The sequence below is a fragment of the Gopherus evgoodei genome, chromosome 21 (assembly GCF_007399415.2).
Source record: "Gopherus evgoodei ecotype Sinaloan lineage chromosome 21, rGopEvg1_v1.p, whole genome shotgun sequence".
In the NCBI taxonomy this organism is placed as follows: domain Eukaryota; kingdom Metazoa; phylum Chordata; order Testudines; family Testudinidae; genus Gopherus; species Gopherus evgoodei.
Window position 1 is genome coordinate 7,128,886 of NC_044342.1, and position 57,881 is coordinate 7,186,766.

General features: G+C 42.1%; 5 pseudogenes; 1 reads left to right on the forward strand and 4 right to left on the reverse strand.

Moving 5' to 3' along the window:
* The window catches only part of LOC115637846, a 1,010-nt pseudogene extending 27 nt beyond the window's left edge, over positions 1-983 (reverse strand).
* Positions 984-18,566: 17,583 nt separating this feature from the next.
* Positions 18,567-19,511, reverse strand: LOC115637847 (annotated as a pseudogene).
* A 12,090-nt stretch (positions 19,512-31,601) lies between these two features.
* Positions 31,602-32,532, reverse strand: LOC115637849 (annotated as a pseudogene).
* Positions 32,533-38,207: 5,675 nt separating this feature from the next.
* LOC115637850 lies at positions 38,208-39,157 on the reverse strand (annotated as a pseudogene).
* Positions 39,158-49,541: 10,384 nt separating this feature from the next.
* Positions 49,542-50,515, forward strand: LOC115637851 (annotated as a pseudogene).
* Positions 50,516-57,881: the final 7,366 nt, after the last annotated feature.

Consider the following 57,881-nt stretch of genomic DNA (forward strand, 5'->3'; position numbering starts at 1 on the left):
ATTTCTCCAGTTGTGTGAAAAGAGACTCTTTTCTATTGTTTTTCTAAAGGCTCCCTTCACCTCTTTGTTCATCAGTGTGTATATTATGGGGTTCAACACTGGGGTCACAACTGTGTACATGAGGGAAATCATTTGATCACTCTGTGGGGTGGAGATAGACTTGGGCCTCAGGTCGGTGAAAAGGGCTGTTCCATAGAACAAAGTCACCACCATGAGGTGGGAGGAGCAGGTGGAGAAGGCTTTACGTCTTCCCTCTGCTGATGGCAGCTTGAGGATGGTGGAGATAATGCAGATATAGGACACGGTTATCAACAAAAAGGGCCCATGATGAACAAAACTAACACAGTCAAGACCACAATTTCTTTTTTGGATCTGTCAGTTCATGCCATCTTTACCACCGGTGGAATGTCACAGAAGAAGTGGTGCATGCGGTTGGAGCCACAGAAGGGCAGGCTGAAGATCCACGTGGTCTGAACTACTTCCACCGAGATGCCGATGGTCCATGAAGCAGCCACAAGCTGTGCACACACCCGACCACTCATGATGGTTTTATAGTGCAAGGGGTTGCATATGGCTGTGTAGCAGTCGTACTCCATGGCTGCAAGGAGGCAGCATTCTGTGAAGCCCAGGATGGTGAAGACATACATCTGTGCAGCGCAGCCCACAATGGTGATGGTCTTTTGCTCCACGAGAAGGTGAGGGAGCAGCTGAGGGACCACACTGCTGGTGTAGCAGACTTCCAAGAAGGACAGGTTCAGTAGGAAGAAATACATGGGGGTATGAAGTGATGGGTTTAGCTTTATAAGGAGGATAATGAGCAGCTTCCCCATCAGAATGACCAGGTAGGAGAGCAGAAACACCAGAAACAGAAGGATTTGAAGGTAAGAAAGGTTTTCATACCTTGTAAGGTATGAAAACCCCACCAGGATGAACACATCAGAAATGGTCTGGTTCTCATCAGGCTCTCTCTCAGAATATGTCATCTGCAGGGGTGACAAAGAGAAAGATAATGGAGCTGAATCTGAAGAATACCATACATGTGCATATGAATCATACAATTCATACTGGTTTCCTATGTGTTGGGATGCTTCAGACAAAAACCTGCTGCAGTTCTGTATGTAACTGGACCCAATAATCATTGTAAACTGGTGTAGCTGCATTGGTATGACTGTGACACTGCTCCCCATATTTTTCATAGTAATAGTATGATATGATTATGTCATAATCCTAATGTATTTTATTTAAAATAGGTTATATGGGGCATCATTAGAAAGGTTATGATTTACTGAATATGATTAGCTTATTAGTATGCATGTATCATTGTTGTATCTAAAGTTAGCAACATTGACTATACATCTGTACTACAAAAGTGTTTGCACCTGGGGAATGCCAGTCAGACAGAATGCAATCAGTCTGGCTGGCTAGCTGGGAACAAGTCAGAGGACCATTAGGAAGAACAATAGGTCTTAGAAAATGCTAATCTCCCACCTTCCTGAGAAGCTTTCCAGGGATCCTACAAACTGCCTCTCATTTATGGCTGCTTTGACGCTACAGGGTCATGTGTTCAAGAAATGTGGTACTGGTTTCCATGATAAAACATCAGTATTTTTCCACTGAGGGGTATGGGAATCACATTGAAAGACAAAGGGTTCTGCCATATGTAAATCTTATTAAAGGCTGTAGGAGTGGGATAATCAGGGTTCATTCTTCACTGAATTCCCACCCAGGATGACTGCTGGAAACATCTAAGGAACAAAGATAAAGGGGGAGATAAGGACTGAGCCGAGGCTGAGAAGGTGTCTGACCTGTGAAAGAAATTCCTGGGGTTTTAAGCTGCAAGCAAGAGCAGCTTGCTTTCAAGAACCTCTGCAATCTGCCTAAATCAACATTTAGGGTGAGAAATTACTACTTGTAACCAGTTTCTTTAGTATATTAAGCTTATATTGCATTTTTGTTTTATTTGCTGGCTAATCATAGAATTGTAGAAGATTAGTATTGGAAGAGACCTCAGGAGGCCATCTAGTCCAACTCCCTGCTCAAAGCTGGACTAACACCAACTAGATCATCCCAGCCAGGGCTTTGTCAAGTCAAGCCTTAAAAACCTCTAAGGATGGAAATTCCACCACCTCCCTAGGTAAACCGTTCCAGTGCTTCGCCACCATCCTAGTGAAATAGTGTTTCCTAATATCCAACCTAGACCTCCCCCACTGCAACTTGAGACCATTGCTCCTTGTTCTGTCATCTGCCACCACTGAGAACAGCCTAGCTCCATCCTCTTTGGAACCCCCCTTCAGATAGTTGGCTGTTCCTGATCACCTTTCTCTCCTCCTAGTGCTTCCAAATGGATTCCTTTCGGAGCTGCTCCATGATTTTTCCAGGGACTGAGGTGAGGCTGACCAGTCTGTAATTTTCCGGATTCTCCTTCTTCCCTATTTTTAAAGATAAGCACTATATTTTCCAATTGTCCGGGACCTCCCCCCCGACCTCCACAACTTTTCAAAGATAATTGGCCAATTGCTCTGCAGTCACATCAGCCAATTCCCTCAGCACCCTCGGATGCATTAGATCTGGACTCATGGACTTGTACATTTCTAGCTTTTTCTAAAATAGTGCTTTGGTCTGTTTGCTATCCCTCATAATCATTTAAAATCTTTTGTAGTTAATAAACTTGATTATGATGTCTCTAAAACCAGTTTGTGGAATTCATAACTGGGGGGCAAAAAGTTGTGCATGTCTTCCTCTGCATCGAGGGAGGGGGTGAATTTCAATGAGCTTACGCTGTACAGTTCTCTATGTTTTCTTTCAATTTTGGGTTTACACTTCGGGGGGGGGCGGGGGGTGTACTTGAGTGCTGGGCAATTCCCTAGCTGAAGCTTCCCATGCAGGTCAGATTTCAGTGTCTGTTTCGTTCCACAGCTGGGTGGGGCCCAACCTGCATGTGTGCTGGAGGAGGCTTGAGGGCCCGGCTCAGCAGCACAGTGTAAGGGAGCCCAGGCTGGTGGAACAGATGGGCTGAGTGTTACCCCAGTACATCAGATGGCACCCCTGGGGTGGGGGAGCAACCCATCACAATGTCCACTTTGACACCAGTGGAAATACAACTGATTTCCAACAGATGGGGGTCTGATAAATTTCCTCTAAAGGAGCTGCATCAGTTTATACCAGCAATGGAGGCATACCAGTTTCCAGCATCAGGGGTTCTGTTCTTCCTCTTCAAAAACATTTATTTTCTGTCTACATGAAAATTCAAAAGGGGATCAATGCTTTTCTTTCTTTCTTTCTTTCTTTCTTTCTTTCTTTCTTTCTTTCTTTCTTTCTTTCTTTCTACAGCCACATTTATCAAATAAGATTTCTCAAATGAGAGCAAATTCTGAGTTCATTCAGATCTTAAACACAGGAATTCTTACACGAATGCAAATATTCCAACTGCAGTTACAATTCACATAAATGAGGACTACTCACATGAGTAAACTGGTGCTGCTGAGCCCAATATCATTGAAGTCCTTTGAAGAATGAGAAGCATGATAAATGCTGAAAACTATGGGGGATTTTGGCCTTCTGTGTACTATTAAATGTTATTCTTCCCTAAATATTAGAGAACAATTTCAATAATTCCTGCCTTTATCATCACAGCATCCAAAATGCATTTGTTTCTCTCAACATACAAAATAAGAGCTAGGGCCAGTTCCTTTGCTGGGGTAAATCTTAACAGATTCATGAGTATAAAAAAGTTCTATACTGCTTTACACCAGTGGAGGATCTTTGTCTAATCACCTTGCTACAAAGAATTTTGGAAGAAAAAAGATTCTACAATGTACAAAGAGACAATTTCCACAGATGTATTACTTCTAGGTTGTTTGTTGACAAGAAACTTCCTAATAAAGGCATGGCACTGAAATGACAGAGTTGAAATAAAATGAGCAATAACAAATATTATATTTTGCATACCCTTAGCACCTTTAATATGTTGCTCTCAAAGCAACGTGTCAAAGAATAGTGAGCTACTAAGGGGGAAACTGTGAATGATTGGGGTGAAGAGACTGGGTTTACACAGCGAGTCATCATTCCTGATACCTGAGACTCTGCCATAACCACAGAACCATTCTCCTGGAAACTGAACACACTCAAACACTCACACACATCCAATGAAATAGAGAAAATTAAATCCAACAACCAAAGCACAATGTCGTGCGCACTATGCAGAGTGCACAATTTAAAACAAAAGAGAATGTTTTCCTCTAAATAGGGAGCCTTGGAGAAGAGGTGGGAGTTCTTCAGCCTCTCTTAAGACCTACTTTGGGGAACCTCTATTGGTGTTTGTGAATATTTTCCTCAGCATGACCATTGTAGTACATGTAGAGCTGGCTGGAAAATGGAATTTCCATCTCATGGGAAATTCCAATATTCCAATATATATTTTCATCCTGAATCTATACGAAAAGTTGAAATAGTGAAAACCTTAATTTTGATTCAAAGAGTCCACATGAAATTGAATGGAAAATTGAAAACTACCATTAACATCAATGTTTTATCATGGAAAACATCAATATTGATTAAACTATTTTTTCAGAAGGAATTTGGATTTATTTCTTTATTTAATGGCTGACATTTGGAAGGGCTCTAAATAAATGTAGAAATTTACTCACCATTAGGAATAAGTTCTATAAAGATGCTTGTCACTGGCAGTTGAGTAATATTTTCTGAGCTCTTCAAGGCATCTGGACTCTCCATTAGTATACAGGAGGACATGAAAGCAATTAAAGAAGCATACATTATGTGGAAGAAGGTTTGAGAAAAATTCAGCTAAAAATACTGCCATTTAACTCTTGGGCAGCAGGTGCAGAGCACGTGCCATGGTCGGATGCTGAGAGTGGACTTTCTTATTAGAAGAGATCTGACTGGATCTTCCCAGCCAACTATATTCAGATTCAAACACAAGAACCACTTCAAGAAACAACATTTCCACTCACATTCACTGGGTGATGATAACACTTGAGGAATAGAGGGGAGTAAGGATGAGAGGAGGGAGAAGCAAGAAACATCAGTGATAACAGAACAACAACAAAAATAAGTACAGTCATGGCATGATGATGAGCATGTTTGGTGCTTATTTATCACTTGGGTGGACACTATGGAATTACGGGACCAGAACTTCACCTGGTGTAAATTAGCATAACACCATTGAAATCAAGCTCACAACCTGACCCATGATTATTAAACTAGATGTATTCAGAATAATAGATTCAGACATGAATAGATCAATGTATATATTAATAGATAGATAGATAGATAGATAGATAGATAGATAGATAGATAGATATGAACATGGACACAACCCATGTGCTCAGACATACATTAAGATTCTCTGCCCATGTATGGAAAATTCAAATGAAGAAACCAATGACATGATCTTGCTCACATTGCAGACTGGGGCACTGCACCCATGGACTTCAGTGGGAGGATGGTTGGGGCCTTAATTAATTCATTTATAACCTACCTTGTTTAAGCAGAGTAGTTCTATCTCCTAGCTACAAGCACAAAATGTGTTGAAGGAAACAGAAGTGTTTTTATTTCATTCACTGGCTTCTGGGACCTAGTCCCTGAAGGAAATTTCTTGTAATATTCCTCAGAGGAAGAACAATTCTGCATCATATTGCAACAAAAAATTCACTAGGGCAATAATTTCAGAGGAGATGGTATCATCATCGTCATGATCATGTATTTTCTAGATGAAAATTGTAATGAGATTTACTAAATGGGGTAAGTTGTATAATACTATTTTGTCTGGAAAGAGGAATGATTTGCCCAACGCACTTACTAAGGAAGTCTCAAGTGATTGGCCCAGTGCCACACACTGACTCAGTGATTCAGATGCTTTGAAAACCATGCTCTTCCTGCTTCAGAGCTCTGTGCTCTAAACATTTGACCACACCACTACTTACTCACTGGTATGAGTATCCAACTTGAATCATTAGGCTGAATTTTGTGGCAACAAAAATGATTAGGGGGCTGGAGTATATGACTTATGAGGAGAGGCTGAGGCAACTGGGATTGTTTAGTCTGCAAAAGAGAAGAATGAAGGGGGATTTGATAGCTGCTTTCAACTAGTCTGAAAGGGGGTTCCAAAGAAGATGGATCTGGACTGTTCTCAGTGGTACCAGATAACAGAACAAGGAGCAATGGTCTCAATTTGCAGTGGGGGAGGTTTAGGTTGGATATTAGGAAAAACTTTTTCACTGGGAGAGTGGTGAAGCACTGCAATGGGTTACCTAGGGAGGTGGTGGAATCTCCTTCCTTAGAGGTTTTCTAAGGTCCGACTTGACAAAGCCCTGGCTGGGATGATTTACTTGGGAATTGGTCCTGCTTTGAGCAGGGGATTGGACTAGATGACCTCCTGAGTTCCCTTCCAATCCTGGTATTCTATGATTCTAACACAACGAGTCAGGGGCAGAGTCAGTAACAACACCCAAGGCTCATGACTCCAGTTCCCTGATGTTCAGATTATGTGCCATACTCCCATCTCAGACCCATGATTAGAATGCAGGAGATCTGATTCCCAATTCCCACTATTCTAAACATTATACCCCACTCCCCTCCCAGAGCTGGGAACAGAACCCGGGATTCCTCATTCTGAGACTCTACTGCTCTTACCAAAGGGTCCATTTCCCTTCTTGAGGACCAGATACAAAGTCTTTAGAAGTCACTGGGACTATTCCCTTTGACAAAGTTTGCAGTGGAATCAGAATCAGGACTAGTTTACAGGAGCAGTAAAATAAACTCTTATGTGGAAGCTGAGAGGTGCTAGGGGGTAGTGTGCTTCAGGGAATGGGGTGATGGGCTCAGCTGGGAGCACTCTCATTTCTTAGACAGTTCTGACCCCACTTCTCCAGTACAGCCATAGGGGGCTGAGGCTGTGCTACAATGAGTGAGGTGGGGTGCTCAGTTTGGGGCAATCTTCCCCCTTAATCACTGTTGCTAGCAATATCCCAGTCTAGTAGGCACGGGCCTGGAGGATGTTCTCAGGTTGATGGATCTCAATGTCCCAGTTCAGCAGTAGGGGTGGCTGTACTGCAGGGAAGAGGATGGATGACTCATTAAGAGACATTCTCCTCTGTGCGTCAGTACTAACCCCAGTGCTCCAGCATAGATCCAAGGGATGACACAATGCAAATTGCTCAGTGGGGTCTCACTTCGGGGGGGCACTCTTTTCTCTTGGTCCATGCTGATCTCCTGAGCCTGAGCCAGGCACCACGTGGCCCTGTGCTGCAAGAAGTTGGGTGAGATGCTCAGCAGTGGACCTGCTCCCATAAGAATGGCTGCTTAGCACAGTGCCCCAGAATGGTGCTTGGGGGCCTTATGCTGCAGGGAGGGAGTAGGGTGGATCAGCAGGGGGCACTCTCCCCTCGGAGTTGGTGATGACCCACAAGGACCCATCCCAGTGAAAGGTCATGCTGTTTCTGGTTGAAGTTATATCTTTTGGATGATCTGTAGATTAAGGATCTTTCCTGACCACCTGTTGTCATCAACATATCCTTGGGGCTGTTCACAAGAAGAAGAGACAGCAAGGGCATGTGCACACACAAAGTGAGCATGGCTCATTCTGTTCAACAGGGTGGGGGGGGCAGCCACACACACACACACACACACACACACACACACACACACACACACACACACACACACACTGAGCAGGGCTTCCCATTCCCTTGTGGTTACCTATCTGCTGTTTGCAACACTCATCATTATGACAAAACTATAAACAGAGCCTTGTGATGTTTTGTGACTTAAAGCTGTCTTATGAAGGGAGACTCAAAGAGATTGGCTTGTTTAGCCTAACCAAATGAAGGCTGAGGGGAGACATGATTGCTCTCTATAAATATATCAGAGGGTTAACACTAGGGAGGGAAAGGAATTATTTAAGCTTAGTACCAATGCAGACAAAAGAATAAATGGATATAAACTGGCCATCAGGAAGTTTAGACTTGAAATTAGATGAAGGTTTCTAACCATTAGAGGGGTGACATTCTGGAACAGCCTTCCAAGGGAAGTAGTGGGGGCAAAAGACATACCTGGCTTCAAGACTAAGCTTGATAAGTATATGGAGGGGATGGTATGATGGGATCACCTAATTTTGGCAATTAATTCATCTTTGATTATTAGTAGGTAAATACGCCCAATGGTCTGTGATGGGATGTTAGATGGGGTGGGATCTGAGTTAGTACAGATAATTCTTTCCTGGGTGTCTGGCTGGTGAGTCTTGCCCACATGCTCAGGGTTTAGCTGATCACCATATTTGGGGTCTGGAAGGAATTTTCCTCCAGGGCAGATTGGCAGAGGCCCTGCGTTTTTTTGCCTTCCTCTGCAGCATGGGGCACGGGTCACTTGCTGGAAGAGTCTCTGCACCTTGAAGTCTTTAAACTATATATTGAGGACTTCAAAAACTCAGCATAGGTTAGAGATTTATTACAGGAGTGGGTAGGTGGGATTCTGTGGCCTGCATTTGCAGGAGGTCAGACTAGATGATCATAATGGTCCCTTCTGACCTTAAAGTCTATGAGTCTACTGTTTACTTCCTTATGCCAACTCATTGAGCAACTGCTCCTGTTCAGGCTAGAAGGCCTTCTACTTAAGCTAATTGCTTAAGCTATTCTTGTATGCAATGCTGATGTAGCTGTCTGGGTCCCAGGATAGTAGAGAGACAAAGTGGGTGACGTAATGTCTTTTCCTGGACCAACTTCTGTTTCTCTCACCAACAATAATGGATATTACCTCACCCATCTTGTCTGTCTAAGTAATTTTTATAAGTCTAGACCTATAGATCTTTTGTGTTTCTGTTATCTGTTCCTCACCCCTTTATCCTTTACATACTATATAACTATCATCATTGCATGGCTATATGCTCACTTCATGGGCTACAAGTCACACACACATACATGCAAGCACAGAGTTTCTATTTTGCAAAAGGTGTTTATTCCTTCCTGCCTTAATCATCTGTTTAATACTGTTCATGGCATTATACATTCTGCATCCCAGAGGTGCCTCCATTTCAGTGGTCTGGTACAGGGACTACCAGATATATTTTTCTTTTACGTTCAATTTGATGCCTGGCTAAAGTGCTCTGTGGGCCTGTGTGATGAAACTCAACACAATGTGAGACAGAAGAGGTCAGATGAGATAATCTAGAGGTCCCTTTTGTCCTTAAACTCTGTGACTCTCTGACGATATTGAATACACCAGTGATATGTGACCCTAAGCATCTGGGATGAAGCAAGCACAGATATGGTAGAAGTGAATCTTAAAGACAAACATATGGAATCTCTCACTGCCAAACAGCCCCAGAAGAGCAAAAGTGATTATCTTGTGTTTTTTCAAAGACACAAACTACAGCACTAACTCTGTAGGGAAATGTTGTTAGGCAATAACTACAGGCAGTTGCATCATCCTTGTTGCTCTACATGAAATGTCCATTCAACAGCAGTGGGAACTGGGGTCTCCTGATACCTGAAACTGTGCCATAGCCACAGAACCATTCTCCTGGAAATTCAGAACACACATACACACATACACACACACACACAGAGGAAAGGGCTCATCCCCTTCAATGGGGGCAGCAGACACACACATGTGCACACACATACATTCAATGGGAATCAAAGACAGAAAATTAAATCAAACAACTGAAGCAAACTCTAGTGGTGCACTATGCAGAGAGAACTACACAGAACAATTTTAAACAAAAAGGAATGATGTTCTCTAAATAGAGAGACTTGGTGAAGAGGTGGGAATTCTTCTGCCTCTCTTAAGAGTTGCTTTAGAGAACCTGTATTGACACGAGTGCTCATTCTCCAATACGCTTTGTCATGGTATAATTCCCCAGTCTGAACCTTAGCGTCCAAAAGATGAGGTACCAGCATGAATTCCTCTAAGCTCAATTACCAGCTTAGAACCTGTAGCGCTGCCACCCACCGGGAATTCCAGGGCCTGGTACACTCTGGTTCCCCCAAAACCTTGCCTGGGGACCCCCGAGACCCAGTCCCTCTGGATCTTAACACAAGGAAAGTAAACCCTTTCCCTCACCATTGCCTCTCCTAGGCTTTTCCTCCCTGGGTTACCCTGGAAGATTACTGTGATTCAAACTCCTTGAATCTTAAAACAGAAAGGAAAATTCACCTTCCCTCCTCCTTCTCTCTCCCCCTCCCAGACTCTCCCTGAGAGAGAAAGTAATCCTAACAGAGAGAAAATTAACCTTTCTCTCCCCCTTCCCTCCTTTCTCCCCATCAATTTCCTGGTGGATCCAGACCGAGTCCGCTGGGGTCTCACCAGAATAAAAAAACAATCAGGTTCTTAAACAAGAAAAGCTTTTCATTAAAGAAAGAAAAACTGGTAAAAATTATCTTTGTAAATTTAAGATGCAATATGTTACAAGGTCTTTTAGCTATAGACACTGGGAATACGCTCCCAGCCTCAGTATACAAGTACAAATTAAAATTCTTTCAGCAAAATACAATTTTGAACTCCTTCCGGCCAAATACACATTTGCAAATAAAGAAAACAAACATAAGCCTAACTTGCCTTATCTACCTAGTACTCACTATTCTGAACTTATAAGAGCCTGTATCGGCGAGATTGGAGAGAAACTTGGTTGCACGTCTGGTCCCTCTGAGCCCCCAGAGTGAACAACAACCAAAATCTAACAGCACACACAAAAACTTCCCTCCTTCAAGATTTGAAAGTATCCTGCCCCCTGATTGGTCCTCTCGTCAGGTGACAGCCAGGCTCACTGATTTTGTTAACCCTTTACAGGCAAAAGAGATATGAAGTACTTCTGTTCTAGTAACCCCTACTATCTGTTTATGACACGCCTGTTAGTCTATAAGGTGCCACAGGACTCTTTGCTGCTTATATTGACACTTGTGAGTACTTTCCTCAATACAAGCATTGCAGTAAATATAGAGCTGGCTGGAAAATGGAGTTTTCATCTCATGGCATATTCCAATATTCCAATATTTGTTTTCACCCTGAATTGATATGAAAGTTGAAATATCAAAAATCCTAAATTTTGATTTAGAAGCGTCAATATGAAATATAACAGAAAATTGATAACTGTCCTCAACATCAACATTTTCAAATGGAAAACTCATAGAAAGCTGGGCATGTGGGAGATGATTTTGTAGGTGTGCTCAGTGGCTGCTTAAGGGATTGGGTCCCATTCAAAAGCCAGATGTGAGAGATGAGGCATGTGGCCTGCTCACCTTATAGCTCGGCTTGGCAGCATGCAATTTCTATTTTTTACATTTTTGACAGATAATATCAATGTTTATTTTTAAGCATTTCTCAGAATTTTTTATTTTTGTTTAAATTTGCAAAGAGAATTATGGGGACATCAGAAAATGGTGGTCTCAGACAATAATTATTTAATGATGGTAGATATTGAGATTCAAAAAGTTAAAGCAGTGATTTTCAAATGTTTATACTGGTGACTCCTTTCACATAGCAAACCTCTGAGTGTGACTCCCCCCTTATAAATTGAACACACTTTTTAATATATCTAACACCATTATAAATGCTAGAGACAACACAGGGTTTGGGGTGGAGGCTGACAGCTCGCGACTCCCCACATAATAACCTCACGACCCCTGGAGGTCTCTCGACACCCAGTTTGAGAGCCCCTGAGTTAAATCTTTAAAATAGTTAAAACACAAATGGTCAACATCACATGACAACATATACAAAGTAAATATCCTCAAATGAAACTCTAAGAAGTTCTCAAGCAGCATTGTTCTTGCTTTGCCTATTTGTACATTTTAATTGCCATTGATGGAAATAATGGTTCTTCAGTTTGTGTCTATGGTGAATTCAATGTTTGCTAAAATTTACCCACAGAAATCTAAATCTTCCGAGCCTTCCTATAAGTTTTAGCCCCTTGTTCAAAGCATTGATCTGGAATGTGGAAGAGCTAGTTCATGTCCCTCCTCAGGCATCGGAGGAGAAACAATTCCAACAAGTCTCCCTTCTTTCAGGAAAATTCTGTAACCTGTGAGTTATGGAATATTCTGATGTGGGCCTTCCCCAGTCTCTCCTCTGGATGCTCTTGCACTCTGGATAAATAATTAGAACAGAGGCACACAGATGTATGCCCTAACTCTGGCCCTACAGAGTCATTCTCACTCTCTATATCTCTGACCTACTAACTGTTCCACCGTGGATAAATACTTAAATAGTCATTGGGCCAGAGAGAGTTAAAATTAATATCAGTGATCCAGATTCACCATTGGAACGCCTTGCAATAAGATATCAATGAGCCTAGAGAGATTCAGAATGGTACTGGATAACTAGATGAATAAGGAGACAATAAGAATTAAAAAAATAAAAATATAAAAAAACCCAATAAATACTTCACATCATAAGTGAATCTAGACTGGAAGATACAGAAACCTTTGTTCTTCAGAGTATATATAAAACTTTGAGTGATGGAGACTAGCATTAAATTTTCCCAGTGTGCAAGTTCTTTAATAATTACACAATTCAAATTTTCTCCCACCATCATCTGAGGCATCTACTATTGGCCTATATCACAGAGAGGAGATGATAGATTATTGGTCTGATCTATTCTGGAAATCTATTCTGGCTGCCTAGAAATCTATTTCTTCATAATACCTTGTGGCTTTTCTCCAAAGCTAGAAACTACAACTTATTTTTTAATCCTAATATATTTTTGCCAGCAGATCAGAATGCAGAATCCTCTGTGCAACAACCTTGAATCCCTATTATTCCGCTATTGGCTAGAGCTCCAAGTGCTTTGGGGCCCCTGGCTGAAACTGATGCATGTCTAAAAAGGAAGGAATTTGGGGAAGTGGGCAAGAAGTCTGGGATTCCTTACAAAGCAGAAGAGAGATAGGTGCCCAACTCCCACTGAATGTCAAAGGAAGTTGTGCGCCTAAAGCCTTTAGCACCCTTTGATAATCCCATGCATGACACCAGTTCATTTCTCTTGATAATTAACTGCTCTGTGCCAAAGCAAGGAAATAGCACTATCAAATATCTTTATCTTAGCTCATGTTCCACTGCTTGGCTTCCTTCTCGCCAGCTCTCTGCATGTGTGACTCCAGGCAGAAACCTTCAGGGGAGCAGTAACTCCAATCAGCTGCCAAGATAGTGTCATCATTGGGTGTAGGTGACCTCTCATGTAAGGGAAAGCTAAGATTCTAGTTGGCTTGACCTCCAGCCTTTCTTACAAGGTACTAGATGCTGCAAATGTCTCCAAATCCTATTGAAATCTGGGGATTTGACAGAGCTCTTTGCCTGGCAGTATAAAATAATTTCCCAGGGAGGGCTAGATAATGGGACACTAGGGTTGATCAGAGCTATTGATTAATTCATTGATTCAGATTTACACAAGAACAACACCTATCCAAGGGCCTAAGGACCATATTTTTCAACACATTTAGGAGCCTAGTGGGATTTTCAAAAGCTTGTAGGCACCCAACAGCTACCCTAAGGGATCATTAATTCTACAGTAAAACCTTAGCAGCAACAAATGATCCTTTCAGCAAGAAGTCAGCCAGCCAGCAACTTCTCTGCCTCTCCATATCTTCATCACATGTCAAACCAGTGTCTTCATGAACATGCCTGGAAGGTCTCAAAATTTGTGGTCTTTTGGTCCAAAGTGAGGAGCAAGTTCTAACGTCTTGGAGTTCTCACAGCGAACATCCTGCCAGCACCCCATCTCTCTTTTAGACTGAGGAACCAGAATGGATGCCTCTTATGACCACAGCTGCCATTCATCTGGTGATTCCTGAGATGGGATATATGCACCTAAAAGTGGCAGGTTGAGTGCAGGAAGTCTGGGAAATCACACAATAAGCAGAGATTTAGATATGAATAGACAAAATGTATTCCCAGTGCAGGGAGGTCCACTAGGGATCTATTAACCCAATGGCATTGGCCCAGATTTATAGCTATTCACAAGTGCATGGTGCCCAGCTTGGTGTTCTGTGAGTCTGATTTTCAGAGTATCTGAGCACTGGTGAATCTAGCAGAAGTGAGTTAGACCTGTGTATGAAGCTAGTTATTCGGAGCCTGAGGTGCCCAATATCAGCAGAGCATGAGTACAGAGTGGGTGTATAATGCTGCTGGATCCGAATGGAATAATCTCTCACACAATTTTCCCTCACCTTGCACAGGCACGAATGACAGAGAAAACACAAGGCAGGAACACTCACATCGCTTAAAAAAACAAACAAACAAACAAAAAAACAGAAGCAATAGATTACACAGATGTCAAAAAAACTAAACTCACCTGAGGTCTTTTTGCCGAGTGCAGATCATGTGAGGATTTCAAACTGACATGCAGTTTCTGTACACATGCAGGTGACAAGACCTTCTATCCCTAAAAAAAGCACATCAAATTAGCCTAACTCTGAATAGGCAAATCCTGCTAAATACAAAGGGATATGAATGGATGTAGATCTGACAGAGAAACCTAATCTTTATCGAGATGAATAAGAGCCTTCTTTTATTTTAATCCAAGAGGACTCACTTATACCAAGAGAATGGATGGTGTAACATTCTGTTACCTTTAGGATTTGATCCCTGAAGTTCACTCTGCCTAACAATCTGTGTCACTCATTCACCAACACTTAATGCCACATATGTTTGTGTACAATGAGGGACAGATCTTCCTCGGGTGTCAACCACCTTCAGAAAAGAGCTACCAGAATGAACTGAGGTCTGGAAAACTAGTCTTATAACAAGGAACTTAATCTATTTATTTTACTAAAGAGAAGGTTAAGAGGTCACTTTTATCATGCAGATGTTATTAAGCTTGGGACAGGAATGACTGGGTCCCTGTTATGCTGCAGATAAGAGAAGATGATCATAATGGTTCTTTCTGGCTTTAAATCTATGAATATACAAAGTTTATTGAGGAAGATCCTAAATAAAGTTCTGACCTTTACTTCATGTTATTCACATTAATTATTTAGGCTGTGGTTTTCCAAAGTAACTAATGAAGCCAAAGACTCAATTCTGATTGAAATTCAATGGCTATTGGGTGCCTAACTCCCTTAGACTCCTCTGAAAACTCCAGCCTAAACTCTTTACCATATACAATATAAAATGGGATCTGGAACTCCTAACATAAAGATGAGTGTTCAGTGTCAACAGGTTAGATTGCTGAGTAGATTAAGATCAGCAGGGCAACAACATTCATGTTGGCTATAAAGCACTGGACCATAGGATCATTCCCACCATCTCTCTGGCTCAACGCATATTTAATAATATCTCCAATGTGGAAGAGTTTTAACAAGAGAAATTCAAAGATATCCACATCCAGGTATTCCAGAGCCCAGTGGGTAGAACACTCAGCCGAGAGGCAGGGAACCCTTATTCAAATATCTTCTCCTCAGGCCAAATGGGAAATTCAACTGGAATAGCCAACATCTTGGGTGAGTTGCCTAATCACTGGACTAAAGGGTATGAAGGAGGTTATGGTTATGTCTTTCCTGTCCCTCCAGCTATTTTGTGTGGAGTTAGGTGTGTTCCCAGACTGGGACCCACAGGCCAGATAGGCGAGTGCAGCATGCTGGGGATTAAACCTGAGATTGGAGTCCAGGTGTCTGCTTGATGCAGCAGTGTACACGTTCAGAAGCAGAAACTAAAGTACCTAGGGGACTTTCACAGCAAAAATGTAGGTGCTGAGTTAGTTTAGGCACCTACAAAGTGGGGCAGCAGCCATGTGGGGTTTCATGGCTTGCAGCAGTGCCTAAAACTGAGATATTGGCACCTCAGTCCCTTTGTGAATCTGGGTGCATGTGCCTCCAAGATAATTGCTAGAGAACACTGCTATCATTGATGCCCTGAAGGGACATACAGGCTGGGATTCTTAAAGGTGGCTAACTCACTTAGTCCCCACTGAACAGTCCAGGCTAACAATTATCTTCTGAACTGCAGAGTCCTTCCTTTAGCAATTCTTCCTTTATTAATATCTAGGGGGAAAATTTTAAACAACATTTTTGTCTGCACTCACACTTACTTTCATTGATGCAAATCAGAGTCTAAGCTGAACTCCAATCCAAGTAACTGAGAAAAGAGACCAACATTTGGGCTCAATCCTGAAAGCCTTGAAGTCTGTATATGGAGAGACTGGTTCTCCTCTCTCTTACTTCAACTCTTATTCTTTGCACTATGAGATTGCCAAAAAAATCTTCATCAGAATCAGGCTCCCATTGTGCTGGGCTCTATACAAATATATACTAGGACATGGTCCATAATTACATGCATTACAGTCGCGTCTAGAAGCCCCAGTTGAGAACAGGATCCTTTTGTGTTGGACAAACACATAGGAAAAGACAATCTCTATCTCACACTTTTGTCAATCTAGATAGACAAGATAGACAAAGATTGAGAGGGGAAACAGATGCAGAGAGAGGAAGTGACTGGTCAGCAGCAGAACCAGAACTCAGGAGTAGAACCAAGCTCTTCCGAATTCTACTTACTAGACTAAACTCTATCTCAATAAACTATGCTTCAAGCCTGTCTTAAGACAGGCCATTCATAGCTCAAAGGAAATAATTTCATTAGCTTTTCTGAGAGTTGGATCAGGCCCTAACTGGACAAAGCATAAGAATGTATCTAAGTATGCTGCTGGAAAACTGTGTCCGTTGCTGGTGTTCACAATTAAAGAAGGATGTTGCTAAATTGGAGAAGGTTCAGAGAAAAGTCCTGAAAATGATTAAAGGATCGTAAAATATGCCTTATAGAGATAGACTTGAGGAGGTCAGTCTATTTAGTTTAAGAAAGAGAAAGTTAAGGGATGAGTTGGTTACAGTCTATAAGTATCTACATGGAGAACACATATTTAATAATGGGCTATTCCATCTAGCAGAGAAAGGTCTAACTTGATCCAGTGGCTGGAAGTTGAAGCTAGACAAATTCAGACTGGAAATAAGGTGTAAGATTTAATAAAGTAATTAACCACTGTAGGAATTACAAAAGGTCATGGTAGATTCTCCATCAAGGGAAATTTTTAAATCAAGATGGGATTTTTTTCTAAAAGATCTGTTCTAGGAATTATTGTGGAGAAGTTCTATGGCCTATGCACTCCAGGATGACTAGGTGATCACAATGGTCCCTTCTGACCTCGGAATCTCTGAATCCATTAATGTATATGGCACCTCTTTTGTATCTCACGCAGGGTTAAGGAGTGAGGTTGTGCTTCTGTCAGGGACAAGCATTTCTTTGGCTTTTAGTGTTTCTTATACCTTCCCCCATCCCCACCCTACCCGCCTCACCCGTTTTGACTGGTTGCTTGATCTTATCTAGGAAAAGGAGTTGAGGCAGGACTGTCCTTCTAGTGTATACTCATATACTGAACTCCCACTCTACCCAGCAACACTGCAGCTCTATCTCTTATCTCCTTTCACATCATCTTTTTGTGGGCAGACGTAACACACGGTGTCTTTATTCTTTGTTCACCAGGATATAAGTGCTTTAAGGATATAAAAATATCAAATGTCAAATGGGTAAAAAAGACGCAAAATATAAGCAGACATACAGTCCTGAATAGTACATTATCATTACTAATACTCTTAACACCTGCTTTCTTCACATAACATCCAGGGCCCCATTTCAGCACCTAATTCCCTTAGGCCCTTTAGGAAGAATGTCTTAAGATTAAGACCCTAGAGTAAAATATAATAATTATAACTGATCTAACTTTGACACTTTTTTCCTAATGTAGATACACGGCAAAATCATGTAGCTTGATTTATCTCGTGGAGTTGTGGCTAGGCTAAAAATCAAGTGAAAATTTGGGTTTACCTAGCATGCATTAGCTCGAACTATACTCAATGCCAATTCAAGTTCAGTCTAAATCTCTAGCGTTGGGATTCGTTGCGCTTTGATTTTCAAATTTAATGCTACTCAAATTCGAAAGCTTACATTGCTTTAAGTAGAAATAAATCAAGGATGGATATCAACATAATGAGCCAGGTCCTCAGCTGGTGTAAATTGAAATAGTTCAACTGAAGCCAACTGAGATACACCTGTTTATGGCACCTAACATTTTGGCCCTATAAACTGTTTGCATGAGTGCTTTTATCTAGACCAGGGATAAGCAACCTTTGCATGCGGCCCATCAGGGACATTCACTGGCAGGCTGGGATAGTTTGTTTAACTTCAGCAACCACAGATTCGGCCGATCGCAGCTCCCACTTGCCATAGTTCGCTGTTCCAGGCCAATGGGGGCTGCAGGACGCAGTGGCCAGCACATCCCTGGGCCCGTGCCTCTTCCCACAGCCCCCATTGGCCTCGAAATGTGAACCGTGGCCTGCGATTGGCTGAATCTGCAGATGCTGAAGGTAAACAAACCATCCCAGGCTGCCAGCAGATCTTCCTGATGGGCCGCATGCCAAAGGTTGCTGATCCCTGATCTAAACTAAATTGATTGTCAATTGTGTATCAGTGTCAACAAGTTGAAAGAACTCAAAATATCTAGATAGTGCAGTCTCCACAATTCTTCGATTTATATTATAATTTTATTGAAAAAAGATAAAACCTAGAAATGGTTACATTGCATGAGAAACTTGAATTTTCCCTAGTGTTCTTGTCAGAGCAGTTTTCACATTTTTATTTTTCAAGCTGTAGATGATGGGGTTCAACATCGGGTTCAAGATGCTGTACTGGATGGAAAAGAGTTCATCTAGAAACAGGGAAGCAACCGAACTGGGTTTCATGTACTGGGAAAGAGCTGTCACAAACAATAAAACCACCACAATGAGGTGGGAGCTGCATGTAGAGAAGGCTTTATGTCTTCCCTCCGTGGAGCATATTGGGAGTATAGTGGAGATGATGTGAATGTAGGAGACCAGGGTGAAGAGGAAGGAGCTGAAACCAAATATCACAGCAGAAGAAAGAAGAGCTATTTTATTGGTGAAGGTCCCAGTACAAGACAGTTGTAATAGCAGAGGGAGCTCACAGCTGAAATGCCTGATTTCATTGGGCCCACAGAAGTGTAACTTTAAAACAGGGACAGTGCTGACCAGTGAATACAAGAACCCCATTGTCCAGGAACCACCCACCAAATGTCTGCTCACTCGTTTGTTCATGGTCTCCACATAATGCAATGGGTGACATATGGCAGCGTATCTGTCATAAGCCATTGCTGAGAGCACAAAAACTTCAGTACCAGCTGAGAGCAGGATGAAGAACATCTGGGCAAGGCAGCCATTGACAGAAATGGTTTTGTGCTTTGCTAGGAAATTCACCAACATCTTAGGGACAATGGCTGAGGAATAAAAGATATCAACAAAGGACAAATGAGACAGGAAGAAGTACATGGGGGTGTGGAGGTGAGGATCAGCCCTTATCACCAGCATAATTATCAAGTTCCCTACCAGAGTGATTAGGTAAATAACTAAAAACACCAAGAAGAGGAAAAATTGAAGTTCTGGGTATTTAGAAATTCCCACAAGAATAAATTCATTCACATTGGTTTGGTTTTCCATTCACATTTAGTGATCTGTATGAAGAGAAAAAGAAATGAAATTAACTAACATAACAGGTTATGGAAATTCAATGAGATAGATAGATAGATAGATAGATAGATAGATAGATAGATAGATAGATAGATAGATAGATAGAACCCAAGTGAGATTTTGAAGCCAGGGGGACTCGGACAAATTCACATTTCTAATTGAACACTCTAAGTTGGATAAAAATAAAGTGAGTCCTATTCCATGTGGATTTACACAAATATTTTCTTTGATTACACTGGTGTCAACACCGTATCCAATTAATTCTCCTATTTGACCCCATTTCTCATGTTGTGAGCCATACAAGAAAGATCTGCTTTTAGAAACCTCATGTAAACCCTTTTTTTCTAAACCAGATCCCATATCATCCATCCACTGCACTGTGTTGGCTTACAGGTAGACAAAAAGTACCTAAATTGAAAATAACCTTCCAACCACTGCTGTTTTTTGTCAGATAACTTTGTAAAAGAGGCACAGTGATTGGTATAAATAAGTCTCATTAACTCCTGTGTTATTCTAGCTTTTCCCCAGCACAACTACAATGACTTGAGTGGAATGGGCAGTGGTGAATTGAGCCCCATAAGTGATAGGTGATAGGGAAAATCAACCCCCCTTGCATAAATCTAAGATACATAGCTTATAATAAATCATAAGTATAAGCCCCAGGCCTTAAGACTGCTAACACATAAGGAATAAGTTGCTATATTAACCACTGTGGAACTGCACTCCCAGAAGGCAGTTTCATTATACACAAACCATGATCATGCTGCTAGCATAAGGGAAAAACTCAAAGAAAGTTCCCTAATATCCAGCTCATCACTGCCCTAAAGTAATATATTAAAAAGCTTGCGTTAGCATAAATAATCCAAGCATCAGCATAGAAACAGCTGGCCGGAATCGGAAACTGGACACCAGACACTGAATCCCAAAGGGGCCTTGCGAGGCTGGTCAGCCTGACCGCAAGTAGGGTAACTGAACTGTCAGGGTCTTCTGACAATCACGTAAACATCCATGAGGAAGTGAAAAGATAAGGCTTGCAATTTTACATATGTTATACCATATAAGGATGATATTAATTGTGCTTCTGCAATGTATGCCATATGATAGCCAAATAAGGTTGTGATTTATGTGTAAGCAAGATATGATAATTTGCGGTTTTAAGTTTTATAAGCACTGGTGAAAATCAGTTCGGGAGAGCAGCTTAACCCTTGCTAGGGAATATGCTGTCTCTCCGTGTGTGCACACATGTATTGACGATATATCAATAAAAGGAGCCTCAGGCTGTCTGATCAAATTAACAAGGTGGTGGTCTTTTCCCCAACATAGATTTGCAAATCGAAGATGTTTTTCACTAGTTTCCAACCCTGAACATTAAACATGGGATATGTACATCAGGATTGTTCTCTCTTTCTAGTGTAATGTTATTGGCCAAGATTTGCCAAAGTAGATGGTGATTTTGATTTTCTCAGATTTGGCTGGTTGACTTGAGAAACCATAAAGTGGCTTGATTTTCATAAATTGCTGAGTATCCTGGTCTGAAATTCTGACACATATTTGACTCCATTGTCTACACACATTCTGCCGTCAACCAAATCCGTGTAACCCCATTGACATAAAAAATCAATCCCAATAGATATTTTGGTTGATGACACACAAGAGGGAGGAGAATCTCAAACTTCCTTAGCATCACTATCTCTCCATCTCATTTTTGGTCAGTAACCTCAACAGATGCTGAAGAGAATGGAGATGACGTGAGCTGAAGGATGGGATTGATTGAAAAGTAGGTGTCCTTGATACATAAGCAAATGGCAGAATAGAACAGCACTTCACAGCCCATTTCATTGAGCTGGATTTGCTGGATGGACCCCTGCACCCATGTGTGGAGTCCTGCTGAGGTAAATGGAGTTCTGGATAGGCACAGGAGTCCATTTGTACAGATCCAATTACCACACCAGGGCCAAGATCTGTTGTTCTGTGACCAGTTACGGATGCCTCTCAGAGCGCTCTTTCTGTTTAGCTGATTGATTATGAAATCCTCAGCACGCACATGTTACTAACAAAAGCAATCATGTATTCTTCTTATTACAGCCATTGTCTTCCCTTCCATTTCCAACTGAGGACACCAGTTCTCATCCTGTCCTAATATGGACTATAAGTTCTTCAGGACAGAGCCTTTGCCTTTTGAATAGTCTCTAGAGCCATACCGAGGAAATGGCACAAATATTTGGCATGTCTTATAAATGACTGGCTAACACTTTTAAACTTGAGTGCCTACAGTTAGGCATTGAAATCTGCATGTAGGCAACTCAGTAACTGACCTGATGCTCAGAGACATAAAGCACCCACAAATCTCTGTGGATATCAATGGGAGCTCAAAGTGCTCAGCATCTCTGATAAGCAGGCAATGTATCTAGAGTGATGATGCATTGTATTTTTTTGTACAAAATATTTTTATTCAAAATTTCCCATTTTTACAGTGAAAATCTGACCCTCCAAAACATGAACAAAAAAATCTGGTTCAAAAGCCCAAAGATGTTTTTTATTCATCTTTTCAAACACAGAAATCAACAACAAAAGGATTTCAAAAGAAAATCAGTTTTCCATAGAAATGTTTTCTAAAGTTTGATTTTAGCTTTCAGCCAAAATAATAATAATAATAATAACAATGAAAAATTAAAATAAACAAATGAAAAACAGAAAACAAAGCAAACATTCAAATCCTCATCAGATTTTTTTAATACATTTTTTTGCCAGAATCTGGGAATGGTTGACAGGGGATGGATCACTTGATGATTACCTGTTCTGTTCATTCCCTCTGGGTCAGCTGTCATTGGCCACTGTCGGAAGACATGATACTGGGCTAGATGGACCTTTGCTCTGATCCAGTATGGCTGTCCTTACATTCTTTAAATTTCCCTTGAAAAACTATGGGAAATTTTTGACCAGCTCTGACTGTTATTACTAGTTTTGATGGTGGTAATTTGGCAGCTGACTGTTTTAAACATGCATTTTGAATTGTCCTAGAATAGAGACTTTTGAGGAAGAAGGCCTAAATCCATATTCTATTGACTTCCCATGGCAAAATTCCCATGGCTTCACTAGGGTAAATTTGACCCCGTGTGTTCACATGAAGCTGCCTTCTTCTAAAGTGCTTTCACATCTGCTGGGGGCAAGTTCTAGATGTGATCTAGGTATTACTAGTCTTTGTCTAGCTTCTTCCTGTTTCTATACTGTCTTGCATATTGTGTAGTGACCAACACCTACATAAACTGTGTATAAATTGAAACCAAATCTGAATGTTATCATTTTCCATCCACCTTGTATGGAGAGGTATAAATTCTGCCATGTGGCAGAGGCTTCAAGACAGGGCAAACCCAGTGATTCAGATTCTCAGTTCAATGGAACTGCACCAGTTTATACTAGTATAAGAATCAGCCCAATGTATTTACCAAAATGAGTGGTGTGGAAAAAGTCTACTCACCAAGATAAGTTGATAGTCTCCTTATGATTTCTCTAGGCTTGTTATCACCCTTCCATGAAATTATCCCTGTGTCCTCAATATGGGTGACTAGTGCTAGAAAGACTGAGTGAATTGGTTAGCAGAAAGATAACTTTCCTACAAAGAGATGAAAAATCAACCAAAGCTTTGTGTTTTGGCTACATTTTTTTAAACAAACTGAATCAAATAGATAGGCAGTGAAACAACCTGATCCAAAGTGTTCTATAGAAGTTTTTTCTAGCTTTGTTTAATATTCTACTTCTCTGGGACTATAACCTTTCTATAGCTATGTGATTATATAAAATAACCTGTCAATTTTTTATCAGAGGGGTAGCTGTGTTAGTCTGGATCTGTAAAAGCAGCAAAGAATCCTGTGGCACCTTAAAGACTAACAGACGTTTTGGAGCATGAGCTTTCATGGGGGAATACCCACTTCGGCACCCATGAAAGCTCATGCTCCAAAATGTCTGTTAGTCTATAAGGTGCCACAGGATTCTTTGCTGCTTTTACTGTCTATTTTTTGTATGATTTCTAGTCTTTGGCCTTTAATCTTCCTGAAAATCATGGCCTGTATTATACGTGTGTGCATTCATTTTCAAGAGCCATATTTTGGACACTGGTTGTCATCTTCCTCCTCCTGATATCTTATGAATCTTCATATTATTGTTATTTTTATTACCCCGTTAGCACTAGGGGATCCCATCTGAGATAATGGCCCCATTCTCTACCCCCGCCCCCTGGCAGGAACCTTTCCCACTTGCCTTCCCAGTGCTGGAGCCTTTCTTTGCAGCATCACAATTACACATGGGCACAGCCTGTCTTTCACTCTGGCATATAACTACATGTGTACTGTACTCTACATGCTGCTATACATGTAGGCATGCCTGACATGCAGGACTTGCCCTTGAAAGCTTGTCTGTACCTGCCCCAATAAACAGAGAAAGAAAATGTTATTTCACAGCCATGGAATTCCTATACATAGTGAGGTCAACTTCAGCACAAGACCCACCTTCCTAGCAGACTGAGGTCTCTCTCAGAATGACAAATCCTCTGCCAATAAAGCCAAGGATTTTTGAGAAAGAATCTTCAGGGTGCCACCTCCCCTGGCTCTGATGGGTTATGTTAGCCAACATTAGCTTTGCAGTCCTGGCTGATCCCTGGAGAGGGCTGACCTGCTAATTTCCACAGGGAGATACAGATTCTGAGGATAAGGTTCAGTGTTCGCAGATAAGAGTTTCTTTTGAAAGGGAGCATACCTTTATAGATGTAGCAGGCTAAAAAGGAGTAAAATAAAAGCAAACTCACCTAGCTTCCAGAAAGAGATCATTGACCTTCGGACTTGTAATGCATACTCCCTGCCACAGATAGATAAAGAGACAGATTGATTGTGACACCCTCACTGAAGTTGAAAAGCGCTTTACTTAATGATGCCTCTGAAGTTAATGGAACTATATATAATGTATATGTAAATAATGTATATAACATACAATGGAATTGGGAGTAAAGTACTAGTTGTAGTGACTTTGTTATCACCATATAGCCTTGAAAGAAAAATCTTTCTCTCTCTCTATCCCCATACAGTTTATCTATCTATCTATCTAGTTAATATCTCCCTCCCTTCCTTCTCTCTGTCTCCTTCTCTCTCTTTATCTCTGTGTCTCACAAATACAACATGCAACACCATCAGCTATCCTTTACCCTGCAAAGTCAGCTCTTGCAGGGTGAGGGGGCTATATGTGGGTGTTGATCAAATTTATATACTTCTCTTCGCTTGGAAAAATATATCCCTCTCCTCTTGGAAAATAAAATCCTTTATTCATCTGACTCTAAGAGCAAGAGTTAATTACTTCTGGGGAGTCCAAACACTTTCTGGTTTCCTCTGGGACAGGAATCTCTTGCGTAGAAAGCTAACAGTGTTCTGCATCAGTAATGAATGAGTATTTTGCAATGGGAAATATGACAGACCCAGAAAGCTCTATATACTTTGATTTATTTATTTATTTATTTCTAGATATGGACTAGATCCTTAGATAATGTGAATCACAGCCTCTACAGTGAAAACAATGGCACTGCGCTGCATTATACCAGCTGAGTCATTGGGCCAGGTTTCTAATAACAATTATACATTATCCCAGTGAATCTGCTCTTGGTAATGGACAGTGATTGTGAGGCAGGGCAGTGCTATTATTTCCATATACAGAGGGATATTTGGGGTCATGGCGGATAATTAGCTGAACATGAGCTCCCAATATGATATTGTGGCCAGCAGAGCTAATGTGATTCCAGGATGCAGAAAAAGGGGGAATCTTGGGTAGAGGTTATTTTACCTCTCACTTTGGTACTGGTGAGACCCCTGCTGGAATAGTGTGTCCAGTTCTGGGGCCTACAACTAGAGAAGGATGTTGAAAAGTTGGAGAGGAGTGAGAAAACAACTATGAGAATGATTAAAGGATTAGAAAACATGCTTTACAGTGAATGACTCAAGGAACTCAGTCTATTTATCTTAACAAATAGAAGGTTATAGGGTGAGTTGACTACAGTCTATAGCATCTCGCTGGGGAACAACTATTGAATAATGGGTGTGATGACGACAAACTAGGTGCCATATCTTGCCAAGTCTGTAGGTGTTAGCGGAGCACTGACAAATTCATAGGAATTCAGACCAGCCAGTGGCATGGGAGCACTTTTTCTAGTGCGGGTGCTGAACCCCGTGTGTTCAAAATTGTGAACAACGTGCAATTCCTGCTTACACCACATGGGAGTAGCACAGCTCTGGGATTCTCCAGCATCGCAAAATAATTGTAGCTTTGTTCAGACAGCACCAGCAAACTTTTCACAGTAAAACCTGGGGATGCTGCAGCACCCCGACACCCCTAGTTCCCACACATATGAGACCAGCTCACTTGTATGTTAATATTCTTAAAGACAGATGTTAGACTTGTAAAGATGCGTTTAGTGTTTAAGTTGCTGCATGTTTGATTCATATTTGTGATGCCTATATCTCATGCTATAAGGTAATATGTAAGTTTTGTTTTATAATTGTAAAAATGCCTGCTATGAATTTTTGAACATAAGCAGGAAGAGTGGTTTTCCTGTCCATCAAGAAGGACTCTCAAAACTAAACGGTCCATTGTAGGACAAAGCTTTGTTGACTGCCCCATCTATCCACGAAGAAGTTACATGCAGGAGCTGCCATTCCATCAGTTTGAATTCTGGGGGAAGGGCATGTAAAGAAATGGCTCTCTCTTTGCTGTTTGAACTCTTACAAGGGCTGGTGTTCACGAACAAAAAGCAGATATCCCCAGGGTTATCCCTAAAACTCATTCAGTGAACAGATTGCTACACTTCAGTCACCCTTTGGAACCACCTATTATTCATCTGTGCCTATATGTTGCCTGCTGTAACTTGTAAATAACTCTCTCCTTTTTTCCTCTAGTTAATAACTCCTTAATTAGTTTATTATTGGATTAGCTACTAGTATTGACTTTGGCGTGAGATCTAAAGTACAAATTGATCTGGGGTAAGTGACTGGTCTCTTGGGACTGGGGTCAACCTGAATATTTTGTGTTTTTTGACGTAATTAACCATTTATCACTAAGTCCAGCATACCTGGGTGGCAAGATAGACAGGAGGTCCCAACGAGACTGTGTATGAATCCATAGTAAGACTGTTACTTTGATTCACAGGCATTCACATTTGTTACTGGGTTGGTGAAATGTAATTATAGAACAAACCACACATTTGGGGTGTGTGCCCTGCTTTTAGACAATCTGTCCTGAGGTTGATGAACCTTTCATGGTTGTGAATCACTCCAGACAGCTTGACAATAGGCTCTTCAATGTAGCAGAGAAAAGTATACATAATCCAATGGCTGGAAGTTGAAGATAGCCAAATTCAGATGGGAAATAATGCATGATTTTTTAACAGTGAGAGTAATTAACCACTAGAACAATTTAACAAGTGTTGTGGTGGATTTTCCATACTGACAATTTTTAAATCAAGATTGGATATTTTTCTAAGAGATTGGTTCACAAGTGAAGAACCAGTGTTAATAGGGCCAATTCAGTCAGGGTGGATGTAGTCCACTCCCAGTTATAGATGAGGAGGTGTCAATTCCAGGAGAGGCAAAGTTGCTTCTGTAATGAGCCAGCTACCCCCAGTCCCTATTCAAGCCCAGATTAATGGTGTTAAATTTGCAAATGAATTTTAGTTCTGCTGTTTCTCTTTGTTACTCCCTTCTCTTCATGCGTCATTATAAAATAGCTGCATCTGTAACTTTCATTCCATGCATCTGAAGAAGTGAGGTTTTTTACCCATGAAAGCTTATGCCTAAATAAATCTATTAGTCTTTAAGGTGCCACTGGACTCCTTGTTGTTTTCTTAGAGAATATATAAACACCTTTGTCCATACACCAACCATAAGCTGTCTTCTAAACTGTGTCTTTATAGCCACTGTGTAATGCAGTGAGCCACATATGGCATCGTATCAGTTGTAAATCCAGGATGAAAAGGTGAAAGCTTCAGCACCAGCTGACAAAATCTTTTATATATAACAACAGAGTTTACCTCCCATGGCCATCCCTTGCTCTCTCCCTTGATTCACAAATTTCTTCTCCAGCTTCCTCGACAAAGATAATGAGTTGGAAATGTTGGGGGGAGGAGGAAAATTTAAAAAAAAAATTATAATGTTTTGCTAGTTTAGTTGAAATTCAGATTTTGGTCCAAAAACATAAGAAAAGACAGAAAACAATTATTTTGGGGGGGCTAATTTTCAGTGAAATTTTGAAATCAATAAATGTTGAACATCTCTAAAAATGAATACACATTGTACACCATACTGTACTTTAAACATTTGTAAAAGCAGCAAAGAGTCCTGTGGCACCTTATAGACTAACAGACATATTGGAGCATGAGCTTTCGTGGGTGAATACCCACGAAATACATCGGATGCATGTAGTGGAAATTTCCAGGGGCAGGTGTCTCTAGCCTGCAAGCAAGAAGCAGGCTTAGAGATAATGAGGTTAGTTCAATCAGGGAGGATGAGGCCCTCTTCTAGCAGTTAAGGTGTGAACAACAAGGGAGGAGAAACTGCTTTTGTAGTTGACAAGCCGTTCACAGTCTTTGTTTAATCCTGAGCTGATGGTGTCAAATTTGCAGATGAACTGAAGTTCAGCAGTTCCTTTTTGAAGTCTGGTCCTGAAGTTTTTTTGCTTCAGGATGGCTACCTGTAAATATGCTATTGTGTGTCCAACGAGTTTGAAGTGTTCTCCTACAGGTTTTTGTATATTGCCATTCCTAATACCTGATTTGTGTCCATTTATCCTTTTCCGTAGGGACTGTCCAGTTTGGCCGATGTACATAGCAGAGGGGCATTGCTGGCATATGATGGCTTATATTACATTGGTGGACGTGCAGGTGAATGAACTGGTGATGGTGTGGCTGATCTGGTTAGGTCCTGTGATGGTGTCGCTGGTGTAGATTTGTGGGCAGAGAAGGTATCGAGGTTTGTTGCATGGATTTGTTGCCTACTCTGCCCACATATCTACACCAGTGACACCATCACAGGACCTAACCAGATCAGTCACACTATCACCAGTTCATTCACCTGCACGTCCACCAATGTAATATCCTTAATCACAAAGTGTGCCACCTCACATGCACACATACAAGCCAAAGGATCAGAGTGATATTGGAAAACCTGCATGATAGTTGCTATTTTGTGCATTTATTAGTTACATTATGGGCCAGATCTTCAGCTTGTATAAAGCAGTGTAGCTCAATAGACTGCAATACAGTGACACCATTTTACACCAGCCTGGAGTGTGGCTCTGTTTATTTACTCATAGCTCCTTTTCCCCACTTTTGTTTATTAAATGCCAAAAACTTCATTAACACACAGTTAAGGTTTCTCAGTGTTGCTTCTTGCTCTTCCAGAATATGGAAAGTGGCTAAACTGAAAACTCTGAAAACCAGGAAATACAAAATTAGTGTATCAAAGATTTGATTGGCAGGTGTAGGGAAAAAATATTCTATCTCATGACTTTTCAGGGGCTTTTATCTCATAAGAAACATAAGAACAGCCATACTGGGTGTCTGGGTTCCTTCCCCACTCTGAACTCTAGGGTACAGATGTGGGGACCTACATGAAAGACACTCTATGCTTATTTCTACCAGCTTAGGTTAAAAATTCCCCAAGGCACAAACTCTTCCTTGCCCTTGGATGAGATTGCTGCCACCACCAAGTGAGTTAGACAAAGATTCAGGAAAAGGACCACTTGGCGTTCCCGTTTCCCCAAAACATCCCCCCCAAACCCCTTCATCCCCTTTCCTGGGGAGGCTTGAGAATAATATACCAACTAAATATAGACTATAATTCTATAATATATAACTAAACTATTGTTGTATGTAAAGTAAATAAGGCTTTAAAATGTTTAAGAAGTGTCATTTAAAATTAAATTAAAATGCAGAGCCTCCCGGACCCGTGGCCAGGACCCAGGCAGTGTGAATGCCACTGAAAATCAGCTCCAGTGCCTCTTTCGGCACACGTGCCATAGGTTGCCTACGCCTGCTCTAACGCATTCCCTTGCTATTACTTAACAATTTCTGTAATTTTAGATGTATCATTTCAGTAGAAACTGGATTACTTGCTTGGTGTCTCTCTTTGTCTCAGAGAGAACAAGAAAGAGCATAGTGACGGGTTTGGGACTCACCTCCGCTGGCACCTCCTGCTGGCATGTCTGGGAATTAATTCAGTCCATGGGGAGCGCCCTCTCCTGGTGGTGTCCCATCCATCTCTCACCCTCTGTTGGTGCTTGGACCTGCATTGCTCCCTTCTGCTCACAGCATTCCCTTCAGGACACTGTCCTCTAGCAGTGCCCCCTAGTCCATTCTCACTCCCTTCTGGGTGTAGGGGGACAACAGCAGTCTTTCATTTCACCCCAGCCGCAGTGGCTAGCCATATCTCAAAGTCTAACCCTTTCCATTAGGGGTCTGATGCAGTCTGCTATGGCCACTTCCAACAGCCAGGTGTAATACAAGGTGGAAAGGGGGGACCCAGGCCTGCCCCCCACACTAGGTCCAGCCCATGGACCCTCTGGCAGCAGTCTCCCTGCCACCTTCACTCTCCTTGTCCATCTCTCTTCCCTTGTGGGGCCTTCTATCAGGGCCTGCAGCCTGTCAGGTACCAGGCTGGAGTTCCTTTCCGCTCCCACAAGGAGTTTGCCCAGCACTGCGCTGTCCCAGGTGCTGGTCTCCTCACTCAGGAGACAAACTTTCCCGTCTCGGAGAGACTGCCTACTGCTCTCCTGGGCAGCCCTTATCTAGGGCTGAGCCTGGTCCTGATTGGCCGCCTTCTGCCCAGCCCTGATTGGCTCTCTAACAGGCCCTCCCTGATTGGCTTCCACTTTGTGCAGCCTCTCTGGCCTGTCTTAGCCCACTCTCACACGGGGGTGGGACACTTGCCCCACCACAAGCACAAACAACCCCCACGATTTGAAAGTATCTTCTTTCCCCATTGGTCCTTCTGGTCAGGTGCCAGCTAGGTTAATGGAACTGATTAATCCCTTTCAGGTAAAGGAGGGATTTTATGCTACTCTTAGCTGTATGTTTATGATACTGGATCAGACCAAAGGTCCATGTAACCTAGAACCTTGTCTTTTGACAATGGCCAATGCCTGATGTTTCAAAGGGAATGAACAGAACAGACAATCATCAAGCGATCCATCCCCTGTCTCCCATTCCCAGCTTCTGGTGAACAGAGGATAGCAATACCATCCCTTCACCTCCTGGCTAATAATCATTGATGGACCTATCCTACATGAATTTATCTAGTTCTTTTCTGATCCCTGTTATAGTATTGGCCTTCACAACAAACTCTGACAAGTAGTTCCACAGGTTGACTGTGCATTGCATGAAGAAATACTTCCTTTTGTTTGTTTTATACCTGCTGCTTTTAATTTCATGTGGTGACCCCTAGTTGTTGTATTATGAGAAGGAGTAAATAACACTTCCTTATTTACTTTCTCCACACCCGTCATGATTTTATAGACCTCAATCATATCCTCCTTTGGTTGTCTCTTTTCCAAGCTAAAAATTCCCTTGGTCTAACAACCCCATATCTTGACTACTAACCCTCCCATGAACCCTATGAGACTCAGCAATTTTCAGGACAATCCCAGTAAGCATGTAGGCATTAAAACACTTAGAAACATCATCTGTTAAACAGGAAGTGAGTGTCAGCCTTAACTATAGCAGAGCTGTCGTTTCACTATACGATACTATGTGCTACATTTTCTAATTGATTTCAGCTGCCTCCATTTTTGGGGTGCCCAATTTATCATCTATCCTCTAAATATCAGGCTCTTTTAAGGTGTTTCAAGAAGAAAACCCCAAAATTGAGGTACTGAAAATCGCTGTTTACATCTGAAAATGTCTTACATCTTTCTGTCACATCAGTGGAAGTAGTCATTTTGGAGGGAAAGATGTATAGGACGATAGGAATAAAAGGTGGAATGGAGAGACACAGGACATTGAGAGAAGGGGTGAGGAGGCAAGGTTAGGTGGTCTGAAACTTAACCCTTATTCCTCAAGAATGTTTTTCTCAGGGCCATTTTCACATCCTTATTCCTCAGTGTGTATATGATCGGATTCAGTAGTGGCATTATCACCGAGTAGAAAACTGACACCACTTTATTGATATTAGTCTCATACTTCACTGCAGGGTGGACATACAAGAAAATGAGGGTCCCGAAATAGATGGTGACCACAGAGAGGTGTGCAGCACAGGTGGAAAAGATCTTGCGGGCGACAGCTGACGACATCCTCAGTATGGTGGCTATAATTTGGAAGTAAAAGGCCATGGTGAAGAGGACAGCAGACATGATGACAACAGTGCTGAAGGCGTAGCCTACTGCCTGTATGGAGTAGGTGTCATTGCATGAGAGCGCTAAACAGCTGATCGGCATCACAGAAGAAATGGTTAATCCTGTTGGGGGTGCAGAAGGAAATCCTGGCAAGCATGAAAGATGCAAATGTGGGACAGACAAACCCCCTGAGCCAGCATAACATAGCTAAGTACTGGCAGGTGCTGAGGCTCATGATGGTGGCTTAATGCAGTGGGTTGCAGATGGCCAAGTTCTGGTCGTATACCATGACTGTCAGGAGGAACAGCTCAGTGGCAGCAAAGGAGAAGAAGAAGTAATACTGGGCAATGCAGCCGGAGACAGAGATGGTGCTCTGCTCCACCAGGAAGCTGGTCAACATCTTGGGCACTGTGATGGTGGTGGACCAGACCTCCACCAAAGAAAGGTTACAGATGAAGAAGTACATGGCAGTGTGGAGATGGGAGTCCACGAGGATGATGAGGATGATAAGCACATTGCCCATGAGTGAGAGGAGGTAAATGATTAGGAACAGCACAAAGAGCAAGATCTGGAACTGTGGCAGACTGGTGAACCTCTGGAAGATGAACTCAATGATCACTGTCTGGTTCTCTCTCTCCATGGGATTAGCCGGATAAATCTGTAAATTACGAGGCACTTCATCTTCTGCATAAACACAACTGGCCCAAAAATTACCAATTACATCTTGGATTAATGAATTATTAGGAGCTTCTCTCTCTCTATGTCTATCTGTCTGTTTGCATGTCATCTGTGCATTGGAACATTATTTTATTACCAACAGGAATTAGGACCAGATTTGTAAAGGTATTTAGGCACCTAACTGATTTCAATGAGAGTTTAGTACCTAAATACCTTTGAATATCTTGACTTTTACTAGTGCCTTTCTTTTCTTCATGTTGATTCCTAAACCTCCAGTGAAATTTATAACCCAATACATCAATCCTCCCTCCTTTCCACTTGAATTCCCCAGTCAAATCCACTTCTTTTGCCTCATTCTCAGTAGGAGTAGTTGTGGAGTAAGGTACAGAATCTCATGATTGAACCTTGCAATTATAAAACCTACGATAGATTTAAGGCAGTGTAATTGAGACCAGATTTTTTCTTGGATGTTTTTTAACTTCCAAGTCTCCTAGTCAAATCGGAAGGTGCTGGAAGACATGGGCACAAGTTCTGCTCTGAGTTGTACCAGTCTAGCTGGACAAGGATTACAATGGTACAAATGAAAGGAGAATTTGATAGGTACAATGAATCTAGTAATACTATTCAGTAACCTAAGTAAAGTGAATTGATGAGTATTAATCTACCCCAAAAAAGTGAGTTTAGGTTAAAGCATTTCGAAATCAGATTCTGATCTAAGTTACATTAGTTTAAATCCAAATAAATATATTAACTTCTACTCAGTTACAACTAAGATTAGAATTTGGTACTGAGTCTTCACTGACTATGTGTTTACACAGCAAAACATCACCATCACTATGGTCACTGATAAGCCATTGTGCCATCAGTATTAGGATACAGTGCATAGGTTGAATGGTGCTGTCACCCTGAGATCTGGGCTATGATGTAGTAGCATGGAAGTGTGTGGTTGTGTGTCGGTAGAAGAGATTCAGAGCAGGAGGTGAATGGGGTTCTGATTTCCCGCCAATATTTATCTTGAGACAAATAAAAGTCTTCAGTCTCCAGGTTTATTACCTCTGCCCCATACCATGGTTGTACATGCATTCAAAAATATCTATTTATCTAAGATGGTCATTATATTTCATTCAAAATATTTTTACAAAAAATTGCTTTTTTGAAATGAAATTTCTGTGGGAAATTTTTATTAAATGTTTCAGGTTTTCATCAAAAACCGCAAAACCCATAACTGGAACAAAAATCTGTTCTCAGACTTTCTTTCTTTCTTTCTTTCTTTCTTTCTTTCTTTCTTTCTTTCTTAACTCAAGATGAAATATTTTGAGGAAAGAAAAAATTGCTTGTTTTCATCAAAAATTTTACTAGGAAATAAATTATTTCCTGACCAGGTCGGTCATCTATCTATCTATCTATCTATCTATCTATCTATCTATCTATCTATCTATCTATCTATCTATCTAGCACACATTTCAGATGTCCTTCGGATGAATGCTATGAAGATAGCTGCTCTATTTATGATATAACATTACTTCTGTGAGTCCATATTACTGTATATATGCATACGGAGTAGCATTTATGTCTGTCTAGCATTTCTAAAAGTGATCTTTGTGTCCTGTTCTCTAACTAATACACCTCCTATGATAGCATCATTATAAGAGCCTTGTAATATAAGTAACTATGGATCATAGTTTGCCATCAGTCTGGGAGAATAATTCTCTAGTGAAGTTGAATACTACTTAAAATCAAAGAGTCTCATATTTATATAGAAAAATAAAAAGAAACCAAGAGTCATAGAAGAAGGAAGTGTGCAAAATTACTCATGATAGAACTCCTCAGAAATCAGATGAGTGACCAAAATAAACTTGCTACCAAATTTATTGCTAGAATCCTGTTCATCAATGAAGTGGAGGATGCTAGAAATTTTACATACATTTAAATACATCTGTACCTTGATATAACGCTGTCCTTGGGAACCAAAAAATCTTACCATGTTATAGGTGAAACTTGCTTTGATCTACCAGAGTGCACAACCCCACCTCCCCAGAGTGCTGCTTTACCTCATTATATCCAAATTTGTGTTATATCAAGTCACATTATATTGGGGTAGAGACATATATTTATTATAGAAATTGGTTAAAATAAGAAAAAATGTTTTAAATACTTGGTTTTCAATAGTTCATCATAATAAATTTGATGAGATTTTATCTTAGAGGTTGGTGATGGTCTTTTCTGCTCTGAATAGCAAGCTCCTGTGTGTGGTTATTATTGCTCTTTGATGATACCCAGGGGAGTGCTGCTCTTAGGAGCATTGACGTTTTTGTGAACCATACTCCAAAAGCTTCTAACTGTGGAACCAAGAATGCTACATGGGCTGGATTTATTTCTCTCTTGCCCTTGTTTTTCTTATTTGCAAGGAACGTCAGTATATTTGGCTTTCTTTTGCAGGCAAGTCAGCCAGCTGGTCAGTGCCAATAATATTGTTGCTTCTTTTTTTTCTGGTGGTCTAAACTTTGCTATCCTTAAAAGGTTGAAAATCAAAGCAATTCTACAGATGTTAATTGGGTATTCCAGATTTACAACGGCAAAAATGAGAACAGATTTTGATCAGATAGATGTCAACATATTTAAAACAAAAAGAGATTATCTATCTATCTATCTATCTATCTATCTATCTATCTATCTATCTATCTATCTATCTATCTATCTATCTATCTATCTATTATACCAAAAACTTTATAATAAATGTAGAATGAATAGACAGGAGCTTTTCAAATGATCTTGTTCTCCTTAAATTTAATTTTGAAATTCCCAATAATTACACAGACTGCATCATGGGGACCAACAGTTGGTTGTGATTTCGGGCTGAAGTCTGTGCCCAATCACATGGTTGCAGGTCCAGTTGATTCATGGCTTAAATAATACAATCAATTTCAATCAGTTAGAACAAAGATAACATTGCTTGAAACTTTCTTCCAGCATATGAATGACCAGCATCACGTTTTATACAAGTCTAGATGACAATGGCTAGGTCTACATTGGGTGGGGGTGTCGACCTAAGATACGCGACTTCAGCTAGGCGAATAGCGTAGCTGAAGTCAGCATATCTTAGGTCGATTTACCTGGCCATGAGGATGGCGGCTAGTTGACCGCTGCCGCTCCCCTATCGACTCCACTTCTGCCTCTCACACGTGGTAAAGTTCCGGAGTCGATGGCAGAGCGATCAGGGATCGATTTTGTCCCATCTGCACTAGATTAGATAAATCGATCCCCAATAGACTGATCACTACCCGCTGATCCGGCGGGTAGTGTAGACATACCCAATGTCCCTGTGACGTTGCATCCCATAAGGCTTTATGGAAACATGCTTATGAATGCACATGTGACATAACTGGAATATGTTTTATGCTACATATGCCATGTAACATATCTCTGTAAAGGTTATGATCTGCTAAATCTATTTCTCCTATTTGTATGCATGTGTCATTTTTGTATTTGAAGTTATGAATATAGGCTGTGTACTTGCTTGATATTAAGTAGCCTTAGTAAAGCATTTGGTCAGCTTCTTGAGAAAGGAATGTGCAAATTAAGTGCCCAATCAAGAAGACATCAATCCACCTAAAAAGTCTACTTGAGGACATTCAAGGTAGCATGTGAACTATGGTTGCTACCTGTAAATTCTGAGTCACTCATGGACATGTGACTTGCCCATGTGACTCCAAAACTCACTCTTGTAGCTGGGATTCTACAGAGGAAGACCTGGAAGACCCCTCCATTTTCTTCAGCTGACTCAAGAGATAGCAAAGTGACTGGGGATGGGGGACAGATATGAATGAGGAGTCCTGCCCCTTTATAGCCCCTAATCTTGTGGTTACGGAACAAACATAGAGATGTGAGAGACACCAGTTCAGTTCCCTTCCTTGCCTGATATGGTTAAGGAATTTGAAGTTAGAGCACTTCCACCTCTTAGGTGAGTGCTGTAACCACTGAACTATGAGATAGCATGAAGTGGGTCCTTCCTGTTGAAATGGTTTCACTATGCATAAATAAATATGCTTTGGGCCAAAGGGAGAATGAGAATGGCTCTGTGTCCATCCAGCAGTTAAGCACTCTCCTTTGAGGTGGGTTGCCTATTCAAATCTCCACTCTTCATCAAACAGAGAAAGGGATTGAGCTGGGGGTTGCCCATATCCCACATGAGCTCCCTAAGGGAAATTGCCTACGCCTCTTCTCCTCCCCCACAGACATGTTAGGGGTGAGGTGGAGAACACCTACCAGATCAGGTGAGATGGGCAGTGCAACATCTAGTTTCATCTGGTTTGAGGAGCCCAGTGCGGCTTAGGTGTGAGAGAGGCAGCAGGGTGCATGCCCAATGACAAAAATTTAAGCTCCCTCAGGGACTTTAAAGGCCAAATGTAGGTGACAAGGGGTATTTTGGGCCTGCAGGGTTAGGCAGCATCTTAGCAGAGTTTTGGAGGACCTCAGTGGCACCTAAATGTTAGACTTAGGTACCTAAGGTGGGAAGTGAGGTGTCACTTTCAGAGTTAACTGCACCTTTGACTCCACTTCACACCTGGTCTTCTTCACAGGCACCTCCTTAAAGTTTCACACTCCCAGTTGCACTCTCTGCAGTGGGGTCTCATGTTTGTCTCCCTCCAGACCCGGGGTTTAGACTTGCAGTCCCTCTACACCTCGCTGGGCTTTCCCCAGCAGGACTGATCAGGGTCAAGCTCCTGTGATCAGCCTTTCCCCAGAGACTCCAATAGTGTATCCCAGGCACCAGTCAGCCTTCATGAAGCAAAATGCATTTATTCTTGGGGTAAAAGCATTACAGAGACAACATTAAAAAAAAAAACAATAAAAGTTCATGTTTTATATGTTCAGCAAGCAGGATCGAACCTGGGGTCTCTGGAGCCAAATGCATGAGCCTCTACTGCATGAGCTAAAAGCCACATGGCCCTTAGCTAAAGCTGTAGCAGACTCATTAATTTCTCTCTAAATGGTCTCGGTGCCACTATATGGGACAGAGCAACACACTCAGCTGGTGTGTGAGTTATATATGCTCAAAACTTACCAGAGGTCACCAATCAAACTTATGGATTCCTAGTAGGCCGAAGTTCATCCAACCCTTCTGAAAGGGTAGGGGGCCTCTTTGAAAGAGGGTCCTGTCTGATTTCTGAATCAAAAGACCATGCTGAGTCAGTTTAAACTCAGTCTTTTTATACTAAATGGCCTTTCTTTGTGTGTTGGTCTCTAGAAACCCAGTCTGAACCAGTATATGTAAGCATCTGTCTGGGGTTGTTTACAACCTGAGATGACACCTTAATCTCTCTCTCACTCTGTTTTTGGTTCTTGGAGAAGCTGTGGCAACCTTTCCCCTGGAACTAGCTTCAATCTTTGAGTATCCATAAACTTAATTTAATACGTTATCCAAAGAAATGGGGTTTAATATCTGTCACGCTAGTGCCTTAGTCCTTTGGTGGATGTGAGTCTTAGTGAATTGAACTAGCTGAAAATGTTCAGTTGAAAGGCTTTCCGGAGTGAAAATTATGCATTTGTCAAAATGGACGTGTTCCTAAAAACTATCCACTTTCATTGAAAAAAAATTCAGGCTTTTCTTGTAAAGAATTGGTGAGGAATATTTGACTAGTCAGGGAAAGGGATGACCTTGCTTATGAGTTTCCTCAATGCTTCTTTAACCTCCTTGTTCCTCAGACTATACACAATGGGATTGAACAGTGGAGTCACAACGACATAGAGCAGGGAAAGGATTTTGTTGAGAGGAATGGACTGAGATCCTGTGGACACAATGTATATAACGGTCAGCGTCCCATAGAAAGTGACTACTATGAGGTGAGAGCTACAGGTGGAGAATGTCCTTTGCTTCCCACGCTTTGATGGGATTTTGAGGGCAGCCAGGAGGATATGAATGTAGGATGTGATGGTCAGAAGGAAGGGGATCAGTGGTACAGTGCAACATGAGACAAAAATCGCTACCTCCACCATGTAGGTGTCAGAACAGAACAATTTCAGCAATGGCGTCAAGTCACAAAAGAAATGGTCAATTCATTAGGGTCACAAAGAGTTAAAGATTTTTCCAGAAGCAATTGCAACACAGCAGCCAACAGAAATCCCCAAACCCACAAGCCAGCAGCCAGCTTAATGCAAAGATTCCAGTTCATTGAGTCTGCATAGTGCAGAGGCTGACAAATGGCCAGGTACCGATCATAAGACATGAGCATCAGGAGAAAACACTCAACAGTCCCTAATGCACAGAAGACATATAACTGTGTGATACAGCTGGTAAAGGAAATACATTTGTCCTGTCTCAGTAAGTCCACAAGCATTCTAGGGGCAATGTTAGAGGTGTACAGGATCTCCAGGAAGGAGAAGTTACCCAGGAAGAGATACATAGGAGTGTGAAGACTGCGATCAGCTGATATTGTGATTATAATGAGGATATTCCCCGCTGTGGTTGCTAGATACACCATGAAGAAGAGGGGAAAGAGGAAAATCTGCAGATCATGGAGATCGTCAAAGCCCAGGAGTATCAATGTGCCCACAATGGTTTCATTTTCAATTCCAGGGTCCTCCATTATTTATTTCTAGACGCAAATAAAGAAATAATAGTAATAACAGAAGTTATAAATGTAACCCAACTAAAGCTTTTTATTTATTGCCCTTTATTTGGATTTGTAAATAATAAAAGTGCAATCATACAAAATCTCTGTGTGTCCTCCTTTAATTTACAAGTTATAATTAAATAATATACAAATTATACAGGGAATGTTTTATATAGTGTGTTAGATATCTCTGATGGCAAACAAGAGGGAGCGTTGGAGAGAGAGAGAGTGTAACTGATAGATACATTTGGTAGCACTGTGTAAGCTGAAAACTTCTCTCTCTCACCAACGGAAGTTGGTCCAATAAAAGATATTACCTCACTCACCTTGTCTCCCTCCAATACTATAGTATCAAGGGGTAGCCGTGTTAGACTGTATCCACAAAAACAACAAGGAGTCCAGTGGTACTTTAAAGACTAACATATTTATTTTGGCATAAGCTTTCATGGGTGAAAAACTTTGCATCTAAAGAAGTGGGCTTTTTAACTCTGAAAGCTTAATGCCCAAATAAATCTGTTAGTCTTTAAGGTGCCACTGGACTCCTCATTGTTTTTGTTTCTAGACGTAACATGATAGATAGATAGATAGATAGATAGATAGATAGATAGATAGATAGATAACCTTTATAACTGGCTGATTGGGAATCTCTGTGCATTCAGATTTTCCATCTCAGATGGTTGAAGAAAGCATTTCACTTCTTAATGTGTGTACACGTTCCTGTAATGTGTGTACATATTCAATTAAGCTGATTGTTGGCTACATCAGTGTATCTCACTATCCTATGTGGCCCCCATTATTGGAGTAGTCAAACACCTCACAATTATTCATGGATTTTATCCTCACAACCCCCCTGAAAGCTTGCCCTACGCAATGCTATTCTGGTTTGGTTTGGCTTCCTAGATCTTTATAAGCTCTCCTCCTCAATTTGCTTCATTTGCCTTCTTCATTCATTCCGCAAGGAGCATTATTATCTATGTCTAAACAGAGCTGGCTGTGCCATCTGATTTATATATTCCTCCAGGTATTTTTTTTTCACATAGCACTTGGGATGCATTCTCCAGAGGCTGAAAAGAAAAGTTCTGCAACATTATAGTGAAATAAAGAATTCTTCAATGTCTAATTTGAGCTCCCTCACACCAGTTCCACACCAGCCTTCTTTCCAATTCACCCCATGGTTATGTGGAGCAGCTCCTACAGTCATGGGTGGTTTAATGAAATAACAGCTTATTGGCTATTTTGGAAGGTAGGTTCTGGACTGCAGGAAGCTGTAGGTTGTAGATACCACTATACCTTGGAGACTGTTGAGTTACAGTTAGGTCTTGTCACCAACTCTTGCAATTTTATCGAGTCTCATGCTATTTACATAAAGCCCCGGCTCTTGGAGGCACATGATTAGGTGACAATCCCAGCTTTCACTAAAAACAAACAACAAAACATTTGAAGCCTTCATGGTTGTAGAAAAAGCTTGAATAAGTAATCCCTAATGACTCTGACACTGGAAGGCAAATAATACACACCTAAAAATAATTATTTTTGAAAATCTCATGATTTTGGGGGCCTGTCTCATGATCCTAGAATTGTTAGGGTTGGTGATCCTGATTATGTAATGTATAAATACTAATCAACTGAGTATTAAAAATCCTAAGAAGAACAGCAAATTAACTTTACTGAAGCCTCTTTATGATAGTCCCCATCCTGGTAGTATCTAAGCTACTCACAATCTTCACAAAGGGATAGAGGTGTTGTGATGCTCACAACACCTAACTTCCAGGCACCTAGAAAATCACAGGAACAACTCTGTGATCTACAAGCTAGGTGCCTGGGCTGTCTATACAATGTATGGAGAGAGATAGACACCTTACAGCATGATCTACAAAAAGCATATACGCTAGGTGGGAAGATACCTAGACTAAGTGGTGGGAGCCTCCTTAGCTCTGCCCTTAGTCTCCTGGAGATAGCTGCCTGAGTCAGGCTGTGTGGAGGTGCCTCTCTCTGCTTGAGATTCACAACCAGGAACCCCTCTCCTGGTAACAGGCAGTTTGGGGACCTCAATTGTTTCTTGTGACACTGAGCTAGGTGCCTACCTCGCTACCCACAAAATGTCTGGAGCAGGAGGATAGAGCCTCCACTCACCTCATAACGTTTAGCCCAGTGGTTAGAACACTGATGTGGGATGTGAGGGTCTTCCTGATTATACCCCTGCATGCTTGAGCAATATTTTTATACTTCTCCACAGTCATCTGTCCAAGTTTCCACTTCTTATAAGCTTCCTTTTTGTGTTTAAGCTCACCTAAGACTTCTCTGTTAAGCTAAGCTGTTCACCTGCCATATTTGCTATTCTTTCTACACATAGGGATAATTTGTTCCTGTGCTTTCAAAAAGGCTTCTTTAAAATACAGCCATCTTGGATGAGGGAGAATTGAACCTCTCACATCCCTAGTGAATGCTCTAACCACTGAGGAAAAGCTATTAGGGAAATAGCAGCAGACATGTTTTGATTGGGTCCCAATCTGATAAGTGGTCTTTGAGATGGATTGGGTCCCGTACGCAAGTTGGGCAGATAAATGCCTATCTACCCCCAGTTCATGGATCCCTTCTGGAACTTATGCGGGAGGTGAAGCAGAAATGCACATGACTAGAGTGAGAAACTTAGGTGCTAAGGGAACTGCTACTAAGAATACTTGGGCGTTGGGTGAGTATCGGTGCCTATATGGCTCATTGGGAGATTTGTGAATCATAGTGGAGATGAAAATTGGAATTTACGCACCTAAGTACCTCTCTCAATCCCACCTAAAGTGATTTGCCTAAGGTCACACAGAGAACCTGAAGCCTGGTCTTTCAAGTCCTAAACTAACACCCTAGCCACTTGGACCATCTTTCCTCTGCTCAGCAGAATCACATCCCCAGAGAAAAATAAAGATCACAGACTGGGATTTTCAAAGCAGCCAAGGTATGTGAGAGTTGGGCACTTAATTCACAGCAAAATTAAATAGAAGTTGGGAGCATCTAACTCCCTTAGACTATGTATCCAGCCAGGATACCTCAAATCTGCAGTGACTGGAAGAAGGACTTCAGAATAATGGCACCATGGAGCTGAATCTTTTTGTGTAGCTCAGATTCTAGATCAAATGGGCTCTGCTCATAAAGGCAGGCCCTTATCCAAAACTCAACGTAGACAATAGAAAGTTCTCCACTGACTTCAATGTGCTTTGGATTAGATCTCCAGTTCCCCACCCCATCCCATCCCCAAAATGCTACCCTTGCAGGTTCACGGGGGATCTGAGAGTCAATGTGAGTCCTCTGTAGTTCACACGTTACAGAACACAGTAATGTGAGGCTGGAAGGGACTTTGAGAAGATAATCAAGTCCAGCCCTTTGTGCTGAGGCACGGACAAGTTGACCTAGACCTAGACCATCCCTGACCATCCAACCTGTTTTTATAAGCCTCCAATGACAGAGATTCCACAACCCTCTCTTGGAAGCCAATTCCAGAGCTCAACTACCCTCATCGTTGGAAAGTTTTTCCTAATATCTAACCTAAGTCTCCCTTGCTGCAGATTAAGCCCATTTCTTATTGCCCTATCCTCAGTGGACACGGAGAACAATTGATCACTGTCCTCTTTAGAACAGTCCTTAATATATTTGGAGATGGTTATCTGGTCCCTCCTCAGTCTTCTTTTTTCAAGACTAAACATGCTCAGTTTTTTTAATCTTTCCTCAATAGGTCAGGTTTTCTAAACCTTTTATCACTTTTGCTGCTCTCCTCTTGACTCTCTCCTATTTGTCCACATTTTCCCTAAAGTGTGGCATTCAGAACTGGACACAATACACGAAATGAGTCCTGACCAGTGGTGAGTACTGCGAGACAATTACCTCCTGTGTCTTACATATGACACTCCTGTTAAATCCCAGAATGATACTAGCCTCTTTCACAACTGCATCACGTTCTTGACTCATATTCAATTTCTGATCAACTATAACCTCCAGATCCTTTTCAGCAGTGCTACCGCCTATCCTGTTATTCCCTATTTTGTAATTTTGGATTGGATTTTTCATTCCTAAATGCATTTTTCTTTATTGAATGTATTGAATTTTATTGCCTTTGCATTTGTCTTTATTGAATTTTATCCTATTGGTTTCAGACAAATTCTCTAATATGCCCAGATGCTTTTGAATTCTAATCCTGTTCCCCAAAGTGCTTGCAACCCCTCCTAGCTTGGTCTCAATTTAAAATCTTATAAACAGGCTCTCCACTCAATTATGCAAGTCAATAACAAAAATATTTAACAGACCCAGGAGTGACCCCTGTGGGACCCTACTAGATACACTCTCCCTCTTGGAAAGAGAACCATTGATAACTACTCTATGAGTACTGTCTGTCAACCAGTTGTGCACCAACTTTATAGTGATTTTATCTAGACCACATTTCCCTAGTTTGCTTATGAGAATGTCATGTGGGATTGGGTAGAGCAAGATATAGCATTTCCACTGATTCCTCACCAATCCCTAGGGCAGTCACCCTGTCAAAGAAGGAAATTAGGTCAGTTTGGCACAATTTGTTAATGACAAATCCATGCTGACTCTTGCTTACAAGCCTGTTATCCCCAAGGTGCTTACAAATTGAATGTTTAATCACTTATACCAGTATCTTTCCAGGTATCAAAGGCTTATTGGTCTATAATTGGCTGGGCCCTCTTCCCCTTTTTAGAAATAAGTAGCATGTTTGCCCTTCTCCAGTCCTGAGGGACCTCTTCGGTCCTGCATGAGTTGTAGAAGATAATTTCTAATGGTTTCATGATTGGTTCCGCTAGTTCCTTAAGTACCCTAGTATCATAGATCCACAGGGTCCGGTCTATGCCCCAGCCTGTGCCAGGCTCCAAGGTTCCACACAGAGGCCTGTGTCCCCCAAGTCAGGCTGGGCCTTTGAGACCAACAATCCCCTTCTCTGTCCATGACTTCCCTCAGTGCACCCAGCCTAGCCAGACTCCTGCAGTGGCTTATACTGTACCACTTCAGGGCGCAATGCTATCAGTGAGTATTTGCAGCGACAGCAGGCAGTCCTTCCAAAACAAGGTAACCATATATTAGTCCTCTGGTATACAGACTCTGAAAGTCCATAGGTTATCATACAGAAAGAAAGGTTAAGACATAATCCATGCTGGCCTACCCAGTGCCACCACCCAACCAATCTACTATGGACTCATTCCTGTTGCTGTCTCTCTCTATCAGTCCCTTTCCCACTCCCAAAACCAACTGCTCTCCCTTCTGTCAATTCTCTATTCTCAGACTGGGCCTCTCCTTGACTTCCTGTCATGATATAATTCCCCACTCTGAACCTTAGCGTCCAAAAGATGGGGTACCAGCATGAAGTCCTCTAAGCTCAATTGCCAGCTTAGTACTTGTAGCGCTGCCACCAACCAGGAATTCCAGTGACTGGTACACTCTGGTCCCCCCAAAACCTTGCCCAGGGACCCCCAAGACCCAGTCCCTCTGGATCTTAACACAAGGAAAGTAAACGCTTTCCCTCACCGTTGCCTCTCCGAGGCTTCCTCTCCCTGGGTTACCCTGGAAGATCACTGTGATTCAAACTCCTTGAATCTTAAAACAGAGAGGAAAATTCACCTTCCCCCTTCCTTCTCCCTCCCTCTCCCAGACTCTCCCTGAGAGAGAAAGTAATCCTAACACAGAGAGAAACTAATCTTTCTCTTCCCCTTCCCGCCTTTCTCCCCACTAATTCCCTAGTGGATCCAGACCCAGTCCCTGGGGTCTCACCAGAATAAAAAAACAATCAGGTTCTTAAACAAGAAAAGCTGTTAATTAAAGAAAGAAAAAACAGTAAAAATTATCTTTGTAAATTAAAAAAATGGAATAGGTACAGGGTCTTTCAGCTATAGACACTGGGAATACCCTGCCAGACTAAGTATACAAGTACAAATTAAAATCCTTTCAGCAAAATACACATTTGAACTCCTTCCAGCCAAATACACATTTGCAAATACAGAAAACAAACATAACCCTAACTCACCTTATCTACCTAGTGCTTACTATTCTGGACATATAAGAGATTGTATCAGAGAAATTGGAGGGAAACCTGGTTGCACGTCTGGTCACTCTCAGAAACAAGAGAGAACAACCAAAAACTAACAGCACACACACAAAAACTTCCCTCCCTCAAGATTTGAAAGTATCCTGTCCCCTGATTGGTCCTCTGGTCAGGTGACAGCCAGGCTCACTGAACTTGTTAACCCTTTACAGGCAAAAGAGACATGAAGTACTTCTGTTCTATTAACCCTTAACTATCTGTTTCTGACACGCCCCCCAAATCGCTGATATTGTGGAACCACACTGGCAGTGATTTCTCCCTAGAACTTTAGAAAAACAGATTAATAAACACATACATCATTACATATACTGCTAATTATAAAAAACTACAAGATTCTTTACACTGTAAGGACAATTTTTAACCAGTTGATTCTGGGAAACTTTCACGGGAGAGTGCATCAACTCTTTGATCTGTTGCCACTGCAGACGTTTCAGGGTTGTGGAGAGGTTCACCTTTTCCACACCACTGTCACTTTTCCCTTCATAGTAGACACCGTCAGGCCTCTCAGTGTCATCTCCTTCCTGGGCTGTAAACTGACAAACCTGTAAGTCTCTGGAATAAAAGGGCTTGAGAGAATTAACGTGGTACACTTTGGGCTTTAGGGAGTGTCATGGTATAATTCCCCACTCTGAACCTTAGCGTCCAAAAGATGGGGTACCAGCATGAAGTCCTCTAAGCTCAGTTACCAGCTTTGTACTTGTAGCGCTGCCACCAACCATGAATTCCAGTGACTGGTACACTCTGGTCCCCCCCCAAAACCTTGCCCGGGGACCCCCAAAACACAGTCCCTCTGGGTCTTAACACAAGGAAAGTAAACTCTTTCCCTCACAGTTGCCTGTCCCAAACTTCCCCTCCCTGGGTTACTCTGGAAGATCACTGTTATTCAAACTCCTTGAATCTTAAAACAGAGAGGAAAATTCACCTTCCTCCCTTCCTTCTCTTTCCCCCTCCCAGACTCTCCCTGAGAGAGAAAGTAATCCTAACACAGAGAGAAATTAACCTTTCTCTCCCCCTTCCCTCCTTTCTCCCTACCAATTCCCTGGTGGATCCAGACCCAGTCCCCTGGGGTTTCACCAGAATAAAAAAAAAATCAGGTTCTTAAACAAGAAAAGCTTTTAATTAAAGAAAGAAAAAACAGTAAAAATTATCTTTCTAAATTTAAGATGGAATATGTTACAGGGTCTTTCAGCTCTAGACCCTCGGAATACCCTCCCAGTCTAAGTATACAAGTACAAATTAAAATCCTTTCAGCAAAATACACATTTGAACTCCTTCCAACCAAATATACATTTGAACTCCCCTAGCCAAATACACATTTTCAAATAAAGAAAACAAACATAAGCCTAACTCGCCTTATCTACCTAGTACTTACTATTCTGGACATATAAGAGACTGTATCAGAGAAATTGGAGAGAAACCTGGTTGCACGTCTGGTCACTCTCAGAAACCAGAGAGAACAACAACCAAAAACTAACAGCACACACACAAAAACTTCCCTCCCTCGAGATTTGAAAGTATCCTGTCCCCTGATTAGTCCTCTGGTCAGGTGACAGCCAGGCTCACTGAACTTGTTAACCCTTTACAGGCAAAAGAGTCATGAAGTACTTCTGTTCTATTAACCCTTAACTATTTGTTTATGACACTTCCCTATTGAGAAGTGGGAGAAAATCTCCTTATTGGTTGTTGGTTGCTAGGCATCATTGTTCTGGCTATTGGGAGTTTCATTGCTTTCTTGGATTTTCCACTGGTAGGGGTTAGCCTGGGCCAGCCCTTTAATGACCCATTCAGTCTACTGCAAAAAGCAAGACAACACACACCCCTCATACTTCCTTTGCTGCCCCAAGAGCAGACATAACTCTTTTGCATCCCATGTGTAGCAACACAAAATACGAGAGAAACAGAGGCAAATGGAGACTTAATGAAAATACTACAGTAAATGCAGTAACCGCTAACGGTTCTGAGATTGCTTCAACTAGTTCCTTACATACCCTTAGATAATCCCCTTAGAGCAAAATTTTGCAAACTTACCTATGAGATTTAGGAACCTAAGCTCCATTCATTTCCAATTATCCTTAAGCAGCTAAGGGCCAGACTTTCAAAGGTACTCAGGCATCTGAAGATGCAAACAAGTACCTAATAGATTTTGAAAGGTATTTTGGAACCTAGTGGGATTTTCAAAAGCATCTATCTGCCCAAAACTCATTGATATCAATGGGAGTTAAGTGCCTAGATATTTCTGAAAATCCCACTAGGCATTTAACTACCTTTCAAAATAGACAGCAGAGCTTTAAGCTCTCCATCACATACCCCCATCTTTTTTCAGATAGAGTAAATAAGCCATAGCTCCATTGGGTCAATGGATCAGATCCCCAGCTGGTGTAAATGGATGTATGACGATTTATCCCATCTATGTTTCTGGTCTCCATTGTCTGAAGAGGGATCAGCATTAAAAGGTAACTTGCACATTCTAGAAAAAGAAACATTTTAGTGAAGTCTTTGGAGAAGCAAATTAGAATGTGAGGCTTGTACAAGAAAATGCATCAGAACCTATAAAAGACCCAAACTCTGGGAAAATATTATCTGCCTAAATTCTTGGTGGCAGAAAGCAGACAATACATGACCCTGGGAAGAGATTGAAGGCAACACAAGAAAAAGCAAGAAAAGGGGAACTGAAGATACCAATGGGTGATCAGCAAATACCCAAGAAAAGTGTAAGATGTCCTAAAGCAGCATGAGAGGTGAATATGACTGAACTTTTTTGCTGAGAAAGAAAATGTGTAGGGTCAAACCCAAGGGGTCTTTATTTGGGTCTTATTCAGGTTGGTTAAAGCTGTCCAAAAAATGGCTTATTTTATCTGCAAAAAAAATTGTGGGGCGGGAATTTCATCAACATTTTCAGAAGAAAATTTGTCCTTTTCATCCCCAAACTGAAAACTGGAAATTTTGGTCTGAAAATCAAAGAAATAGGACAATCCAATTTTCCTTTAAAAAAATTCTAGTGGAAAAGTTTTCACCATCCCTGCTCAGACTAAGCACGTTATGTGCATGCAGGGGTGAGGGATACCACAACAATACATAAGTACTCAGGTAGCTTCAACAACTTCAATCAGTAGGAATGAACAACAGTGGCTGGAAAAGTTTAGACTTTAATATTAATATTGCTCCCAAAATTTTGTCAATATTTCATATGGAAAAGAAAAAGAAAAACTGAGAGCTGGTCAAAAAAAGCACATACATTTCCTTCTCTGCTCCATTTTTTGTAGTGATTTTTTTTTACAAAAGTAAAAACAAAAGTGGATTTATCCTAATTTTAATCAAACTTTTGAAATATTCAAGATGGAATTTTCAAAGGAGCTTGAGGGCAGTCTGATGCCTAATTTGCCTTGCTCATTGGAAAATCCGACCATAGGAATTCAATGGGAATTCTGCTTAATTTCAATGGAAGTGGAGCACCTAACTCTCTGAGGCTCCATTGAAAATCTCAATGTCAGGCTTTTCCAACTAGCTGTAGAGTCATCTTATTGCAGCGTTAGATAACACTTTTGGGGTAACATCTTAATCTGCATGAGATGGAAACTGATACAGAGGAAGAAGAAGAAGAGGAAAATGAAGAAGTAGCTAAAGAGGGACAAAGGATAAGGGAGTTAGAAGAACAATGCTGAATTAGAGAGAATGAAGATGCCAGTTGAGGAGCTAATAACTGATGAGATGTGGCAAAACCAAAAATGATTAAAGGTATAGAAAACATGACCTGTGAGGGAAGATTGAAAAAAAAACCTGGGTTTCTTTATTCTGGAGAAAAGAAGACTGAGAGGGGACGTGTTAACTATTTTCAAGTACATAAAATGTTATTACAAGGAAAGGGAGGAAAATTGTTCTTCTTAACCTCTAGGACAAGAAACAATGGACTTAAATTGATCAAGGGAGGTTTAGATTGGACATTAGGAAAAACTTCCTAACTATCAGGGAGGATAAGCACTGGAATAAATTACCTAGGGAGGTTGTGGAATCTCCATCATTGAGGATTTTTAAGAGCAGGTTAGACAAACACTTGTCAGGAATGGTCTAGATAATACGTAGTCCTGCCATGAGTGCAGGGGACTGGACTAGATAACCTCTCAAAGTCTCTTCCAGTTCTATGATTCTATGATTATAACATTATTTGATCATGAAAGGGTGATCACAAAAGTGTGTCTTGCAGTGTCTCCCAGGACTGAGGTTCAAAGGCTCAAGGACACTTCTCTTAAACCAAACATGGCCAAACTACTCAGGCTAAATCAAAGAGCCATCAATGGATTCATCCTCTTAGGATTCTCCGATCTCGGCAAGTCTCAGGTGCTGCTCTTTCTGTCTTTTCTCATTATTTACATTGCAATGATCACAGGAAATGTCTTGATTGTGGTAACAGTTCTGTTCCAGCATCGCCTTCATACCCCCATGTACTGGTTCCTCAGCAATTTGTCCTTCCTGGAAATCTGCTACACCACAAATATCATCCCCAGGATGCTACTTGGTTTCCTGTTGGAGAAGAGTATAATATTATTCCCTGTCTGCATGATACAGTTCTACCTCTTTGCTTCATTGGGAACCACAGAGTGCTTGCTCCTTGGTATGATGGCTTATGATCAGTACGTGGCTATATGCTATCCACTGCACTATGCAGCTGTCATGACTGGCAGGGCCTGCACCCAGTTAGTAGCTGGTTCCTAGGCATGTGGTTTTCTGATACCCATAATAACAGTATCTGTAGTGTCCCATCTGACATTCTGTGGTCCCAATGAAATCAACCATTTTTTCTGCGATTTCAAACCTCTCATAAAACTCTCCTGCATGGACTCCTACTCAGTCAAAACCACTATTAGCATCTTGTCCTCGATTGTAACCTTGGTCCCATTTCTCTTAATCCTGGGGTCCTACACTCACATCCTCAGGGCCATCCTGAGAATTCCTTCCACTACCAGGAGGCAAAAGGCCTTTTCCACCTGCTCCTCCCACCTCATTGTGGTCATCATTTTCTACGGGACCCTGATTGCCATGTACGTGGCCCCCTCAGCAAACGACTAGCCAGCACTTAACAAGGTCTTCTCCTTGCTGTACACCACAGTGACCCCATGTTTAATCCTATCATATACAGCCTCAGAAATCAGGAAGTTCGAGAGGGTGTGAAGAAACTCCTAAGGGCAATTGTTTTGAAGGGTGGCAAATTCAAGATCACATTATGCAAATAAGAATGGGAGCATCTATCTAATCTATCTATCTATCCAATACGCCCTACACCATGATGTCTATATGATCATCCTTCTTTTTTAACCCCTCTTGAAATCAGTCACAAACATTGCAATGACCTTGAAAACCCTGACAGTCAGGCGATTTGGTGAGTAAGTTATGATGAAGGATTTCTGGAGCTACCTATAACCCTTGGAAATGATAGAAATGCTGGGGAAGTTGATTGTAAATTAAGAATGGCCCTGTAGCTAAAACAGAGGACTGACAGTTAAGAGATTTTGGTGTTGGTCCTGATTCTGCTGGCAGTCTCATTTTGCAAGTCACTTCCTTTCTCGGTGCCTCAGTTTCCTTATGTGTAAAATGTATTGTTATTAATCTCTGTAATGTATAGCTTTAAAATCCTTGTGTATTAGACTTCATAGAGAGGATATTATGTATTAATATCATTGTTGTTGTTACAGTTTCAGGGTTAAATGCAACATTGACCCTCTTTCCCCACACCTCCTTGAGGGCATCTACTTCAGGTTTTAGGCTTCCAAGCTGTCACTTCTTTAAACTGGGGGGTTTAAAGCTTGCAGTCCTCTGAACCTCAACAGGTCTGACTGGTGTCCAGTACCAGTGGTTAACAATTTTTATTTTTGTATAATTGGAGATATACCAATCTCCTAGAACCAGGAAGGACCTTGAAAGGTCATTGAGTCCAGCCTGCTGCCTTCACTAGCAGGACCAAGTACTGACTTTGCCCCAGACCCCTAAGTGGCCCCCTCAAGAATTGGGCTTACAACCCTGGGTTTAGCAGGCCAATGCTCAAACCACTGAGCTACCCCTCCCCCTTCTGCAAAGGCAATAACGGTGTATAGCAGTTGCCAACCAGCCTTTAAAAAGCAAAATACATTTATTCTTAGAGCAAAAGCATACAGAGAAATCATGTACAAAACAATAAAATAATCTATATCAGCAGTTCTCAGCCCACTGCCCACAGGCTGCATGCGGCTTAATTAGCACACACCTGTGGCCAAGCTGTGTGCTAAAGGCTGTAGGGCTGCATGGGGCCAAGTTACCAGCTGCCTTGCTGCCCACTGCTGCGGGGTCTGGTATGCCCGGCTGAGCAGGGCCAGGGGTCAGGGTCACCGTCCGGCCCCACATGGCAGGGTGCAGGGCTGCTGCCTTGCCAGTGCCAAACGGTGGATTCTGGAACTGCTGCCTGGCAGAGCATCCAGGGTCGGCATTGAGACTGTTTGCCAACCCATGGGGTCAGTATCCGGGCTGCCGCCTGGCTGCCCTGTCCCCATGTGGCCAAGCCCAGTGTCGAGGCTGCCACCATGCCCTGCACAGATGGGTCCATAGTGCTTGCGCTCCTGGCCCCACTTTGGGAGGCACTGGGCATAGGGAGCCTAGGGGGGGACAGAGCTGGGGAGGACATGCTGTGGTTCTCAACCTGCAACCCAGATGATACATTGTGGCCCACATGCTTCCCATAATGATAAATAGGTTGAGAACCACTGATCTATATCCATGCCAAAAGTTTACCAGAGGTCACCCCCCTACGCTACAGCCTAGGCTGTGGTGTCAGTTTTTCAACCCCCACAGCTGGTTTTGTCCCCTTCATTACAAGTGCAAGTCAGTTTTTAAACCAGGAATCAGACCCCAACTGGACAGTTCTTCTGTTTCTTTATGCAGCTATGGCCCTTGATTTCCAAGCCTCTTGGAACAGGTAATCACCAGCCAATTACCCTCTCTTCATCAAGGGCACAGCTGAGATCGTTCAATTTTCATTAACCTACCCCCCAGAGATTCCCCAGGAAACCCACTTAAAGCTTATATTGTCCCGAAAGTCCATGCCAGTCTAGCACATTTCAATACAGTCATTTGAACTTCTTGCACTCCCCAGGTCCCCCATTTGTTACAGTTACTAATACTCCAATGGAAGTGTTGCACCGAATAACTGCAGATATACTTACAGGCAACTGAGAGCCCATGGTGCCATGAACTGAGGCATCTGAGTCAAATAATTCACCCTCTGTACAGCCAATGAAATTGCTGCATGCAAATTAGCTGTAGGGATAAGGGGATTGGTTGAAATACCTCTGATATCACAACAGTCTAGGACTCCTGGGCTGAACGTAACTGAAAGCACATGCCGTGACATGGGTGTAATTCTGAAAGTCTAAATGGCTGAGTACTTAAAAATTGGAAGATAAACAAGGGCAAGTCATGCCTGACTAACCTAATTGCCCTCTATGAGGAGATAACTGGGTCTGTGGAGAGGGGAAAGCAGTGGATGTGTTATTCCTTGACTTTAGCAAATCTTTTGATACGGTCTCCCACAGTATTTTTGCCAGTAAGTTAAAGAAGTATGGGCTGGATGATTGGACTATAAGGTGGATAGAAAGCTAGCTAGATTGTTGGGCTCAACGGGTAGTGATCAATGGCAGCCGATTGCAAGTGGAGTGCCCCAGTGGTCGGTCTTGGGGCAGGTTTTGTTCAATATCTTCATTAATGATCTGAAGGATGGTGTGGACTGCACTCTCAGCAATTTTGCAAATGACACTAAACTTGGAGGAGTGGTAGATACGCTGAAGGGTAGGGATAGGATACAGAGGGACTTAGATATATTAGAGGACTGGGCCAAAAGAAACCTGATGAGGTTCAATAAGGACAAGTGCAGAGTCCTGCACTTACGATGGAAGAATCCCATTCACTCTTACAGACTAGGGACTGAGTGGCTAGGAAGCAGTTATGCAGAAAAGGTCCTAGGGGTTACAGTGGACAAGAAGCTGGATATGAGTCAACAGTGTGCCCTTGTTGCCAAGAAGGCTAACAGCATTTTGGCCTGTATAAGTAGGGGGCACTGCCAGCAGATTGAGGGATGTGACCATTCCCCTCTATTCGACATTGGTGAGGTCTCATCTGTAGTACTGTGTCGTTTTGGGCCCAACACTAAAAGAAGGATGTGCAAAATATTGGAAAGAGTCCGGCGAAGGGCAACAAAAATGATTAGGGGGCTGGAGCACATGACCTACAAGGAGTGGCTGAGGGAACTGGGATTGTTTAGTCTGCAGAAGAGAAGAATGAGGTGGGATTTGATAGCTGCTTTCAACTACCTGAAAGGGGGATCCAAAGAAGATGGAGCTCAGCTGTTCTCAGTGGTACCTGATGACAGAACAAGGAGTAATGGTCTCAAGTTGCAGTGGGGAGGTTTAGGTTGGATATTAGGAAAAACTATTTCACTAGGAGAGTGGTGAAGCACTGGAATGGGTTACCTAGGGAGGTTTTTAAGGCCCGGCTGGGATGATGTAGTTGGGAATTGGTCCTGCTTTGAGCAGGGGATTGGACTAGATGACCTCCTGAGTTCCCTTCCAACCCTGATGTTCTATGATTCTATGAACAGACCAGAAAACCCACCCCTGGCTCCTTGTCCCAGTCCCATTCTACTTGCCTACTCAGTCCAGGTCTCCACTGCTTAAGGCTTGTCATCTCAGTCCCAGTCTCCTTGCCCAGGCAGTCCAATTCCCTCTTCCTAGCTGGATGCGAGGAGGACTGTCTGGCTGGAGTGGTGGGGTGAAGAGTCTGGCTAGAGGGGTAGGGGGCCTGTTGAAGGAACTGCCTGGATCAGTGGGGCAAAGGGTTGGCTTTAGGGGATGACCAGAGTGGGGGAGAACATAATGGAAGGGGACTGGAAGCGAGGGGCCTGGCTGGGTGGGATTGGCCAAAGTGGGAGCCATGCTGGATTTGCTAGACAAAGCATAAATATACAGAGGCTTGTAAGGATTAGATTTTAATCAGTGAATGATTTCATCATACACATGCAAAACTGCAGGGAGGAAAATGCCATTAATAATCAAAATTTCCAGGTAGGCAAAGAAAAATGCTGCTTGAGAGAACTTATGAGTTTGAGTTAAGGATATTTCCTTTGTAAATTTAGATGTGTGGTGCTGACAGTTTGGGTGTGTTAACAAATACAAAGCTTTAAAATTTTTGAATCTTAACATTCACAGTCATAAAATATTGATTGTTATCACAACCCTTCTCTTATTTCTTCCCACTGTGAACATTAAAAATCAATAAACAGAAATAAAGAATGCTTAAAACCCATAGTTTTGTGCAAATGTGAAAATTTAAAGCCAATATAGATTTGAAAAACACTTAAAAAATCAATATCACTCTAAAATTATTTTAAAAAAATATTCTCCCAAGACTAAATGAAAATAAAATTACAAAAACACTAATACATATGTGTGTGTGTGTGTGTGTAAAATAAAATAAAAATACTGTATATGTAATAGATAAAAAAACTATATATAGTTTTCTGCCCCTCTGAATTGCAGTAAAAGGGCCGGGTTCAGTCTCTAGGGGTTCTGTTTCAATAACACAATGCAAAACCAGCTTGAGGCCCCACCCAGTGATCTGGGACACTTACATACCACCCCCTGGGCGCCTCTAGGAGGCAATACTTCCCCTCTCGCAAGCACGGAGTCTGAGTGTAGCAAAAGCCTTTTAATAAAGGAGGGAAACAATGCGGTCATATAACAGTTTCATCGTCCTTGATTCACGTATTCAAGGTAACAACACTTTATTCCTCCTGCCCCAATAACAGAGAAACTAGGGATTCCACAGCTGCTAAAGTGACCATTTTGTGCTGCCATGGGCTCATGCTAGGCAGGGTGGGTGTGCCTGTGCAAACAAGATCACCTCCTGAAATTCTTTTCCACACTCGCCATAATTCACCACCAGATGTCAGGGTAGAGCTCATCCTGACTCTGCTTACATATATAGAAAAGGAAAAGTTGAAAATAATAAGGTGTTTGTTGAAAGTCTATGCGACTTGTGCTCCTGTATCACAGGTGAGGAGCTTTGGTGTGTGTTCCTGTGCCTCCCCCCACTCTGTCCTGTCCCCCATGGGGATAGGGCTAGGCAGCAGTCTCACTCCGGCCATGTGGCCACCCCAGCCTGGGAGTGAGGGGCGGTGCCCTTCCCGGTTTCCAGACCCACAGACAAAGCCCGGGGAGAACCGCTCCCATTTATACTTGCTGGACATAAGGCTCTTGTTCGTGGTGTACAGGAGGCCAGGCGATCCCCACCCCCCCGTTACACACTGAGCAATGAGGGCTCAGTCTCTCAATGTAGGGCAGAGGAGAGACCCTGCGCTCCAGGGACAAGGTAGTTTTGAAAACCAGTTTCATGACTGGCCAGGCTATGGTGTGAAAGTTCTGTTTGTTTCTCATTGATGAAAACCCGTCCCCTTGATTGACTCATTCCCTCTAAGCAACCCACTCTCCCCTTCGATCACAGCTTGCTTTCTAAGGAAATAAAGTCACTATCGTTTAAAAATCATGTATTCTTTATTAACTGATTATAAAAGGAGGGAGAAAACTGACAAGGTAGCCTGGGTGAGGTTTGGGAGGAGGATAGGAGGGAAGGAAAAGGAAAATAATGGCAGCCTTTTGCTTGGGCTGTCCACTGGGGTGGAGTGGGCGGGTGCACGGAGCCTCCCCCCCCGCATTCTTACACATCTGGGTGAGGAAGCTATGGAACTTGGGGAAGTGGGAGGCTGGTTATACAGGGGCTGTAGTGGCACTCTGTGATCCTGCTACTGTTCCTGAAGCTCCACTAGACACTGGAGCATGTCAGTTTGATCACGCAGCAGCCCCAGCGTTGCATCCTGCCACTGCTGATCTTCCCGCCGACACCTCTCATCTCGACCGTCCCTCCTGTCCTCACGTTCACTGGCATCTTTCCTGTACTTTGATGCTGTGTCCTTCCACTCTTTCAAATGAGCTCTTTCATTGCAGATTGATTCCATGATTTCAGAGAACATTTCGTCTCTCGTTCTTTTTTTCTGCAACCTTATCTGAGATAGCCTTCGGGACGGAGGAGGGAGGCTTGAAAAATTTGCATCTGTGGGAGGGAGGGAGGGAAAAAAAGTGAGAGAAGTATTTTAAAAGATACATTTTACAGAACAATGCTTATACTCTTTCACGGTGAACAACACTATTCACATTACATAGCACATTGATTTCAGTACAAGGTAGCATTTTGCATCTTAATATTGAGTGCCTGAGGCTTTGGGATTATAAATCACCAGTGCAGGTCCGGGCAACAGAATTCGGCTTGCATGCGGCCATGGTAAGTCATTGTCTTTCAGCTTCTGCAGCCTTCATAAAACCAGTGCCCTCCTTTCCCACATACCAAGCAAAGCCCGTTGAGTGCTGCGGCTTTCCTGTTAATGTGCAGCAGCAGAAACTAAACTAGCCCTCCCCTTCCAATTCTCTGCAATGATTGCTTTACCCCTCCCCCCACTGCATGGCTGGTATCAGGGAAGATCCCTGCTAGCCAAAGGTGAAAAAACTCAGAGCCAATTTCCTCCCCTCCCCCTCGTTGGCTAATTGCAGGGAAGGATTTCTTTTTAGTCACAGGCAAACAGCCCAGTAGGAATGGCCACCTCTGTCCTCTTAATTAAATTCTTGTATTTCAACCAGGTTATCATGAATGATATCACTTTCCTGAAGATAACACAGTGAGAAAAAGAACAGATGTTGCCTGAATGCCAGCAAACACTGGGACCATACGCTGCCAAGCTTTGTCATGCAATAATACCACATTACTTGCTACTAGTATGACGAGGTCAAGTGTCCTACCATGGAGGACGGAATAAGGCTGCACTGCCCAGAAACCTTCTGGAAAGGCTTTTGGAGTATCTCCAGGAGAGCTTCATGGAAATGTCCCTGGAGGATTTCCGCTCCATCCCCAGACACATTAATAGACTTTTCTAGTAGCTGTACTGGCCGTGAATGCATCCCAATTCCTCAGGGCAAATTAATCATTAAAAAATGCTTGCTTTTAAACCATATTTTATATTTACAATGGTACACTCACCAGATGTCCTTTCCATGGCTTTACGGTCTGGCATAATGCCTTGGGAGGCTTAGGAGGCTACTTCAGTCAGGCTGAGAAAAAGATCCTGGCTGTTGGGGAGAATGGAGTGCTGTGTGCTCTCCGCAAACTCGTCCTCCTCCTCATCATCATCTTTCCCATCCGCAGAATCCTCAGGCATGGCTGAGAGTAACCCCTCCTCGGAATCCCATGGTCAGGGGTGGGGTAGTGGTGACAGCCCCCCCTAGAATTGCATGCAGCTCAGCGTAGACGTGGCATGTTTGCGGCTTTGCCCCGGACCTTCCATTCGCTTCTTTGGTTTTCTGGTAGGCTTGTCTGAGCTCCTTAACTTTCACGTGGCACTGTAGTGAGTCCCTATTGTGACCACACTAAACCTAATTCGAAATGGCAATACTGATTTCAGCGCTACTCCCCTAGGTGGGGGGAAGTACAGATATCAATATTATGAGCCCTTTATATCGAAATAAAGGGCTT